This window comes from Salvia splendens, chromosome 3, assembly GCF_004379255.2.
Source record: "Salvia splendens isolate huo1 chromosome 3, SspV2, whole genome shotgun sequence".
NCBI classification, from domain to species: Eukaryota; Viridiplantae; Streptophyta; class Magnoliopsida; order Lamiales; family Lamiaceae; genus Salvia; species Salvia splendens.
Window position 1 is genome coordinate 3400274 of NC_056034.1, and position 55757 is coordinate 3456030.

Here is a 55757-nt window from a genome sequence, read left to right on the forward strand (position 1 = left end):
CTGACTTGATTCTTCCACCAGCTCAATCCGATCTTGATGAGCTCAAACACTAACAGAAGTCTTTTTCTTCTTATTATAATTACACATTGTTATGAAAATAATTAAGGTAAGTGTGCAGCATATATCGAAGCGATCGAGTATACGTGCTACTCCCTCTGTCCGCCATTAGGGGTCTTATTTTTTGGCTGCACGAGTTTTAAGAATTGTTAAGAAAAGTGGGTTAAAAAAGTTAATGGAATAGAGGTCCACTTGTATATACTCCATCCGTTCCAAGATAAGCGACTCGTATTCCTTTTTGGGTATCCCAACATACATGACCTATTTCTATTTATAGTAAAAATTAGGAATTTTAAACATGATTTATATTAAGTTTAATTAATGGCCTTATTACAATTAGCATTAAAATAATGTATTCCAATATTGCGGTACCCAACACTCCAATTCCAAAATCACTATCTTTTTACGCATCTCTCTCTTCCCACTCAATCTCTCTTTTCTCTCTATCCGCTTCTCTTTATTTTAATATATTATTTCTCACTCACCAGGAATTGGTTTAGAGAAAGTGAATTTACCACAATCATCTACTCGGAGCGTAGATCAATTATAAATTATTTAATTGTTTCAAAATTAAATAAACCGTCACTTGTACGACCCGATCCAATTGCGTTGGCCAGACTATGATTCCAACAACCTTGACTTAATTGGTGGGTCAGGTCACAATTTCATTATGTATAGTACTCCCTACGTCTTTAAGTAAGATAACCCCTTTATTGGATGACACGAGATTCTATGCAAATTTATTTTATGTATTAAGTGGAGAGAATAAAGTAAAAAGAGAAAATAAAATAGAGATAAAAGGTGTTTTCAATTTTAGTAATGAATCATCTTAGTTGGGACAATTCAAAAAGAAAAATGGGTTATCCTCAATTAACCAGGAAGTATTATTTTTAGAACAATGTTGTATCACTAAAAATGGAAGAAAATGTAACAAAATTAGAGAACAATTTTTTATTTTATTTTATAATCATCTTCCTATGATCATGTCCCTCCCAAAACCACATGTCATGAACAAGTATTAATTGTCATTAGATTTTGCATCTATCTTGTTAGAGCATTTCCAACGATTTTGCATCTATCTTGTTAGAACATTTCTAACCATTTACATCAAACTCAAACCCATTTTTTAGTATACACCAAAAAATAATTTTTTTCTAATCAATTATACAAATTAAATTTTACACAATTTTAAGTATAAATATATATACTCACAAATTTTTATAGTAGCTCCATATTTGGTGTTTTTCCTCATAAAAACGCAAAAATGTGTTTGATTTTGCAGAATGATTGGAAATGGTCTTAATTAAGTGGAGTAATACATAATTTTACCGATTTGTCATTATGTGACTGCTAAAGGCAGAGATTAGTAATTTTTTATACAGTTAATTACGAGGAATATGATACCTATTTTTAATGGAAATAAGCCTTGATCCTATCATAATTGGGATCGTGGTGAAATTGACTTAAACATTCTTACTAACTAAAACGGCTCAAAAAATTGGCTTGATAGGATGCTCAATATTTTTAGGCTTTATAACTCAACATCTTTACATTCATTCCATTGCGTATGTGTTCGATCTAGTGCAATACATAAAAAAAGATCTAGTGCAATAAATACTAGAATTTATTGCTGGTAATAGTAATTAATTCAAAGTTTACATTGAACTTGTAATTTTCATCTAACCTTTAAAATGTTGTAATAATCACCTTTTCATTTAGTAATTACCGGATGTCATTTTTTTTTTCACCAATAGAACCACATCATTTTAGGGGGAAGATATATGATAATGTAATTGCAACATTGTAAAAATCGTATATAAAAATATAAATTTCAATTAAACATTTTGTCATTCCCAAAACCCAATACTTTTATGGATGAAGAAATGTAGTACTCCATAAATTTAAGTAACCGTAAATATCATTTTCATTGGAGCCACAATAGGCGATAGGTATATTGATTGCACAATAGGGTACTCTACCCTTTAGATCCATCCATATCTATGCCAACCGAACATTAACTATACCTATGAATATATATAGTCATAATCACACATGAGGTAAACCATGCAATAGTATATACTCTATGAAACCTCAAATCAAATGCGATATATACATATGTCATCTTCCAATGAAATCAATAATATATAAGATCTTTCTCTCTTTAGTTATGGCATGTCTTAATCATGCGTCATATTTGTACTATTAAGCATGTATCTTTATATCAAATGGCAAATTAAGTGAACTATATACTATATACCCCTCGTCCATTTTTATTACTACTATTATTTAATTTATTCCCGTTTTATATATGAAATGGCTCTTTAGCTATGTAATTATACATGAATTAGTGTATTATTTTTATACTCATATTGGAAGGGTGCCAGTGTTAATCTTGATCAGCTAGTCATCTCTTTCATGTTTTAAAAAAACATATATCTATACCATAAACTCATTATTCGGATAATTTTATGCTATAGGGTCATGATTTGACAAACCATTTCGTAATATATGCACCAACTTTGATGAAATGCATGGTACATATTGATATCGGCCAAATTTTGACAAAAGATTTGGGAAGGCAGTAATTACAAATGTTTTAGAATTGATATTATGAAAGCTGCAATTTCATATAAGTTATGTTATTTAACCAACCATTTAATATAGAGTAAAGGTCAAAATTGGTCCTGAACATATAGTCATTTTACGATTTTGGTCCTAAACATTATCTTTTGGATTTTTTGGTCCTGCACATATGGACATTTGATCATTTTGGTCCTCCGTCAATATTTCCGTTAAAAACTAACGGTCAACATTATCTTTTGGATTTTTTGGTCCTGCACATATGGACATTTGATCATTTTGGTCCTGCACATATGGAATTTTGATCATTTTGGTCCTCCGTCAACATTTTCGTTAAAAACTAACGGTCAACGGCCGATTTTTGACTAAAACAATGGGTTGGGCCGGGTCGTGTTTGGGTTATACGTTAAGAAAAAAATAATATTTTCTTAAAATCTAAGCATAATATTTTCGTTAAAATCTAAGCATAATATTCTTAAAAAATTAATTAATATTTTTTAATTAATAAAATTAAAGTATAGTATTTTTTAATTAATTTTTTCATGAATTTGAAGAAAATATTATTCTTAGATTTTATTAAAAATAATTTTTTAATTATTTAATTTTATTATATAGATTTAATATTAATATACTTTAATTTTATTATTTTGATTAAAAAATGATTATTTTAATTTGGTAATTTTTTATTTTATTGTGTAATATCATGTTTAAATCGTATAATAACATCATGTTTTAGTCGTTATAATATTTTTAATCAACAAAAATAACTAAAAATTAAAGTTTTATAATTTTTTAATTAATAAAAAATAATTATTTTTTTTCTTAACGTGTAACCCAAACCCGACCCAAACACGACCCGACCCAAACACGACCCGACCCAACCCATTGTTTTAGTCAAAAATCGGCCGTTGATCGTTAGTTTTTAACGAAAATGTTGACGGAGGACCAAAATGATCAAAATTCCATATGTGCAGGACCAAAATGATCAAATATCCATATGTGCAGGACCAAAAAATCCAAAAGATAATGTTGACCGTTAGTTTTTAACGAAAATGTTGACGGGGGACCAAAATGATCAAATTTCCATATGTGCAGGACCAAAATGATCAAATGTCCATATGTGCAGGACCAAAAAATCCAAAAGATAATGTTTAGGACCAAAATCGTAAAATGACTATATGTTCAGGACCAATTTTGGCCTTTACTCTTTAATATATGCCAAAAAACCTAATCTGTCTACCTCCGAACTAGTGTCACCTATACTAAAATACTATTTCGACCAACATAATTAGTCTTTTGCAGATTAAGAAAATGCATTAATTTTATTTGCAAAATATAGTACTTGGAGTCATTCATATGCATTTGTTCCTATTCCCGGAAGGAAAAATATAATTTCCACATCATTTTAGTAAACAAGAAGTTTAAATCTATAATAAGTGAGTAATTTGGTGGGAGGAAATGGTATCAAGACAGTCCCTTAAGTTATAAATGATCACAGCGACTGGCAACTCCGGCGTCTCAGCCGCGGCTGCTCACCGTCTCTACTGTTGCCAGTCATCATCTGCGACTAATGCTCCCGAGGCTCTTGAGCAGTCGGAGATTTAAATTCCATGGTTATCGGATATTTTCAACTCTGATAACTAGGTCTCATGTCCCGCCGGAAATCCTTAATGCTAATAAAAAAATCACAGCGTTGATCCGAAGCGACCGCCTCGATGAAGCCAGGGCTTTTTTCGATGGCTTGTGGCAGAGGAACACCGTCACGTGGAATTCAATGCTCAGCGGCTACGTCAAACGTCGCGAGATTGCGAAAGCGCGGTGGCTGTTCGATGAAATGCCTGAGTGAGATTTGGTTTCGTGGAATTTGATGATTTCTGGTTATATGTCGTGTCGGGGGAGGAGTTATGTAGAAGAAGGTAGGCAATTATTCGATGAAATGCCTGAGAGAAGTGTTGTTTCCTGGAACACTATGATCAGTGGCTAAGCGAAGAATGGAAGGGTGGATGATGCTTTCACGCTGTTTAACGCTATGCATGAGAAGAATGTGGTTACTTGGAATGCAATTATCACTGGGCTCTTGGATAATGGTCGCGTGAAGACAGCTTGTGAGCTTTTTAGAGTAATGCCGGAGAGAGATGCTGCTTCACTTAGTGCAATGGTGTCTGGACTGATTCAGAATGATAAGCTTGATGAGGCTGGGACGCTTTTGTTGGAATACAGGGAACTTGGAGAGGGGGTGGATGACTTAATCCATGCTTATAATACTTTGATTGCTGGATATGGTCAGAAGGGAAGGGTTAGGGATGCTCGGCGCCTTTTTGATAAGATACCCCTTTGCAGTGATGATGGAAGTGGGCGAAAATCGAGATTTGAGAGGAATGTGGTTTCTTGGAATTCAATGATCATGGCCTATGTAAAAGTTAGGGTTATGGATTCTGCAAGTGATATGTTTAATGAGATGGAGAGCCAGGATATTGTCACGTGGAACACCATGATTAGTGGTTACGTTAATGCATCTGATATGGAAACTGCTACGAAACTGTTCTTTGATATGAAAACTCCTGATGTTTTGTCATGGAACTCGATCATCTCAGGCTATGCACGTGCGGGAAAGATGAAACTTGCGCTTGGTTTTTTCCAGAAAATGCCTCAGAAGAATCAAGTTTCTTGGAATACTATGATAGCTGGATATGAAAAGAATGGAGGCATCAAAGAAGCAGTGGAACTGTTTCTTTGTATGCAGGCGGAAGGAGAGAAACTGGACAGACATACTCTGTCTTCCCTTCTTAGCATTTGTGCTGAATGTGCAGCCCAGCTTACGGGCATGCAAGTTCATCAGTTGGTGACAAAGATAGTTATACCAGATAACCCTTTATACAACTCTCTCATTAGAATGTATGCGAAATGTGGGGCTATATCCGAAGCCAGGACAGTATTCGATGAGACGAAAACTCAAAAGAATGTTATCTCTTGGAATGCTATGATTGGAGGGTATGCATCACATGGGTTTGCAAGGGAGGCATTGGAACTTTTTGAATCAATGAAGTGCTTTAAAATGAAACCAACATATATCACATTCATTTCAGTTTTGAGCGTGTGTGCACACGGTGGTCTAGTGGAAGAAGGCAGGTCGTATTTCAAATCCATGGTTGAAGATTTTGGAATTAAACCAAGAGTAGAACGTTTTTCGTCTCTTGCGGATGTGGTTGGTAGGCAATGGATATCATTAATAGCATGCCAGTTGAACCGGACAAGGCTGTCTGGGGGGCACTTATGGGTGCTTGCAGAATGCTCAACAACGTGGAGCTGGCAAGAATCGCAGCTCAAGCATTGATGAAGCTGGAGCCGGAGAGCTCTGGCCCTTATGTCTTGCAGTACAGTATGTTTGCCGACGCTGAAAGATGGAATGAAGCAGATGAAATCAGGATTGTTATGGAAAAGAACAACATTAAAAAGTCACGTGGTTATAGCAGGGTAGAATCTATCTGTATATTATGTGTTGTCCTCAACCGTAGTTGGTTGCCTCAAAATGCGAGATTTGATGGCCATAAAATATTGAATTGAAACTAGCTTCTGGGTTAGATGAGAGTTAATTCGTCTATGGAGTGTTTTTTTTTCTGAAAGATCTGTCTGTAAACTGCCATCCTTTCCCATCCATAGCTGAACCTGTTTTAGTAGCCATCGCCTGTACAGCCCTCATTGCTGTAATTTACCTTTGGGATTGAGATATCATACCACTTGACAATACATATAACATTGTTTAAGTAAGTTCCACGAAGCGAAGCACTCTCTCTCACACACACAGATATACTAGTAGATCGGAGGCATTCTTCAAAGAGGTGTTGAAGATTATCATTAGTTTGAGGATAGTTTTGGACCTTTGGTTGTCTTTCATGTTTATTCTTAGGGATTCTTTTCCAAAGTTAGTAGAAGTAGGATTCTTTTTCAGAGCCATCAAACAGCACGAAATCGAGGGGTACCCGCTTCATATCGAAAAATGGGACATGACTTTGTAGTGGAAGTTGAAAATGCAGGAAAGCTTCGGAAGATGGCGGCAGAGAAGGGGGTACGAGACGTCAAGGAAATCGAGCATGTGCGGGGTGTCCACCGCTTCCGATTGGGGGAGGCTATTCCCGACCTGTCCATTGTTGATGCTCAATGAAATTTAAGAACATTCATTATACATTTCGACTGTAAAAAGCCTTCTGGGATCACAAGCTTTACAACTTTATTAAGTAGTAGTAGTAGTAGTTTTTATGGAGTAGATTTAAGTAGTACTACCTAATTTTTTAATAAGCATACCGTTTAACTTATTAAGTTGGCCAAAACATTGATCGTCAATTTTTAACAAGATGTTACATAGACTCATCTACTACGATTTAGGAAAGATATCACAAATTCACAATTAATGTGCAGAATCAATTTTTCGTGCACACTTATACGACCAATTTTGGAATATATTTTGTTTTCAATAACATAGTAGTACTACGGAGTATAATAAAAATTAATCCAGACTTATCAATAATAAGATATCTCAAAATTCAAATCCATCTAAGTATAACTAAACAAGGGATTGCACATGCATGGTTTAAAAATCTATTTAGACTAATGCCAAAAGTAAACATCTCTTTAAAATTGTTGAAATAATTCAATTTCAAATAGTTCAACTTGATGAAACAATTCAATTTCAAACATTTCAAATTGAAGAAATAATTCAATTTCAAATATTAAATCAGAGGGAGTAGAGGGAGAAGGCCATTTGATTTTTTCAAAAAATATCTAGGCAATAAGAGCATCCACAATAGCGCCTAGCGCACCGCTTAGCCGAGCGCCGGCGCTAGGCGGTGCGCTAGGCGATCTATTGCAACCTCCTAGCGGTTTCCGGATTTAAAAACCGCCTAGCGCGATTTTTTTTTCCGAAACACTATATATACGCGCCTTGCATGTCATTTTCATTCGCACCACTTGTAATTTTTGTTAATTATTGTACTTTCTATGGCTGGACTATTGCTGGGCTATCCTTACCGTGGATCCTCAAAAAATGTGGATTTGTCGCCGAATAGTCACAGCATTTCTCCATCTTTCGTTTCGCGCTTCTTCCACTTCGCGCATGGGGGGAATCCGCCACTCTCTCACTAAAGCGGTTTCATCTCTCTAAATCCCACCTCCGTCGTCGTCGGAAATACTCACCTTCCGCAATTCTCCCCTATAAAAGCCATAATTCTTACTCCGAACTAAACCCCCAAACTTTCCAATTCTAGGGCTTCCATTTCACCGGAATTTTCAACGATGCCTTCTATGAAAGTCACCGGCAAAATAATCCGTCTGGAGCTTGAGAACTTCAAATCCTATAAAGGCCACCAAGTCATCGGTCCGTTCTACGACTTCACGGCTATAATCGGGCCTAATGGCTCCGGGAAGTCGAATCTAATGGACGCCATAAGCTTCGTCCTGGGCGTCCGTACAGGGCAGCTCCGTGGTGCTCAGCTGCGGGACCTTATTTATGCGTTCGATGACCGCGAGAAACAGCAGAAGGGGCGTAGGGCGTTCGTCATGCTCGTTTACCAGCGTGCGGATGGGTCGGAGATCGAGTTCACTCGGTCAATCACGCCTGCTGGTAGTAGCGAGTACAGGATTAATGACCGTATGGTGAACTGGGACGATTACAATGCGGAGTTGAAAAATCTTGGTATCCTTGTTAAAGCTCGGAATTTCCTTGTTTTTCAGGTGATCACTTGTTCTGTATAAACAATCTATGGTTAAGTTTTACAAGTGTTGTTCAGTTGCAGAGTTTGTTAGTAGCTAACTGTAGTTGTGAGAGGGAATTCCAGAGATCGAAACTTAGGAATGCTTAGTAGTATTACTACGGGGAAACAAAAGGCTTGAAGAAACGAGTTGGAGTGAATTGCTCAGTAATGAGTTGGAGTATGAATAGAGTTGTTATCTAAGGATGGTGGAAGTTTTAAGATGAGTGTGCTACTTTAAGCGTGTGTTGTAAAAACTTTAGAAATTTATAACTGAAAAATGACGAATGGAGAAATAGTGGGTGAAAATAACTTAGAGAAGATTCTCGTTCTTCTTCAAATCCTCAAACCACTTTTCTTTCACCCATGCCCTCTTGTAAATTGAATTTACATGCTCATTATGCCAACTTTTTTTTTGGGTAGAGCTGTTCACTTTGTTCTTTGTTTTTTTGTACAAATTTCCTTCAATAGTACAGCAAGGCCGTATGCATATATCTCTAGAATCTTTTCATGCGAGATTATAGAAATTTATTTGCACAATCCTACTAATGGAAGTTGGTGAAGAAATTCTAAAATATTCCTAAAGTGAGACAAAGACTGAAAATTCTGCAAACTGATTTTAGTTACGGATCTGGTTATGTTCTTCTACAATATTGTCAAATGTTTTTATGACTCAGGGAGATGTGGAGTCTATTGCTTCGAAGAACCCCAAGGAGCTAACAGCCTTACTAGAACAAATATCTGGCTCTGAAGAATACAAAAGATCGTATGAAGAACTAGAAGTGCAAAAGGCTGAAGCTGATGAAAAGGCTGTCCTTGCTCATCAGAAGAAGAAAACCATTTCAGCTGAGAAAAAGCAGAAGAAGCTGCAGAAGGAGGAGGCTGAAAGGCATCTCAAATTGCAAGAGCAACTGGTTCATATTCTTTTAACATTTTGAATTTTGTATTTTTACCATGTCTCTCATAATTTGTAATATATGGCATACTAAATTACTAATGCTTAATTGTATTTTAAAGCTTTATCATGATCTATGCAATAGTGAAGCTTGAAATATATTAGTATTAACTATTGATATAACTTTCATTATAGAATTTCTTTATGCGATACCGGGTTCTTGTTCTTATCGGACTTCAACTTTGTTGACCTAACAAATTCTTATTACAGTACTAAACAGTTCTTTTTTTCTTTACTCTGTGAATTTTCTCTGATTTCCGAAACTTGCATGCAGAAATCTTTGAAGCAGGATAATTACCTTTGGAAACTATTCAACATAGAGAATGACATTGAAAAAGCTAATGAGGACCTTTCTGTCGAAGAGGATAGCCTGAAAGAAATTGTGCGTGAATTGGAAACTTATGAAGCTGAATCAAAGAAAAAGAGCAAAGAACAAGCTGGATATATGAAAGAGATTCAACTACGCCGGAGGAAGATTGCTGAGAAACAGAGTAGACTTGATAAAGTAAGAGTTTTTTTACAGACAAATGCACACTGCTAGCTCTGTTCTTCCACATATTGTAGGTTTTAGTTTCAGCAATGTTACGTCTACTTACTAAGTAGGTTTAAAAAGAAGTCCTGGAGGAAGCGGTGGGGGGATTTTTATACATTAAAGCAATGTCTTAGTCTATGGAAGAATTTATTAGAGGAAAAAATATCTCAATAGCATTTGATTGCCAATGATGGTTACACTATTATGGAGGCTATATAACAGAATTGCGTTGAAACATTTTGAGGATGTAAAATACTGTTGCTGATCTGATCGCTTCGCTTGTAAGCTCCATTCATAAATCACATATCTCTTTAGTGCTATGTTATGGTCAAATTCAAAATATGAGAATACATGTAGCTTTTCAAGAGCAGTTCGTTATATGTGTTTCTAGAATCCCAAAGCTTCATTAGACAAAAGGATAATGTTTTGTGGGTTGATTTTTCCATCCTCATTTAAGTTTCTGTGGCTTGAAAGATGTAGAAGCATCTATGATGATTGAGATGAACCTTTGGACGAAGTGTGGGATAGGGTCACTTTCATGGTTGCTTGATAGTGCTCGAATCATGGCGTGTTCAAATTCATTTTTATATGTAATGCAATCAGAGATTGGAGTTGTATAGTTTATTTGGAGTGTTTTTCAATTCTTAGCGATTACTCACCCCTATGTATGTTTTTTTATTTTAATGGAATAAATCCTTCATGTTTGATTTTTTGCCCTTCCAAAACCTGTAGCTTTGTTCCAATGCTCCAGTATCAAATTGTTTCAGGGAATCAAAGTTCGATTTGTTTTGAGTATCCACTTCTTTCTTCATTGTGGCTCTGATGTCTTCGACTTCGTTTGTGTCTTATCTAGAAACTAACACTTTTCTATAAATGCTCAAGAATTAATTTGAACATAGGAGCCTTTTTTGTCTTATCTTGATACCTTTTGTTTGCTCTTACTAAATAATTACCAAAGATATATTTCCTTTAGATTCTCCTCTTTGTTAACTTCATATTTTCTCCTTGTTTCAGATACTTTGTTTGGTATATGTAACTGATCAAGGTCTATATCAACTTATGACATTTATCTTATTTTGATGCTACAGCAATCTGAGCTTGTTAAGTTAAAGGAGGAGACAACTCGTATAAACTCAAAGATAAAATCTACTAATAAGGAACTGAGTAAGAGGAGAGAAGAGAAAAAGAGACATGTGCAGGAGATTGCGAAACTTGAAAATGACTTGAGAGACGTGACAAGGCAACTTGAAGATTTGCGTGAGAAAAGCCAGGATGCTGGTGGAAAGCTTCAGCTAGTTGACAGTGAATTGGAGACATATCATCAGATGTGAGTTTATGTACTCAGTTTTTCTCAAACTTTTGATGACTTATCTCTCCATTTAATCCTTGGTTTATCAAAGAAAGAATAAGTGTTTATCCAGTAATTCTTTTGCAGCAAAGAGGAGGCCGGGATGAAAACTGCTAAGTTAAAAGGTGAAAAAGAGGTTTTAGACAGGCAACAAAATGCTGATATGGAAGCACAAAAGAACTTGGAAGAGAATGTTCAACAATTGGAAAATCGAAAAGAGGAACTGGAGTTGCAAGAGAAACAAATGCAAACTAGGCTTAAGAAAATTCTTGATGCTGTTGGGAAACACAAAGAAGAACTTATCAGAGTGCGTAAAGAACAACGTGAGATGAAGGATAAGCTTGGAGACTCTAAGTCGGGCCTTACCCTAATCCTCTTACTTCTACTCACACTGAGAATGATGTTTTTCGAGTAATCTTACCTGCTTGCTCATTCAACTTTTTCAGGCACAAACATGATATGCTGAAGTCAAAGATAAATGATGTAGATCTTCAGCTACGGGAGTTGAAAGCTGACAGGCATGAAAATGATAGAGATGCCAGGATGTCTGAGGCAGTTGAAACCCTTAAACGCCTGTTTCCTGGTGTGCATGGTCGCATGACAGATCTTTGTAGGCCAACACAAAAGAAGTATAACCTTGCAGTTACCGTTGCTATGGGAAGATTCATGGACGCTGTAGTGGTTGAGGATGAACATACAGGGAAAGAATGCATCAAGGTAGTGCCATCAAGAATATTTAAGTTGTATTAGTCCAGTAAGAATGAATTTGTGAGGAATCTCTATGTGCCACTTTCTTGTTTTCTTGATTTCCTACTTCTGTTATTCATTCTTATCATTCTATGACATGCCAACCAATCTACGAAGTGCTGTTTCTGCTTTGTGCTGACCCAATTAATTTTTTACAGATTGCTTCTTTATTTGAACACTTCCTTCTTAGACCTTATTAGAAATCTTACTGTACAACTTCTAGCTGAAGTTTTTTTTGCTTGCATTGCTTGGACCTCAGATTTATGTTTGGAAAAAGTAACTTCTTTTTGACCTGTTATTTTACTTACCTGCAGTATCTTAAAGAACAGAGGCTTCCACCACAGACATTTATTCCTCTTCTTTCAGTGCGTGTGAAACCAGTCATAGAAAGGTTGCGCACTTTGGGTGGAACTGCAAAGCTGGCCTTTGATGTGATTCAGTATCCTTAACTATAGGCTTCCTCTTTGATTATTTGAAGTATTTCACAAATCAATAAGAAACTGTAATTATGAATTCATTAAATTGTTCTTATTTCATGTTTCGTATAGGGAATCTTGCATGAGAACTTTCTTTAGATGCAAATGCATGACACTCAGCATGATACACATTCTGTATCTAGTGACAGTAGTTCGGTATATTATGGTAATGGATATACATTTGATGCATGTGCCCAAGAGGTTTACTTAAGCTTTTTGTTTCCACCCCAAACTAGTAGGTCAGAATCTTATTATTATACCTAATTATTGAAGCAGGCTAGATTGAGATATAGAATCAACCGAAAAAAACTCTCCCTTCACTGTTGGTCATTTTCTTTGGTATTACTTGTAAGTTTGATTCCTTTACAGTCACAGATTCGATCCTGTGCTGGAAAAAGCTATTATATTTGCTGTTGGAAATACCTTAGTTTGTGATGATCTTGATGAAGCTAAACATTTGAGCTGGAGTGGACAAAGATATAAAGGTATTATAGTTGACTGGTCTCTCCATATGCCTGTGGACGTATGTAATATAATCATTTTTTTCCTGTATTAAATTACAGTTGTCGGTGAGATTTATTTTTGTCCTGTTTTTTTTGGTTACAGTTGTAACTACTAATGGGATCTTATTGACCAAATCGGGTACAATGACTGGTGGCACAAGCGGTGGAATGGAAGCACGCTCACATAAATGGGATGACAAAAGAATTGAAGGTCAGTGGGAGTTTGACTCTGAGCACTGCTTGTTCTGTTCTGTATGTTAGTTCAATTGCTCTATGGCTAAAAACTGTCCCTTTTCAGGGCTTAAGAAGAAAAAAGAAGACCTGGAGTCTGAATTGGATAAGCTTGGGTCAATAAGAGAGATGCAGCTAAAGGAGTCTGAAGCATCAGGCAAGATTAGTGGACTTGAAAAGAAGATTCAGTATACAGAAATTGAGAAGGTTTATCCAATTTTCTACTCTTTTCTTTCCTTCATTTATATATATTTTAATTAATTCACTATCATAAAGCATTTCTTATTTTAAAGTACTAACAATAATTAGTACATTGGTTCTTCACATTCTTTTGATTGGAAGTCTTTAAAAATTTCCTATTTGAGTAAAATAATAGGAACAACTTGATAGATTGTTTGCCAAGTGAGTATAGTCCGCACACATTTAGTGATCCCTTCTTGAACTTGGAATTTAGTGTCCAACTTCAAACTGAAAAATTGGTCTACATAGTCATACATCAGATATCAGGTTAACCACTTATATCCCGAATCCCAGATAAAACTGTAAAGATGAGAAACTGTTAAAACTGGAAATCTGGCTTGCTCTGGTTTTTGTCTTTGTAGAAAAAGAGTTAGGGCTTGAAGTTCGACTAGATGCTTGATCTCAATGGAAATTCTTTTAAATTTGATAATGAAGATATATATGATAAGAAGTACTCCATATTTTATATGCAGAGAGTTTCTTCTATTAATCTGCACGTGTAATAAAATTTTATGCATAGTTAGTTGTCTAAACAAAATGGGCATTGATTTACATTGCTTAATGTGATATCTAATCATGTTCCATGTGATTGCCATATGATAATATTACTTAAAAGACAATCTTCTACAGAAAAGTATCGAAGACAAACTGAACAAACTGAAGGTGGAAAAACGCAATATTGAAGATGAGATAGGGCGCTTCAGGCCTGAACTCGAAAAGGTTCTTATTATATATTCCTGTTCATGAACCTCTACAATCTTCTATACGTATGCATATAAAATGATGAAATTCAATCTTCTGATTTAAATTCTGCAGTTGGAAAAAGTTATTGCCACCAGGACATCAAAGATCCAATCGCTGGAGAAAAGGATCAATGATATTGTTGACCTTATCTACAAGAAATTCAGTGAGTCTGTTGGTGTTAAGAACATACGCGAATATGAAGAAAACCATCTTAAGGCTATTGAGCAGATGGCTGCAGACAGATTCAACTTGCATAGCCAGCAATCGAAGCTAAAATATCAGTATGAACTCTGTATATCAATTTCATGCTGTTTCATTTTCTTTGCTTCTGATGATATCTTATTTACAGATGACTCTACCTCTGAAAGTTTGTTGCATTCTTAACTGCAGTGTTTAATACATTGATCTATACTTTTGTTTTCCTTCTTGAAAGTTTCTTGAACCTATATGTCTATATGCTCTACACTTTCAAACCCCTCAATAAAGTTTGTTTGAAGAGCTTTTAATAAACAATTATTGATAATTCGATATCTAAATTTCCTATCTTAAGATAAGAGAATTACACAATTAGTATACTAAAACTATTATAGATCTAGTATGCTTCAGCTGATTGGTCTATACATTTTTATCTGATGACTTTTAGTTCCTCAGAACTGCAACCCCTACTGTTGTTCTGTTTCCATTACATGTATTGGTGGGAGTGTTTCCATGAAAATGCCTAGTCCATCTTATCTTGAACTAATTGAAGAGCTTGTCATACCTGGAGTATGATCATCTGGTGTGTTTCTTCAGGATAAAAGAAAGATTGTAGATTGACTTAGGAATAATTAAGTGAAAAAGAAGCCTATGTAACCACTAATATGTTCAAACCAGTGTTTGCCTAAACAGGTTTTGTGAAGATATATTGATGCACAAATTCCATATTTATGCCCCAAAAGTTGCATCACATGGCATTGCATGCATGGAGTGTTCTCTAAGATTCTGAAGCATGGTGCAATCTTATAAGTTATGACATTGTAATTTATTGGTATTTCCTCTCCATGTGGCTAGACTGGAGTATGAGAAGAAACGAGATGTTGGTTCTCGTATTGCCAAGCTGGAATCAACGATTGCCAACTTAGAAAATTCGTTGAGAGATGTGAAGGAAAAGCAAAAGGAACTGGAGTCAGCAGCTGAGACCGCAAATGCTGAGATCGAAGTTTTAAATGAACAAATGCAAGGTAATTTAAGATTTTTGTTCTTATCATGGCATCAATCTCATTATTACTAGTAGTATTGTGTACTTACTGTTTAGCTTCACTATGTTGTTTCTTTTATGCTTGTTGATGCAGTTTTTGTTTTCAATTCTGCGGGAATCAGATTTGAATCTTGTGTTTTATTCAGTTCGATTGTGTTGCTAGTTTTCCTGGGTATCAGTTGTCTTGTGCCTATTAATGTTTTTATGCCTCTAGTCTCTTTCGTCAGCTGCCATTTTTTTCCCTTGGGATCCAAAAAAATTATTGTGCTTATCATGAAAATCCCCCATACCACCCATTTCTCTCTATCGCAGTTTTGAATTCAAAAGCAGAGGAGTGCGAAAAGGATATTCAGGGATGGAAGAAAAAGATCTCTGCTGCTACATCAAACATTTCAAAGCATAATCGTCAGATTAAGTCCAAGGTTAGTTTGATCTCAAGAAAAAGTGGTCTAAAATTTATTTTAATTGCTTAAATTCTTCAGAAACAATATTTTCTCGCCATGTATGATTCAGTACACATTGTTAATCTAACAGCTGCAATGTTCTAATATTCCAAGTTACAAGTAAAAATTAATAAATCAAGTTTATCTTGCTTTGTAACCACAGGAGAGTCTGATAGATCAATTGAGTTTGCGTAAACAAGAGATACTGGAGAAGTGTGAGCTAGAGCACATTGACATTCCAATAATCTCTGACCCAATGGATACTGGGTCATCAGGGCCAGGGCCTGTTATTGATTTCAGTACACTGAATAGATCGCTTCAGCAAAAGGCAAAACCATCTGAAAGGGAGAAGATCGAAGCAGATTTTGCACAGAAAATTGCTGCATTGATTTCTGAAATTGAAAAAACTGCTCCTAATTTGAAGGCACTAGATCAGTATGAAGCTGTCTTAGAGAAGGAAAGAGCTGCATCAAAAGAGTGGGAAGCAGCCAGAGATGAGCAGAATAAAATAACTTCTGATTACAACAAAGTTAAGCAAATGAGGTACTGCAATTTCTGCAAAATATAGCTTGTACTATAACCTTTTGGCCTACATCTTTTTATTGAATCAGATACTGGCTTTTGATCTAATTTGTTTCTATTAATTGGTGAAGAAAGGTCTTTACAGATCTTTTTTTTCTAGTGTGAAGCAATATTCAATTCGTTTCTGGAGTGGCTATCCTCCCTACATTGAGCTCAATTTGGATATACTTGTTGACACAGTACCATATGTTCCAAATAGAACCTCTGCTGATTTATAAGTACTTTATTAGTAAAATCCCCAAGGTGATAGAGTTTCGGTTCTACCTTGTAGCTTATAAATCATTTGTAGAAAGTATGCCAACATGTGCTTTTCTTGTTCATCCTTCTCCCCTACCTGCCTCCGTATATATTCATTTATGAATTTATGTCCCTTTAACTGGTAGTCTTTTTCTAAATAATAGAAGATAATGAAGAACAACGTTTAGCTTATAATAGTGCTTGTTTTTCAGGTCATTGGTCCCTGTCCTCAGCTCTTGATTTTGTTTTTTATAGCCGTATTATTTAAATCTTAGCCTTATCATCAGCATTCTCTTGATCTTGCTCCATCTGTGTTGTTATCTACCTAGTTTTTCAAGCCATGACCACTGATTTTCAAGTTGAATCCAGGCATGAATGCTTCATGGCTGCTTTTAATCACATCTCAAATAACATTGACAAGATATACAATGAACTCACAAAGAGCAACACCCACGCGGTGGGTGGGGCGAGCAGCACCCATGCGGTGGGTGGAACAGCATATCTGAACTTGGAGAACCCCGATGAGCCATACCTTTATGGCATAAAATACAGTGCTATGCCACCAACGAAGCGATACAGGGACATGTCGCAACTATCTGGTGGTGAAAAGACGGTTGCGGCACTTGCTTTGCTCTTTGCCATCCACAGGTATTAAAAATGAAAGCAAAAAAATTCTGCATTTAGAACTTTTCGGTGTGTCAAATGAAATTACTGCAATCCTGCTGTTAAATTTTTTCTTATCTTCATCTTTTCTGTGGATGCTTCTTGCAATTCAAAGAATATTTCTATTTAGCTATGCCCATAATAATTCTTTACTTCAAATCTGGGATGTAACTTTCTGTTCCATAATAATATCTCTTCTTCTGATACCTTTGCAGTTCTCAACCTGCTTGTAGCTGTAAACTTAATGTGCATAAATTATCATGCTTTTTAATTTCTTTATATGTTGATATGATGGTTGGCATACTATATAAAATATTCTTTGCTCATCTCCTTTAGTTTATTTGTTACTGTTACTTTGATGCAAATATATCATCAGTGGTACAGATAGTCCTATTTATTCAACAATGTTGCTCAATGGAGTAGCTGTATACAGATTATCCATCATCTATTTCTGTTTCGAGTTCTGATATTATTTCATAATAAGGCATTTCCTCACTAATCGTATCCTGGGATTTGCAGTTTCAAACCTTCACCGTTTTTCATATTGGATGAAGTGGATGCTGCATTAGACAATTTGAATGTCGCCAAGGTTGCTAGCTTTATTCGAGCAAAATCTTGTGGAGGAGCAAAATTAGAGTGTGATGTTGACTTTGGATCTAGTTTCCAGAGCATCGTGATATCTCTCAAGGATAATTTTTACGATAAAGCTGAAGCCTTGGTTGGTGTATATCGTGATTCTGAGCGAGGGTAAGAAATTCATCATTGTTTGCATTCTTGAGCTACTACTTCCCCTACTCAATATGCAGACTCTGAACTTTATGCTTATGTTGTAGGTGCTCACAAACCTTGACATTCGATTTAACCAAATACCGTGAATCTTGAGAGGAATTTGACCCAGCTGTGGGCTGCAGCTCTTTATAAAGTCTACACGATGTTGAAGACGTATGTAATAGAGAATATGTACATTATCAGGATGCTCGTAGACTTGTAATTGTTAACTGGTATGTACTGCCATTTACCACTGCTATCCTTTATCAACTTAGCCTTAATAGGTTTGTAACGCATAATTTGTTCTGTTGACATGTACTATATTACTATTGATGTTTTTCGTTTCCTGTCGCCCAGTCCAGGTTTTCAATTAAAGTGAGCTGCAGGATATTTAAATGTCACAGCAATTATCACTGGAAACTTCATAACAAAATCAATGTGTGGTGCCTTTTTATTTTTGATTTTTCATTACAGCAATTTGGCGCGTAACAATCACAAAATTACGACGCATCGTCAATATAAGCTTTGTAGCCAAATATACTAATCGTAGAATCTAACGTTTCTATACAAATAAATTGAACAGTTTTACAGGACTTACGCATAAGGTTCATAATCTTAGGTATTGATGAAAAATAAGTACATTTAGGACCCGTTTTATTGCTGCATAAACCCAGGGTAAGGTGTGAGGGTCCCACCACAATCCATCGTTTGATACATTTGTTCTGCTTTCCTAAGGATCCGGGTTTAATTGGTATGACCCGGTATTTTTAACTGTTGGGTTTGGAAAAAGGGGTAAAAATAGTCCACCACTTTGTTATGGACGAGGTTACCCTAGTCTGGGCCTCATTTTATCCAGTCGGGGGTCCAAACTAATATCATACTTGCTTGCTTCTTGCTCCATAATGTTATACGCTCTGAGATGGAATCTGACCCGATTGAGATGGCTGTCGCTCACGAAGGAGAGGGAAATGAAGAAGATGTGCAGGATGGTGATTTTGTGGCTGGTGTGGAACCCTCCCAAGTCTGGACCAATGCACGTGATGCAATGGCAGCATCAATGTGGGATGCTGTGAGAGTTCTATATGCATTTTGAATATTGTCATATAAAAAATATTTTGCATCATCTTCATTCTGACTAATATTTATGTGCTCATTTTGTGTTGTAGTATATGGGCGGAGCTGCATAAGTATCAGTAGAAGTGGCAGTGTGAAGCATCTCTTTTGGGAATAGTACCGTTTTGTTTTTTAAGTTTTTGGACAAAATGTAATCATATGCTTTTATCACTATTTTGGATTTGTGGTTTTATGTTTGATGGTTGTTCTGTATTTGGAATGTTACTCTACAAATTAAACCAAGCAATATTTGGATTTGTGGTTTTATGTTTGATGGTTGTTCTGTATTTGGAATGTTGCTCTACAAATTAAACCAAGCAATATTTAAGTAGTAAGTGCTTCAGCATGGAATTTTTTAATAATTCACATTAACATAACTTCCTTACAATGCAAACCTCGTCGATATAGTAACACAAAGGGGAGGCGTACATTTTGGGACATATATACCTAGTAGTGCTTCACCAAGCAGTACACATTTAGTAAGTGCTTCACCAAGCAATACACATTTAGTAAGTGCTTCACATAAGCAACATAGCACATAATCTCCCATATTTCCATAAGATTAACATAACTTCCTTACGTTGCCAACCTCGTAGATATAGTAGCACAAAAGGGGAGGCGTGCATTTTGGGAAATATATACCTAGTAGGGCAAAAGGAGAGCTATGCATGGACTGCATAGCTCACATTCAGTGCTTTCTATACCCACCAAATGGGCTCCAAGAAGCGGAGGAGTATGCATTTGGCGAGCAAGTTGGAGGATTCAGTTGTTTGACGAGGTTACCAAGCTTTGGCTTTGCCAATGACGAACCAAGTTTCACACCGGTCGGAGGAGAATAATAAGGCGGGAGATGGCCATTGTTGGACTCACGGTCGCCAGAATCCCCTTCTTCGTCAAATAGCTTGCGACGCACCGAACCGATCACAGTGATAAGAGGTGAGTTCACTTCGTCAGGGTCAGGGTCAGTGGGCGTGGTGATTGTAGGCACAAACGGTGGAGCTAGAATTTCAGTGGAGTTAGAGATAACGATCACATTTGGCGAATCTTCAACCTTGACGTCCTCCATGCCAAATACAATAGCGAGCCGGGAGAAATCAAGCTCGTCACAGTGGAAGTAAGCAGCGGCGAATGGCTGATGCTATAACAGTAAAAAAATACAGTACGTATGCATTCAAAATGACGACAAAAATGATGGCAAAGATGATAAAGTAGAACTAACCTTGAAGATTTTTTTCCACACAGCCTCATCAGCCTGAATGAAGTGGTCTTTCACTTCCCATGTTACCCCATAAGTCGCCACAACAGCCTTGAATGTACGATATCGCAGCTCGAAGAACTGCATTCGCTCTTTGATATCATCAGGCGTGATCTGATTGGAATGTAACATACATTTGCATATACGAACATATTCAGTCCAATGGAAACGACACACACCGATTTCTAAATAAACAACAACAAATATTATAAGTTCCCACACCTCCATTGTTGTCTGACATCCAGATGCTTCCACCGGATCGCTGAGAGCTCGCCATTGTGTTCAATGCACGGGAAGGATTAGCGTAGAAACGCTTGGAATTCGTGGGAATGGCGGTTGTTTCATTTAGGGCAAACACCACTCATTATATAATGGAGCAAGGTCTGGGGCGGGAAGAGTAATTGGAGTGGCGGGATTCACTTTAGGGCTGAATTCGAAGTGTATATTTGGGAAAGGGATGAAGGCACACTTTACACAACTTTGAGGACACAAAGGTAAATTCAATGTTCATACTCCTCAGTTGGGCCGACGAGACCAAACAACCGAAATGGGTTAACCAAATATTTAGCCCAATCCATCTCTTTTCAATTGCTATAAAACTCCCAAATGTGGATAGCTTCAACCTTGGTTAAAGCCAAAATTATCCAAGTAATTAATCCAATCCATCTTTTTCACAACAAGCAATAAAACGGGCCCTTAAGGTCATTGAATGTGTCTAATGTTGTCCCCAACTTAGGTATTGATGAATTATTCTATATGATCGATCTTAATGCATCCATGCACAAACAAACAGAAACTCTGCTTCAAAATTCAAACATTCTCAGATAAAGAAAGCCAGCTGCCTTGAGAAAAAAATCATAGGTGGAAGCCATTAAAGCTCTCTACACATGCACATTGCAAAATGGAAAAATCCATCAGATTATGTGTCAATCCCAAACATCCCTGTTTTCGCCTATATATCCCTTCACATTTCTACTGGAAATTCATATCCTCACAACAATCAGCCATGGCTAGAACCTTCTTCTCAGCTCTCAGCCTTGTTCTGCTCATAAGCTCGGCCTCTGCCTACAAGGGCAGCACAAGCTGGCAGAAGGGCGAGTGCGATATCAGCAGGATCAACGCCCAAGAACCATCATTCCGCGTAGAATCAGAAGGCGGAGTCTCAGAGTTCTGGGACCACAACTCCGAGGACTTCCAGTGTGCCGGTGTGTCGTTCCACCGCCACATCATCCGCACCAGAGGGCTCATGCTCCCCGCATATCACAATGCTCCAGTCCTTGCCTACGTTCTTCAAGGTCTGATTCTCCTCTACTTTACTTATAATTATTATTTAGTACTGATAAGTGAGTAACATTTATTTATGTACTTGCGTTGCCATTGCAGGTAGGGGTATTTTCGGAGTGGTGATTTCGGGTTGCCCGGAGACATTTGAATCGCCCCAGCAGCAACCAGAGAAGGAGGTGAGGGGAGGAAAGTTCACCACCGATCGCCACCAGCAAATCGAGTACTTGAAACAGGGTGATGTGATCGCGATCAGAGCCGGAGATGCTCACTGGACTTACAACAACGGCGACGAAGAGCTGATCATCGTTGTTGTGCAAGACAACTCCAACAACGCCAACCAGCTAGACCAGAACCCCAGGGTAGGATTAACAATCTCTAATTAATTAATTAATCAGCCAAATTAGGAAATTAATAAGGAGCGTGTTTTGCATGCAGTCGTTCATGTTGGCCGGAAACCCGGAGATTGCGCAGCAGCAGGAGCAGATGAAGCGATTCAGAGGCAGCCGCCGCGGGCAACAGCACGAGATGGGCAACATTTTCCGGGGACTAAGCAATGAGATTTTGGCAGAGGCGTTCGACGTGGACGAGGAGACTGCAAGGAAGCTCAAGAGCGAGAACGACGAGAGAGGCCCCATCGTGATCGTGGAGAAGGAGCTCCAGGTCATCAAGCCTCCATTCCGCCACAACGGCCTTGAGGAGACCGTTTGCAGCGCCAAGATCAGAGAGAACATCAACAACCCATCACGGGCCGACATCTACAACCCCCAGGCCGGCCGTCTGTCGACCGTCAACAGCTTCACCTTCCCCCTCCTTAACTACCTCCGTCTCAGCTTCGCCAAGGCCGTCCTTTACAGGGTAACTCACACTCACTACTACATCAGCAGCTTGCGGGCATCACAAAACATATCAGTCGCTAACTAATTGATGATTTGAGTGAATTGCAGAATGCGATAATGGCTCCACACTGGTTGACAAACGCACACAGCCTAATGTACATCACAAAAGGCGAGAGCCGAATTCAGGTGGTGAACCAGAAGGGACAGGCGGTGTTCGACGGGCAGGTGAGGGCAGGGCAAGTGCTGGTGGTGCCTCAGAACTTCGCGGTGGTGAAGCAGGCGAAGGAGGAGGGGTGCGAGTGGGTGGAGTTCCAGACCAACGCCAACGCCATGATCAACACACTCAGTGGCCGCACCTCCGCAATCAGGGGGCTGCCACTCGATGTCGTGGCCAACGCGTACCAGATATCGAGAGAGGAGGCAGAGAGGATCAAGTATTCGCGCCAGGAGACTCTCTTCTTTAGCGGATCTAAGTCGTCTTATGCTAGACACTAATATGTTTCTCTTCTCTGTATGGGAATAATAATGGCCGGTTGATATATACCGTTATAAATATATGTTTTGCATCTATTTACTATCTTTTCTTTTCTAACTACTTGTACTAAATTTATTTTTCAGCTTACAACTTCACAAATCAATTCTGAAAGACCTCACTCAAAATATCACTAACTGAAACTCTCAAAATTATGAAAAACAAGGACGTATATCGGATTATGTTTGCAATATCAATAAAATTGTTTGGATCCTAAATTTATGGAGTATTAGATAGTTAAATGATTAACTAATAATAATTTAATTACAATTTTTAATTTAATTTTTAATTGAGATAACTATGATATTCCGCCATCACTTGCCCTGTTTAGAGAAACAGGTAAGTTACACATTTGTGTGGTAAAGAAGAATTTGATCAGAGTAACAAATAACTACTGTTTGATATTCAGTAGTCATGCCATTATCAAATTGAGTTTGAAGTTTTAAATTAACATGTATGATCAGACTCCAAGATTTTTTTTAATAATTCTATATTTTTAGGTTTGCCGATTAAAGATAATGTAAATTAATAGTATCATATACGCACAAAATTAAACATTGTCATTTTGCGTGTACTCTTAAAAGCTTACATCTTGTTGATAGAATGTATTCTTATATGATAAAATCAAGTAAACAAAATTTATCGGGAGTATTATTTTTTGCTCACACGTCGTCAAGTAGATAATTGTCTGTATAATTTTTTGCAGGCTATTATATTTTCAAAAAATAAAACAATATATATTAAATGGTAGTAGTTACATGAATATATCTATGAGTGAATGTCCGAAATGATGGACAAAATTGACCATTTATCGGAAAGAAAATGAAATATCATGACAAAATTGTTGTAGTGTGCATTCATTTTTTTTATCAATCATAGTATCAGACGCATAAGAACTAAATAAGGAGTGCATCAATTTTAGGTAATCGATTAAAGGTAAATCAAATGTGAAAATAATCTTTATATCCAAACCACAATATTGGCAACACATTTGACATATTGATCTATACACATGAATCTATATAAAAAAAATTGCACCTCATGTATCCAAAACATTTGAAATATTTGATGGTAGTTCCCAAATTTCTCCACCCACATTAATTCACATACAGACGAAACATGTCTATGAAAATTGTATTTATTCTCAGATAAAGAAAGCCGCATGCCTTGAGACCAAATCATAGGTGGAAGCCATTAAAGCTCTGGTAGACATGCATAGTGCAAAATGGCAAACTCCCTCTCCTTATGTGCCAATACCAATCGCCTCTCTCTTTCCCTCTATAAATCTCTTTGCTTTTCCCACTCAAAATCCACATCTCTGAATAAGCATAAGCAGCCATGGCCACAACCTTCCTCTCTGCCTTGAGCCTCGCTCTACTCCTCAGCTCCGCCTCCGCCTATAAAGGCGGAAGCTGGCAGCAGGGCGAGTGCGATATCACTAGGATCAACGCCATGGAGCCCTCGTTCCGCCTCCAATCTGGGATCACAATGCCAATGACTTCCAGTGCGCCGGCGTCTCCCTGCACCGCCACACCATCCGCACCAGAGGTCTTCTTCTCCCTGTCTACCACAATGCTCCCATGCTTGTCTATGTTCTTCAAGGTTTCATCTCTTTTCCCTTTATCATTTTTATGCTAACATTGTTGTAATTGGGATATCTTGTTATTGGATGTGCAGGCAGTGGTATTTATGGAGTGACGATTTCTGGGTGCCCAAGCAATCGCCGGATCAGGGGATGAGGAGCCAAAATTTTGGTGATCGTCATCAGCAGATCGGCTTCTTGAAACAGGGCGATGTGGTCGCAATCAGAGCCGGAGATGCTCACTGGGCCTACAACAACGGCGACCAAGACCTCCTCGTCGTTGTTTTGCAAGACAACTCCAACAATGCCAACCAGCTCGACCAGAACCCTAGGGTAATACTCCGTCCGTTCTCAATTAATAGAATCACATTCTTTTTTGGAACCTTCGTACTAATTAATTCATTTCTATTTCTAGAAAAGTACTCACTTGTATTTTATTGTCTATTTATTATTTTATTTCTTACTTTATTATCTGCACTATCCATCTCTCCTACTTTTAAACACCAAACAACTTTCTTTCTCCCTTTTTAAACACTTTAAAATTAGCATATATAAAATCTCATGCTATTACAAGAAGGGGTCATTTTTCTTGGGACGAAGGGAGTACTAAACTGTGTGGTTTTATGCAGTCATTCTTCCTTGCCGGAAAGCCGAACTGGGGACAGGAGCAACAGAAGGAGCAGCTCCATTTCCACGGCGAGAGACGCCGCGAACAGAAACAGCACGAGTTCGGCAATGTGTTCAAGGGAATGAGCGTGGAGAGGTTGGCAGAGGTGTTCGAGGTGGACGAGGAGACAGCGAGGAAGCTGCAGAGCGAGAATGACGAGAGAGGAATGAATTGATAGTGATCGTAGCCAAGGGTCTGCAGGTGATCAAGCCACCATTGGGGGAGAGGGAGACAGAGAGCAGCAGGGAATACAACGGAATCGACGAGACCATTTGCAGCACCAAGAACAAGGTCAACCGTCAACAGATTCACCCTTCCCCTCCTCCAATTCATCCAGCTCAGCTTCGCCAATGGCTCTCTTCACAGGGTATCAAATTAAACTCAATTATGTATTTATTGTGATGATGAAATTTGAAATTGTGTACAAACCAGAATGCAATAATGGCGCCACACTGGTTGACGAACGCCCACAGCATTCTATACATCACCCGTGGTGACAAGTTCATCCAGGTGGTGAACCACAAGGGGCAGGTCCGGGAAGGGCAGGTGCTGGTTGTGCCTCAGAACTTCGCGGTGTTGAAGCAAGCCGGCGAGCAGGGTTGCGAGTGGGTGGAGTTCCAGACCAACGCCAACGCCATGATCAACACACTCAGCGGCCGCACCTCCGCCCTCAGGGGACTGCCTGTGGACGTTGTCGCCAACGCCTACCAGATATCGAGAGAGGAAGCCGAGACCATCAAGAATTCGCGAAGGGAGGCGCTTCTCTTCAGCGCCAGCAGGCCTTCAACCAGAAGAGTTGCTTCTGCTTGAGGATGGTTCCAATTTAGGGGACTCTAATTTCAATAATAATGAGACTAGTCATGTCATGTCATGTATGCGCACATGTTTTTTGGAACATCAAAGTATCAATAACAACTCAAAACTCTCCATTCTAAACTGCATTTTAAGTTTACCACACCTAGTAGTATTACTTTTTCCTGTTGTTATAACCAACAAAAATTAAAGTTTTTAAAAAGTTCCAGTCCAAAAAATTACATATATTAAAAGTTCCGATCTTGGTTGAAGCGTTATGAAAAAAAGCACACTAGTATTATGAGAAGTTGGGAAGGAACAGACGCAGTTTTTTATCAAGGAGCTTCAGCTAGTTGACAGTGAATTGGAGACATATATATCACCAGATGTGAGTTTATCCAGTAATTCTTTTGCAGAAAAGAGGATGAAAACTGCTAAGTTAAAAGGTGAAAAAGACAGGCAACAAAATGCTGATATGGAAGCACAAAAGAGAATGTTCAAGCATTGGAAAATCGAAAAGAGGAAGTGGAGCTGCAAGAGAAACAAAGAAGAAGTGCGTAAAGAACAACGACTCTAAGTCGGCCCTTACTATTCGAGTGCTTGCTCATTCAACTTTTTGAGTCAAAGATAAATGATGAAGATCTTCAGAATGAAAATGATAGAGATGCCAGGATGTGTGAGCCAGTTGAAACCCTTAAACGCCTTTTTCCTGGTTGCAGTTATCGTTGCTATGCGAAGATTCATGGACGCTGAAAGAATGCATCAAGGTAGTGCCGTTACTCCAGTAAGAATGAATTCGTCTTTCTTATTTACTTCACTTTCCACTTCACTTCTCTGCCAACCAATCTACCAACTGCTGTTTCTGCTTTACACATTGTTTCTTTATTTGAATACTTCCTTCTTAATTAGACCTTACTATACAATTTCAGATTTATGTTTGGAATTTTATATAACAGTATTAGGGGAACTGATCTTTTATTTCTTACTATGAATTTAAATAATTAATTAGTTGCTCGTAGCAATAGCTATATTTTATATTAAATTTGGTTAATGAACTTCGGAGAGTAATTAAATTTGTCAAACAATAGAATTCCATATGTTAGAATAGTGTATTTTTAAAAAATTATTTTGCTGGATTGCATTCTTGTAATTATTAACAAGCGTTGTAAAATGGCTGATTAAAAACACATTTTGTAAATTTAATTATAAGATAATTACCAATTAAAGTTTACAAAATCATAAATATATAAAAGGAAGAAAAAAATGCAAGTAAACATAAAAGCGGCAAGTAAATATAATCATGAGATATTTAAATTTTTAATTAGTAAAATAAGTAATTAAAAATTATATTATTAAAGAAACTGAACTATAATAAAGAAGAAAAGAAACATCAAAATATAAAAATGCAGCGTCATTTTAGTGATAAAGAACATAAATATTACTAATGTTGAAGTTTGTTGCCTGCAAACTTTTTACTTTTGTCAAAATTTGTAATCCCACATCGGTGGATATTAGAAACTTTGGGAGAGTGGCTGGCAATAAAAGGAGCACTCATCCATCACTTTTAAAAGAACTTTAAGGGAGTGACTGCCTATAGAAGCAACACTTCTCCATTATTTGTAAAATATTTCAAATTTGAATTATCTTCTTCATTTAAATATAGCTCACTTATATTTAAATGGAAAGAGAATACAAATTTGAGATGTTTTACAAATGAGGGAGGAGTGCTCCTTCTATAGGCAGCCACTCCCTTAGTTATTTAAATAGAGAAGAAAATACAAATTTGGAATATTTTGTAAAACATCTCAAATTTGTATTCTCTTTTAGGCAGCCACTCCCTCAGTTATATTTAAATGGAGAAGAGAATATAAATTTGGAATATTTTACAAAACCACCCCCTCAAAGTTTTTTTACAAATGAGTGAGGGGTGCTCCTTTTAGAGGCAGCCACTCCCCCAAAGTTTCTAATACCCACCGATGTGGGATTATAAATTTTGTCAAAAGTCAAAGTTTGTGGGCAACAATCTCCACCTTGGCAAAATTTCAAATTCTACCAAACACGATTCTTCTCCACCCAAACAAACGACTCGCGGTGCTTTCGTATTGGCGTTGTCAAGCGCCAGTTCCAATTTGCAGAATATTAACCAAGTCCAAACAATATTCAAACTTGGCTCTCGTCACCACCTTGGTCAACATATCTGCATGATTCTCCAAAGTCGGAACCTTTCTTATGACAATTTCCTCTTCTTCGAGAATTTCCCGCACAAAATTATAGCGAACATCAATGTGCTTCGTCCTTTCATGAAAGACTTGATTCTTTGCTAAATGAATAGCACTCTGGCTGTCAGAATATATTTCAAGTTGTTTCTGACCAACACCTAATTCTTTCAGTAACCCATGAAGCCAAATTGTCTCCTTCACAGATTCAGTAATGGTCATGTACTTTGCCTCTGTCATAGACAAAGCTACCGTCGACTGCAAAGTATACTTTCAACTAACTGGCGCACTTGCTAAAGTGAACAAATAGCCATTAGTAGATCTTCGCTTATCCAAATCACCAGCATAGTCGGAATCACAATATCCAACTGCAAAATGACCAAGTGATTTATCATGCTCAAATAGTAAACCAATATCTACAGTATCTTTGATATACTACAGAATCCATTTCAAAGCTTGCCAATGACCCTTGCCTGGATCATGCATGTATCTTCTCACAATACCAACGACCTATGAAATGTCTGGTCTTGTATACACCATTGTATACATCAAGCTTCCAACTGCGTTAGCATAAGGAACTTTCGTCATATATTCTCGCTCATCATCCGTTTTTGGAGATAACTGAGAACTTAGTTTCAATTGAGGAGCAAGTGGGGTACTTACAGGTTTGGAATCATCATTTATACCAAAACGTTATAGTACTTTGGTCAAATACTGTTTCTGTGTCAGCCAAAGCTTGCCTCCCTCTCTATCCCTCGTTATCTCCATGCCGAGAATCTTCTTGGTTTCCCCTAAATCCTTCATCTCGAACTCTTTACTCAACTGAGCCTTCAATCTGTCCACTTCAACTTGGCTCTTTGATGCTATCAGCATATCATCAACGTATAAGAGTAGGTAGATGTAGGAACCATCTTGAAGTCTGCGCAAATACACATAGTGGTCGTATTTGCTTCTTGTGTACATCTGATCCCTCATAAATTTGTCAAACCGTTTGTACCACAGTCTTGAAGACTATTTCAATCGTACAACGATTTGTTCAACTTGCATACCCAATTTTCTTTACCAGCAACCTTGAATCCCTCCGGTTGGGTCATATAGATTTCCTCATTCAAATCACCGTGTAAAAACGCGGTCTTCACATCAAGTTGAGCTAGCTCCAAATTCAACTGCACTACTAAAGCCAACAAAATTCTAATGGATGAATGTTTAACAACAGGAGAAAATACCTCATTATAATCAATTCTCTCCTTCTGGGCGTAGCCTTTAGCTACCAATCTTGCTTTGTAGTGAACATTATATTTGTCAGGAAATCCCTCTTTCTTTGCAAAAACTCATTTACATCCAATTGCCTTCTTGCCTTTCGGCAATAACATCAGCTTCCATGTCTTGTTCTTCTGAAGAGACTGCATCTCTTCTTCTAAAGCACATTTCCAACCATCGCTTTCTGAATTTTCAGCAACTTCGAAAAGATACATGGAACATCATCAACAACTGGAAGCGCATATGCTACCATATCCGCAAAACTAGCAGGTTTATGAATTTCCCGCCTTGTTCGCCTGACTGCAATTGGCGCTGATTGCTGCGAAGGTTCTTGGGGTGGAACCTCTTCATCATCTGACTCTTCTTCTTCTTCTTCTTCCGTAGGAGAGTCATTTATGGTGTTCGTAGTCGGGATCACAACTACTTCTTTGAACTCCACTTGCTTCGGTGTATATTCCACCTACTGTGAAACATCACTACTATTTGGATTACCTTATTCAACATGGAAGATTCATCAAAGGTAACATCCCTACTTACAATCGACTTCTTAGACTTCAAACACCATAACCGATATCCTTTAACACCAGCACTGAAACCCATAAACAAAGCCTTTTTCGCACGTGGATCCAATTTTGATTCAGTCACATGATAATATGCAACAGAACAAAATATACGCAAAGAATCATAATCAGTTGCAGGTTTACCAGACCATACCTCTAAAGGAGTCTTGCCATCAATGGCAGAACATGGCTAACGATAGACAATGTGTTGAGCGTATGTGATGGTCTCAGCCCAAAATTCATGTCTAGCCCAGCATTAGACAATATACAACGAACTTTCTCCATTAGTGTTCGATTCATACGCTCTCACACTCCATTCTGCTGTGGTGTATTTCTCACTGTGAAGTGTCGAACTATGCCACATTCTTGGCATACATCTTGGAAAGGATCACTCTTGTATTCTCCACCGTTGTCAGATCGGAGAACCTTGATCTTCCTCCCCATCTGATTTTCAACTTGAGCTTTCCATTTTAGAAAAATCCCTAGGACTTCATTTTTGCTCTTCATAGTGTACAACCATACTCTTCTGGAAAAATCATCAACAAAAGTGACAAAATAGTGTCTACCTCCAAGTGACGGAGTCTTGGCAGGTCCCCACACATCTGAGTGCACGTAATCCAGAATTCCATTTGTATTATGGATTTTAGCGCCAAATTTCACTCTTCGCTGTTTTCCCAGACCACAATGCTTGCAAAACTCTGATTTGCAAAACTTCATACCTTTCAATAATCCTTGCTTGGCGTGAATTTGCAATGATCTCTGACGAGCATGTCCCAATCACAAATGCCAAAGCTTCGTCGCCTCTGCATCCTTCTTGTTACTCGAAGTTGCAGTTGCTACTGTCCCAGCCACTGTACTACCTTGGTAGTAATACAAATTGTTCTTCCTCATGTCTCTCAACATCACCTATGCTCCTGAAGTTGCTTTAAGAATTCCATCTCGCATCATCACAACTAGGCCTTTAGATTCTAAGGCCCCTAATGAGATGAGATTCTTCTTCAACTGGGGCACGTACCGCACATCCTTCAAAATTCTGGTGGATCCATCCTGATTCTGTAGCTTGATTGAGCTTATTCCGGATGTCTTACATGGACTGTCATTTCCCATGTAAACACGTCCGCCATTGAGTTCTTCGAAATCAAAGAACCATTCTCTGATGGGACACATATGATAGATGCAACCTGAATCCAATATCCACTCGTCTAGATGCGATGTTGAAGGTGAAACCGTCAAAGAACAATCTGACTCCGTATCATTTTTGCATTCAGCAACATTTGCATCTTGCGAAGCCTTTTCTTTCTTCTTCAACTTTGGACAGTCTTTCTTCCAATGTCCTTTCTCATAACAGAAAGCACACTCATCTTTGGCAGCCTACCTTTTCGATTTGGACCCTCCTCTTCTCTTATTTGATCGGCCTTGTTGACGACCCCTTGCCACTAATGTTTCATCTGTAACTACTTTGCCTTTCATTTTATCTGTCTTTCGCAGTTCATGACTATACAAAGCAAAACATACAGTATCTAAAGACACATTCTCTTTACTGTGGAGTAATGTGGTCTCCAGATGTTCAAATTCACCAGGAAGAGACGACAACAACATCAATGCCAGATCCTCATCCTCAAATTTCACATCTAAATTTAGCAAGTCTGCTACTAATTGATTAAACAAAGTAATGTGTTCATTCATAGTGATACCTGACCGGTATTCAGAGGGTGATCGGAGACGTAGGCAATTTGGCCGAACTCCGTTATCAAAGTTCCGGGTGTGTTCTTTATTTATTATTTATTTTGTTTCACATTTATTTCTGGGTTTTATTTTCTGTTGTGATATTGTATTTAATATTATTTGCGGGTTTGGTAGTAGTGTCTTGTACAGTTCTTTTGGGTGTTGTATATTATGATAAATACACCGTGCTAAGGCCATCCACAATAGAAATAGCCCAGCCATAGCCTAGCCACTGCCACATCATCAGCACTAAAAATCCTTCTGCCACATCATCAAAACAAGCAAATAGCCCAGCAATAGCCCAGCCATAGCCTAGCCACATACTATCCACATCACTATTAACAAATATATACAAAATGCAATAATTAACAATAACGCAATATACGAAATTTAATTTACGAGATATATACGGGAAAATTCACTAATATTAATAAAATTTAAAAAGTACATAATTAAAAAAATTACATAATTAAAAAAAATTACATTAATTAAATTTACAAATGAAAATTTAAAATAACATTACAACTTAAAGTTAAAAAATAAAAAAAAGACATAATTAAAATCTTAAAAAAATAAAAATGACATAATTTAAAATACAATTTTATAGAAAATCCTTGAATGAGATTGTCTCACATCGAAAGTGGAACATAAAACATTCAAGGATATCTCTCTATAAAAGAGAAACATCCTTGAATGAGATTGTCCCACATCGAAAGTGGAACATAAAACATTCAAGGATATCTCTCTATAAAAGAGAAACATCCTTGAATGAGATTGTCCCACATCGAAAGTGGAGCATAAAACATTCAAGGATATCTCTCTATAAAAGAGAAACATCCTTGAATGAGTTTGTCCCACATCGAAAGTGGAGCATAAAACATTCAAGGATATCTCTCTATAAAAGAGAAACATCCTTGAATGAGTTTGTCCCACATCGAAAGTGGAACATAAAACATTCAAGGATATCTCTCTATAAAAGAGAAACATCCTTGAATGAGTTTGTCCCACATCGAAAGTGGAACATAAAACATTCATGGATATCTCTCTATAAAAGAGAAACATCCTTGAATGAGTTTGTCCCACATCGAAAGTGGAACATAAAACATTCAAGGATATCTCTCTATAAAAGAGAAACATCCTTGAATGAGATTGTATCTCTCTATAAAAGAGAAACATCCTTGAATGAGATTGTCCCACATCGAAAGTGGAACATAAAACATTCAAGGATATCTCTCTATAAAAGAGAAACATCCTTGAATGAGTTTGTCCCACATCGAAAGTGGAACATAAAACATTCATGGATATCTCTCTATAAAAGAGAAACATTCTTGAATGAGTTTGTCCCACATCGAAAGTGGAACATAAAACATTCAAGGATATCTCTCTATAAAAGAGAAACATCCTTGAATGAGTTTGTCCCACATCGAAAGTGGAACATAAAACATTCATGGATATCTCTCTATAAAAGAGAAACATCCTTGAATGAGTTTGTCCCACATCGAAAGTGGAACATAAAACATTCAAGGATGTCTCTATAAAATAGAGGCAACCAAGAATGAGTTTGTCCCACATCGAAAGTGGAACATAAAACATTCAAGGATGTCTCTATAAAAGAGAGACAACCAAGAATGAGTTTCATAAATTCGCAAGCCCATTAAATATATATGGGCTATTACGAATTTCTAGTATAAATTTATTTATAAAAATTGATTTTTATATATAGAAAACAATTTTTATAAATAAATAATATTTTTTTATATTTGATTTTTTTTTTAAAATTCGAATTTCAAAAATTCGAATTTAAAAAAAAAAATCGCGCTGGGCGATCCGGGCGCTGCAATAGCGCCGAACGGACCGCCCAGCGCACCGCCCAGCGCCACGCGACCGCCCAGCGCTGCGCGGTTTCTCTCTCCAATCGCCCGCTGGGCGGCTGCAATAGATCGTCCAGCGAACCGCCCAGCGCCGGCGCTCGGCTGGGCGGTCGCTGGGCGCCTATTGTGGATGGTCTAATAAATTCTGTTAGGAGTATGGTATTTAAGAGGGACAGTGTCCCCACCAGTCTTTCCGGATAATTTATTTGGAGTAGTAATTTTAAGTAGACTCCATTGAGTTAACTCTAAAATTACTGAATCGGTTCATTTCACTCTTTGAGAGAAAATTACCCGGTTTTTTCAACAACTAATACTAACACTACAAAAGAATGAAAAAAGGTATCGGCGTCGTTCTGAGGCAGTGTAGAGGATTCATCCCCATAAAGGGTAACATAAATAAATTAAACTTTTACAGTGTAATTTTATTTTCTATTAGAACATTGAAATATTGAAAAAAATACAAGAGAAATTTTCAACAGTTCAATAAATCACAAAATACTATATAAATTAAATTTATAAATCTAATACTGTAGAAAACATATTCGAACTTTTTTTTGTTCCGCCGTTAAAGGAATAAATATAAATGCAGTAGGATTGAACAAAACAAATACTTCTCTCCCTCCGTTCCATAATAGTAGAGACATTTCTTTCCGGCATGACGATTAAAAAAAATACTACTATATTAAGCGAGTTGAGTAAAAGATGACTAAAGTAGGAAATGAAAAAGGTAAAATGATGAAAAGAGAAGTAAGAATGAATAAAATAAGTGAAAAGAAATGGGTTAACTTTTATTAAAAAAGAAATAGTTCCATGCTATATAATAGGGGATTACTAGTTTTGAGTTTTGAATAAAAAACGGTAATGTCAGGGGCACTTTTAATTGAATAAAAAATGGTAATGTCAGTGGCACTTTTTAAATTTTTTGTAAAACTAAAAACGTGTCACAGCAATATATTCATGTAAGTTTAACTGCTCATCTGCTCCTCCTTCCCAACTATGCTGCGGCCATTGACGAAATGTAAGTTCTGTAAATTTAATTTTCAGCCACTCTTTCCTACTAAATCTCCAACAATTTAAACATCAAAGACATTAATTTAGTGAGGGTTGAAGATATTTTTCAAAAAAATTGAAATTTTTTGCAGTAGAAATATATACGTGTGTCCGCCACTGCTCCCGCCAGTCCCATAAGTTATAAAGGATCACAACGACTGGAAACTCCGGCGTCTCCGCCGCTGCTCACTGCCTCTACTGTTACCAGCTATCATCTGCGACTGATGCTTCCGAGGCTCTTGAGCAGTCGGAGATTTAAATTGAAATCCTTCATGCTAATAAAAAAATCACAGCGTTGGTCCGAAGCGACGGCCTCGATGAAGCTAGGGCTTTTTTCGATGGCTTGTGGCAGAGGAACAATGTCACGTGGAATTCAATGCTTAGCGGCTACGTCAAACGTTGCGAGATTGCGAAAGCGCGGTGGCTGTTCGATAAAATGCCTGAGAGAGATTTGGTTTCGTGGAATTTGATGATTTCTGGTTATATGTCGTGTCGGGGGAGGAGATATGTAGAAGAAGGTAGGCAATTATTCGATGAAATGCCTGAGAGAAGTGTTGTTTCCTGGAACACTATGATTAGTGGCTATGCGAAGAATGGAAGGGTGGATGATGCTTTCACGCTGTTCGACGCTATGCCTGAGAAGAATGTGGTTACTTGGAATGCGATTATCACTGGGCTCTTGGATAATGGTCGCGTGAAGAGAGCTTGTGAGCTTTTTAGAGTAATGCCAGAGAGAGATGCTGCTTCGCTTAGTGCAATGGTGTCTGGACTGATTCAGAATAATCAGCTTGATGAGGCTTGGATGATTTTGTTGGAATATGGGGAACTTGGAGAGGGGATGGATGGCTTGATCCATGCTTATAATACTTTGATTGCTGGATATGGTCAGAAGGAAAGGGTTAGGGATGCTCGGCGCCTTTTCGATAAGATACCCCTGTGCAGTGATGATGGAAGTGGGCGAAAATAATCGAGGTTTCAGAGCCCGGATATTGTCACATGGAACACCATGATTAGTGGTTATGTTAATGCGTCTGATATGGAAACGGCCACAAAACTGTTCTTTGATATGAAAACTCCTGATGTTTTGTCATGGAACTCGATCATATCAGGGTATTCACGGGAAGGAAAGATGAAACTTGCTCTTGATTTTTTCCAGAAAATGCCTCAGAAGAATCAAGTTTCTTGGAATACTGTGATAGCTGGATATGAAAAGAATGGAGGCATCAAAGAAGCAGTAGAACTGTTTCTTTGTATGCAGGCGGAAGGAGAGAAACCGGACAGACATACTCTGTCTTCCCTTCTTAGCATTTGTGCTGAATGTGCACCCCAGCTTATGGGCATTCAAGTTCATCAGTTGGTGACAAAGATAGTTATACCGGATAACCCTTTATATAACTCTCTCATTACCATGTATGCGAAATGTGGGGCTATATCCGAAGCTAGGACGGTATTTGATGAGATGAAATCTCAAAAGAATGTTATCTCTTGGAATGTATGATTGGAGGGTATGCATCACATGGGTTTGCTAGGGAGGCATTGGAACTCTTTGAATAAATGAAGTGCTTTAAAGTGAAACCAACATATATCACATTCATATCAGTTTTGAGCGTGTGTGCACATGGTGGTCTAGTGGAAGAAGGCATGTCGTATTTCAAATCCATGGTTGAAGATTTCGGTATTAAACCAAGAGTAGAACATTTTTCGTCTCTTGTGGATGTGGTTGGTAGGCATGGGAAGCTTGAGGAGGCGATGGATATCATTAATAGCATGCCAGTTGAGCCGGACAAGGCTGTCTGGGGGGCACTTGTGGATGCTTGCAGAATGCACAACAATGTGGAGCTGGCAAGAATCTCAGCTCAAGCATTGATGAAGCTGGAACCGGGGAGCTCTGGCCCTTATGTCTTGCTGTACAATATGTTTGCTGACGCTGAAAGATGGAATGAAGCAGATGAAATCAGGATGGTTATGGAAAAGAACAACATTAAAAAGTCACGTGGTTATATCAGGGTAGAATCTAGTTAATTGTAATAGGTGCGCTCCATTTGGAACTATCATGGAAGCATAGGGATTACCGTGCAGGTATTTTATTTACCTTTCATCTGTAGTTCCACCATGTGTATGTATGTGTTATCTTCAACCGTAGTTGGTTGCCCATCAAAATGCGAGATTTGTTGGCCATAAAAATTTGATTGAAGCTAGCTGCTGGGTTAGATGAGAGTTAATTCATATATGGACTGGTTTTTTAGCATATTTTCTGAAAGATCTCTCTGGCTGTAAATTGTCATGTTTTCCCATAACTGAATCTGTTTTAGTAGCATCACCTGTACATCCCTCATTGTCGTAAATTACCTTTGGGATTGAGATATCATACATACCACTTGACAATAAATAGTAACATTCTTCAAATTAAGTTCCACGAAGCGAAGCACTCTCTCTCACACACACACAGATATAGATCGGAGGCATTCTTCAAAGAGATGTTGCAGATTACCATTAGTTTGAGGATAGTTTTGGTTGTCTTTCATGTTTATTCTTAGTTGTTTATTGTTGTCAAAAGTTTTGTTATTAATAGAATTTTAGAGATTTACATTAGGAGTCTTTAGTTATTTTGAGATTATCATCTATGTTTCAATTTCTTTTCCAAAGTTGAGTAGAAGTAGGAGTCTTGTGTAATTCTGTATAATACGTTTTTGAGGTTTGAAGAGGATCAAGGGAGGGGTACCCAGAGTCCGCAATGCCAGAGCCCTCAAACAACAAGAAATCAAGGGGGTACCCACTTCAGATCGAAAAAGGGGACATGACTTTGTAGTGGAAGTCGAGAAGGCAGGAAAGCTTCCAGGTGAGCTCGTAGCGGAAGACGAAGGCAGAGGAGGGGGTAGGAGACGTCAAGGACATCGAGCTTGTGCAGGGTGTCCACCGCCTCCGGTTGGGGGAGGCTATTCCCGATCAGTCCATTCTTGATACCCAATGGAATTTACAAACACTCGTTATATTTTTATGCAGAATTTCTTCTATTAATCTGCACACGTGTAGTAAAATTGTATGCATAGTTAGTCGTCTAAACAAAGTGGGCATTGATTTCCATTGCTGAATGTGACATCTAATCATGTTCCATGTGATTGGCATATGATACCATTACTTAAAAGACAATCTTCTGCAGAAAAGTATCGAAGACAAACAGAAGGTGGAAAAACGCAATATTGAAGATGAGGTAGGGCGCTTCAGGCCTGAACTCGAAAAGGTTCTTAGTATATATTCCTGTTCATGAAGCTCTACAATCTTCTATACGTATGCATATAAAATGATGAAATTCAATCTTCTGATTTAAACTCTGCAGTTGGAAAATGTTATTGCCACCAGGACATCAAAGATCCGATCGCTGGAGAAAAGGATCAATGATATTGTTGACCTTATCTACAAGAAATTCAGTGAGTCTGTTGGTGTTAAGAACATACGCGAATATGAAGAAAACCATCTTAAGGCTATTGAGCAGATGGCTGCAGATAGATTCAACTTGCATAGCCAGCAATCGAAGCTAAAATATCAGTATGAACTCTGTATATCAATTTCATGCTGTTTCATTTTCTTTGCTTCTGATGATATCTTATTTACAGATGACTACCTCTGAAAGTTTGTTACATCCTTAACTGCAGTGTTTCATAAACATTGATCAACCTACCTTTTGTTTTCCTTCTTGAAAGTTTCTAGCACCCATATGTCTGTATGTTCTAAACTTTCAAACCCCTCTGCCTTCTGGCACACTCTTTCCCCATGTATGTTGTTGCAAAAATAATTTATTTTCCCTGAATGTTTGATGGACAACTCTTCCTAGTTTCCATTCATAATATAGTAACAAACCCATTTAAACTCTGTTCTTTCTGAAAGTTGAACATTTTCTTAGACCAGCACCTTCATCAATACTTTAATAGGACCTCTTGTATTTCTTCAAGAGGATTCTGATTCATGTGGCTGTTCTTTGTTTCACTGCAAGGTAATGTGGATTTTTGTTCAAAAAAGTAATTGGATTAGAACCTGACATTTCGAGTCTGCAAAGGTCAACCTAGTTTGTTCAAGCTCGATAAAGTTTGTTTGAAGAGCTTTTAATAAACAATTGTTGGTAATTTGATACCTAAATTTCCTATCTTAAGATAAGAGAATTACACAGTTTTTATATACTAAAACTATTATAGATCTAGTATGCTTTAGCAGATTGGTCTATACATTTTTATCAGATGACTTTTAGTTCCTCAGAACTGCAACCTCTACTGTTATTCTGTTTCCATTACATGGATTGGTGGGAGTGTTTGCATGGAAATGCCTAGTCCAGCTTATCTTGAACTAATAAAGTATGATCATCTTGAACTGCGACCTCTTCAGGATAAATGAACGATTGTAGATTGACTTAGGAATAATTGAGTGAAAAAAGAAGCCTATGGCACCACCAATCTGTTCAAACCAGTGTTTGCCTAAACAGGTTTTATGAAGATACATTGATGCCCCATAAGTTCAGAACCAAAAGTTGCATTACATGACATTGCATGCATGGAGTGATTCTGAAGCATGGTGCAATCTTATAACATTGTAATTTATTGTTATTTCCTCTCCATATGGCAGCTGGACTATAGTATGAGAAGAAACGAGATGTTGGTTCGCGTATTGCCAAGCTGGAATCAACGATTGCCAACTTAGAAAATTCGTTGAAAGATGTGAAGCAAAAGCAAAAGGAACTAGAGTCAGCAACGGAGACCGCAAACGCTGAGTTCGAAGTTTTAAATGAACAAGTGCAAGGTAATTTAAGATTTTTGTTCTAATCATGGCATCAATCTCATTATTATTAGTATTATGTACTTACTATTTTGCTTAACTGTGTTGTTTCTTTTATGCTTGTTGATACGATTTTTATTTTCAGTTCTGCGGAAATCAGATTTGAATCCTGTGTTTTAATACTTTTATTCAGTTCTATTGTTTTGCTAGTTTTCCTGGGTAGTTGTCTTGTGCCTATTCATGTTTTTTATGCCTCTAGTCTCTTTCGTCAGCTACCAATTTTTTCTCTTGGGATCCAAAAATATAATTATTGTGCTTTCATGAAAACGCCCCATACCCATTTCTCTCTCTCTTAGGTTTGGATTCAAAAGCAGAGGAGTGCGAAAAGGATATTCAGGGATGGAAGAAAAAGATCTCTGCTGCTACATCAAACATTTCAAAGCATAATCGTCAGATTAAGTCCAAGGTTAGTTTGATCTCAAGAAAAAGTTGATTTATTTTAATGGCTTATATTCAGAAACAATTTATTCTCGCCATGTATGATTCAGAATACATTGTAAATCTAACAGCTGCAATGTTCAAATATTCCAAGTTACAACCTTGCTTTGTGACCACAGGAGAGTCTGATAGATCAATTGAGTTTGCGTAAACAAGAGATAGTGGAGAAGTGTGAACTAGACTAGAGCACATTGACATTCCAATAAACTACTGGGTCATCAGGGCCACGACCTGTTATTGATTTCAGCAAAACGACTCGCAAACAACAAATCTATGTGATCAAATTTGGTACGATAAAAAACTAGTTTATTTGAAAAAAATAATAGGTTTATTTATATATTTAATTAAAATATATGGATGCATATATAGTACATAGAAACTGCATAATATTGTGGTCATATATTTATGATTTGTGTATAATTTTTTTACTTTTTTGGAACCATAAATGTAATTGGTGCATACTTTAATTCAAATTTTAAAAACAATAGAAAGGAAATTCAAATATGAAAATAAAAAATGAGGTTAAAGGCTAATAAGTCTTTCTAACTTGTCCATTTACTAAATTTATTATTTTAATATATAATTAAATTATTAATATAACTTTATTTTGATCGTACAAAATTTGGTTGTTTATCATTACTCGCAAAATTAAGTTGCGATATAAGTAGATGTATGAAATTATTGATATTGTGGTTTAATAAGAAATGATGACATAACATATATGTGGACTGTGATACGAAAATTATTACTCCTATGAAATGAGGATGTGAAGTGAAGTGAAGTGAAGTGATAGAGAAAATAAAAGAGAGAATGTGAAAGCAAAGTACGGTTTGGGGTAAAATCGTAAATGCGCGAGAAGATTCAAATTGGGGAATGCAGAAAACTAGAAGTATTGAAATACACAATAAACAAGGCACCCTCACTACTCACGCCTCACGAGGAAGAAGACAGACTGACAGACAGACACAACGCTCTCTCTCTCTCTCTCTCTCTCTCTCTCTCTTCCTACACACAATTGTGATCCAAATAGACAAATACAAGCAGTGCACAACTACTCTACTCTCCTCCCTCCTCTGCTTCACAACGCATACCCCATTTCCATATAACCCAAAAACAAAATCCACTTGTTTGGAAAAGCATGAAAAAGATCTAGTAATGCCTGTCAACAATCCAATCCTTCTTCTCACATCCATCATTTTCCTCGCTGCTTCATCAATGGCATTGCCCAGGCCCGGATTCCTCTACACAAGATCCAGAGGAACGTGCACTCCTCAGTAAATTAACAACCCCCCTTTGTCTCTAATTTCTCTACAAAGTTTGGATCTTGAAATTAAGTGTTTTTGCAGGTATTGGAGCAGCAGGAGCGAGTTGTGGCCGAAGATGGTTCCCCACAGGTCCACGGTGTCCAACGTTTTCGGGTCGCAGGCCTTGGAGCGCTTCCGGCCCGACCTCACGCTGCTGGAGGCGGCCGCCAGGAATACCGAAAACGTGTTCGCGGCGCTGCTCAAGGAGTCCACGGCCGCGCTGCTCAACTCGTACGCTAGAAATGGGTATCCCTACGCCGCCTGGGAGGTCAAGACGCTGCTCATTCAGGCTCTCGTTTCCGACACTGCCGCCGCCGCTCTGGCGGAGAGGTTTCTTCACGCCAATCACAACTGTGCTTGATATTTCTCTCAAAGAACAGGAATTAGTGTTTGTGGGGATTTTGCGATGTGGTGAAAGCGATAGTTTGGATTTTGGTATCTGTAATCATTTGCTTTTTTCTTTTTCATTTAGTACTCGGATTTTAATTTCTTCATATGCATCAGGGAAAATAGGTTGTGAGATCTGGTACTGACATTCTGAATATGCCTCAGAAATGATATTGATAATTGGAAGGTTTTTATTTCAAATAAAATAAGTGAAATTATAATGCAAAGGCCAAAGGAGATGATTCGGTGTATTCCTATTTATGATTGTTGTAATAAGTGTTAGGAATTTTAGTACGGTCAACGTAGTTGACTACATTAACCGGGTCGTATAAGTACGGATAATTAAATAATCGATATGCGTTCCTAGTAGATGATGGTGGTATATTCACTTTTTCTAACCTGATTTCGGTGAATGAAAAATAATATATTAAAGTATGTCACGATATATGCAGATATGTAATTAATTAAATAATTAATTAATATTATTTTGGACAAGTAGATAAAATAATGTGACAAATGAGTATACGAAGAAAGCTTCGTAGAATGAGTACACATTGATTGAGTCGTCCAAATACGTTTCTGGAATGAACAACTACATGAGAGGTGTCTAAATACATCCGTCCAAGTTCATGCTCCATTGTTGACGTTTGTAACGCCCATAATAGCTTGTAACCCCCGGCGGTTACAATCAAGCCATCATGACACACATAATAAGTGTTGACTCCATCAATTCAAATGAGTGGACTTGACCCATAAATAGGCATGCATCCATTGCAATCTCTACACAACTACAAGCATAGCATTTGCATAGCTATCTCACTCTCTTTGCATAGTCTTCCGTTGAAGCTCTGCCCTCGCCATTATCCAGTGTGCCGGAGCTTGTTATGTTTGCGGTGCTGCAACGGACAAGACGAAGTCGTTTTATCTTTGGGGACGACACGCCAATCTGAGAGCACTTCCAGGGCGTATCTCGTCTTGTGGAAAGCGCACTTCTCAACTCGGCTTACAACTTATTTACGGTTTACAGTTTCGATTATTGTTTTGTTATTTCAATTCAATTTATTGTACTTTTATCTTCATTCTTCATTTGGGTTGTATTACGCCCGGGTAATGTATCTTTGTACCACGGTTGTAATCAAAGAAACCCAACAGTAAGAGCATACACAGCGGAGGTGGGTGGATGGGCACCGAGAGAGGCGTGAGCTGGATAATCCGTTGCGCGCTCCCTCCCGTGAGAGGTTTCGGGGTTGGAGGGAGGTGGGCGCTGCCATTGAAAGAAAGGATGAAAAAGGAGGGGAAAGAGATGAGAGGGGAACAAACATTAATTTGTAGTGTGATGGGGTACGTACTAAACAAGCCCAATAGCAGTGACAGCTCGGCCAGCCCAAAGCCCAAGAGTTCAGTTCGGCATTACCAAAGAGTTCGGCCTCAGCTTACAGCTCGGTAAAAGCCAACCAATCAAGCTCTGCTCTCAGGTCGGCATCAAGCTCTACTCTCAGATCGGCAACCAAAGCAGTTCGGTCTCGGTATTCGACCGAACAAGGAGTTAGTGGACCCATACCGGATGTCCAACACACCCACTACCACGTGATGTCAGTTCAGGCCACGATCGTAGGCCATGACCTACGCTTCACCCACGATCTTAGGCCATAACCTACACGACATCCACGACTTAGGGTGGTGATGCAAGCCATGATCTGAGTTCATTATATAAATAGAACTTAGATCTGATAGAAGAGGTTAGAAGCTCTCTAGAGATAAAACACCATATAGCAAATAGCAAGTTTGTATTTGTAAGCTGTAGAAAACAGATCAAGCAATACAATCTTGCCCTCCCTTTTTCCCGTGGACGTAGATTTACTTCAGTAAATCGAACCACGTAAATTCTCTGTGTCGTGATTTATTTTTACGAGCATTTATCATCATCAATAATTCGCGGAATCATCACTGGCGCCGTCTGTGGGAAACGAAGAACAAAATTTGTGATAAAGCGAATTTTTGATCCATTTTTTCCACCCAAAAAATGCATACCAGATCGCAGAATACCCGCATTCCTGCCCGTGAGAACCCGGAGGAAGCCAATCCATCCCATAGGTCTGGAAAACAGCCTAGGGATAAATCCACCACCAGTTCTCATGGCGAAGGAACAGGCCGCTCCAAAAATCGTCCCACTGAGTCTTCCCAGCAGCCTGATCTGAATGAGGCTGTCAAGCTGTTCTTGGCTGAGAAGCAGGATGAGTTCTTAGCCTTCCTGCAAAAGAGCCAAGAGCCGAAGACGAAAACGGAGGATTCTCCTTCCTCATCCAGACATGAAAGTCACTACCGCAGTAGTGCCGTGTCTTCCAGGAAGAAGAATCCTCAACCCCGACATATTCCTGATCTTCCTCGGTACCGGAATCACAGGAGAACTCAATCTCCTCCATACCGACGAGATATCGGATTCGCCGTGTACGGAGCACTGAAGACTCCGTTCTCGGACGACATCACCCGAACTCCCCTACCACAGAACTACCGAACTCCGTCGATGACTTACGACGGGCTCGTGGACCCTCACGATTTCCTGGGGCGCTATCAATATAACATGGCGAACCAGGGTCTCAACGAGGTCCACATGTGCAAGCTATTTCCCGAGCTGCTCATCGGGAACGCGAGAAGGTGGTTCGATAGCCTCCCCCAGGGCAGCATCAGATCTTACCGAGATCTAATGGATGCCTTCCACAGGAGGTTCTTTCAGAAAGCGGAAGCCCGAATCACTTCGGCTCAGCTGCTTTCCATTCGTCAAGGTCGCGACGAAAAAATCAGCGACTTTATGACAAGATTCCACAAGGAATGCCTGCAAGTGGACGATCTCAACGATCTGCTTGTCATCTCGGCATTCCAAAATGGAATCCTGCCCGGAGCTCTCTACAGGAAGCTCGTTGAGTGCGGTCCGCAGACAGCTCAGGAAATGTGGGACATTGCGGACCAGTACTCCCGAGCCGATGAGGCAGACCGTCGCAAACGGTCGTTAGACAGCTCATCGTCCCGAGGAGACAGGAGGAAGCCCGATCATAGCGATCAGGGACATCCTCGCCGAACTCCTTTTGGCGATCAGGGACATCCTCGCCGAACTCCTTTTGAAAGGATTCAAAGGACTCCGGTGCAAGACAGATTGGGACCCCGTCTCAATCCCGAGAAGCCGCCCGCTCAGTTCGTACCGCTGAACAAGCCAAGAGCGGAAATTTTCGAACTACACTCCGACCTGTTCGAAAAGCCAAAGCGGATGACGAAATCTGCCGCGCGCCGACCCCAGGATAACTACTGCTCCTACCATCAAGACCACGGTCACGATACCGAGGAGTGCAGAAACTTGGCTGCAGGTATCGATGTTCTTGTGAGGGCAGGGACATTGAAAAAATACCAAAGCAAGCAGTCAAAGAAGAATAAGAAGCAGAGAGGTGCGAACTGCGCTCCTCAGGATCCGAAAAGGCAGCCGGATCCCGAAGACGATGACGAGCCGCAATATGATGGAGTAATCCTGACTATTGACGCTCTCCCTGCCGGGAAGACCAAGTCGTCCCTGAAGTCAGAGCGCAGGGGCTCCAATCGAGAGGAGCCAACGCATAAAAGGCTGAAGCAGGACGAAGTGATTACGTTCTCGGATGCTGATCCCGTCCCGGCCATCTCTCCTCACCAAGACGCCATTGTCATCCAAGCCGGAGTGGCAAACAAACTGATCCACAGGGTGTTTGTGGATACAGGAGCGTCAGTCAGCATTCTTTTTAAAGAGTGCTTCGACAAACTAGAAGTGGACCCAGCTCGGCTCAGCCCGGCTCCGCTTCCCCTGAAGAGCTTCGCCCAGGAGGACACCCGCCCTGAAGGTATTATCAGCCTTCCGATCACGGTGGGGAAAGCGCCTACTAGCTCCAGTACGATGATTGAGTTTTTCGTGGTAAAAGCTCGGTCCCCGTACAACGTCATCCTGGGAAGAGACTGGCTCAACACAGTTCGGGCCGTTTGCTCCACCTATCACCTCACCATCAAGATCCCTACTAAAGGAGGGATAGCGGTCATCCGAGGTGACCAAAAAAGAGCAAAGGAATGCCTGCAAATTGCGCTTAGAAGTGCCGAGCAGTCAGATCGGCACCACCAAGCATAGCAATCACAGCAGCCGGAGTCAGAGGCGATGACCGAAGTTATACCGGAGCCGAACTCGATGACAGTTCAGCTGTACGAAGACGATCCATCCAGAACGGTTAAGATCGGCTTCGCGGGAACGCCTCTACTTCGGGAAAAAAACCATCCAGCTCCTCAAGGAGTACAAAGACGTCTTTGCATGGTCTCCGTTGGACATGACCGGAGTGCCCCCCGAGGTAATCACTCATCGTTTAAATATTGATCCTTCGGTCCGGCCGATAAAACAGAAGCAAAGACTCTTTGCGGCAGAACGAAGTCAAGTCATCCATGACGAAGTCCGTCAATTATTGAAGGCGGATGTGTTATTCGAAGTGAAGTATCCTTCGTGGGTGGCCAATCCTGTCATGATCAAGAAAAAGGAAGGAGGATGGCGGATGTGCATAGATTTCACCGATCTAAATAAGCACTGTCCCAAAGATTGCTATCCCCTTCCGAACATAGATAAAAAAGTAGAAGCTCTGATAGGCTTTGAAATTTTTTGTTTTCTTGATCTATACAAAGGATACCATCAGGTTTTAATGGATGAGATTGACGCTTCAAAAACGGCCTTCATTACTGATTTCGGCATTTTCGCTTATAAAAAGATGCCATTCGGTTTAAAGAATGCCGGAGCCACTTATCAAAGGATGGTAGACAAGCTTTTTCGGCACCTGATTGGAAAGGAAGTCGAAGTATATGTTGACGATATAGTCGTCAAGAGCAAAAGCACCTCGGAGTACGAGCACAACCTCAAGTCCACTCTCAACGTGCTCAAGAAAGCCAACCTCAAACTTAATCCCCAAAAGTGTACCTTTTTGGTAGATTCGGGAAAGTTTCTGGGTTGTTGGGTTTCAAAAGACGGACTCAAGGCAAACCCCTCAAAAGTTCAAGTCGTTCAGAACATGGCAATGCCGAAGTCCATACATGACGTGCAAAGGCTAACCGGATGTCTAGCCGCACTGAGTCGATTCCTTTCCCAAGCAGCCGAAAAGCAACTGCCGTTCTTCAAGGTGTTGAAAAAGGCACCAAAGTTCGAGTGGGGAGCCGAGCAGAAAAAGGCCTTTGACGAGCTCAAAAGTTATCTAGCCGAGCTTCCTATTCTCTCTGCTCCAGCCGAAGCCGAAGTACTATTCTTATACTTAGCGGCATCGGATCAAACCATCAGCGCGGTGCTTGTACGAGAAGAAGGCCTAAAGCAGTTTCCCATCTACTTTACAAGCCGAGCATTAAGAGGTCCAGAAACAAGGTATCAACCTCTGGAAAAAATTGCTCTGGCGTTAGTAAATGCAGCAAGGAGACTGCGGCCATACTTCTATGCTCACAAGGTATGCGTCTTAACCGATCTACCTCTTCGGCAAGTTTTGACCAAGCCAGAAGCATCGGGCAGAATCGCCAAGTGGGCTATAGAGTTGGGAGAGCACACAATTGAATATCTACCTCGGAAAGCCATCAAGGGACAAGCCTTGGCAGATTTTCTTGCAGAAGCGAAGTTCGATCAAGCAATTCCTATTATTGCCGAACAGAAGAATTCTGCCAATGCCGAACTAGCACAACCCTTGGAATCCGAAGTAGAGCCGCCGGACTGCTGGAGCGGATTCGTAGATGGAGCTTCAAACAAGATGGGAAGTGGAGCTGGTATTTTACTTGTCGCTCCCGACGGACACGAGGTAACCTACTCACTTCGTTTCCTATTCCCCACTACTAATAATGAAGCCGAGTACGAAGCCCTCCTGGCCGGACTCCAGTTAGCGCAAAGTCTACTCGTCAAATCTCTCAAAGTCCATTGTGATTCACAAGTCATAGTAAATCACATGTTGGGTACAAGTGAAGCCCGTGACGAGAGAATGAAGAAGTATTTGGACAAAGCGCAAAGCATCAGCCGAAGTTTCTCCTATTTTCGGATAATCCGCATTCCCAGAGCGGAAAATAGCCGAGCAGATACCTTAAGTAAGTTGGCCTCAGATCCGAGCTCAAAGGCGGAAGAATTAATGCATCGAAGCATTGATGAAGCCGAGGTACATTCTGTATCCAGCTCGCCGAACTGGATGACGCCGATCTTGCAGTATCTGGATCAAGGACAATTGCCCGAGGATAAGAGAGAAGCTCGGAAGATCACGTGCCGAGCTCTTCGGTACGAACTTCATGAAGGAGTCCTCTTTAGAAAGTCTTACCTCCAGCCGTTATTGCGGTGCGTAGGACCAGAAGAGACGGACTACATCCTCAGAGAAGTTCATGAAGGATCGTGCGGTAGCCACATCGGAGCCAGAGCTTTAGCTAAAAAAGTTCTGAGATGGGGATATTATTGGCCAACCATGGTACAAGAGGCAGTGCAGCTCGTCAAGAAGTGTACGAAGTGCCAAATTCATGCAAATGTCCCAAGGATGCCGCAGACCGATCTATACACTATGCAAAGCCCTTGGCCTTTCATGCAATGGGGCATAGACATAGTGGGACCACTTCCTCAAGCTCCTCGGCAAATGAAATTCCTTATCGTTGCCGTGGACTACTTCACGAAGTGGGTGGAGGCTGAACCATTAGCTACGATAACGAGCTCAAAGGCATTGGACTTCGTCTGGAAGAACATAGTGTGCCGATTCGGCATACCCCACATCCTCATCTCGGATAATGGGACTCAGTTCACCGACAAGACGTTCAAGAATTGGTGCCAAGAGCTGAACATACAACAGCGGTTCACTTCGGTCTCCCATCCCCAAGCAAACGGACAAACGGAAGTAACGAACCGGATTCTGGTGAAAGGGTTAAAAGCTCGGTTAGAACAAGCCAAAGGACAATGGGTAGAAAATCTCCCTCAAGTCCTATGGTCCTACCGAACTACACCCAAAACCTCCAACGGTGAAACTCCGTATAGCCTGGTGTACGGCACTGAAGCCGTAATTCCGGTGGAGATCGGCGTACCCAGTCCCCGAACCCTAAATTTCTCCTCAGAAATGAATGACGACGGACTGAGAGCAGAACTAGATCTCGCCGAAGAAAGAAGAGAATTGGCGTGCATAAAAGCAGCCAAGTATAAGGAGCAAGTAGCCCGGTATTATAACCAAAGGGTGAAAAAGCTTCAATTTCAAGTGGGAGATCTCGTCTTGAGAAACAACGAAGTAAGCCGAGCAGAAAAGCTGGGCAAACTCGAACCCACATGGGAGGGTCCATATCGGGTGTCAGAAGTCCTCGGCAAAGGGTCTTATAAATTGACTCACATGTCAGGAGAACAAGTACCCCGAACATGGCACGTCTCCAACCTCAAGAAGTTCCACTTGTAAGAGACAAGTCCGGTCAGTCCGTCTCGTGTCTAGTTCGGTCATAGGGGTATGTGTTTTTATTTGTTTGTTTTTTACTTGCACCTTTTACTTGTCGTTTTATAAAAAGTTTAAAGTTTTTTCTTTCGTCTTTTTCATTTTTTCTCTATGTGTTTTGTCCCTATGTGCTTGTCGTCTCTTACAAATGGTACCAAGGTATATCGTTCTTTAAAGACTGATCCCCTTTTTAGATCGATTATTAAAGACTATTGTGAGTCCAAGCTTCTAAGGAGGATATAAGACCACAATTCAGCTTAACAAGCAGTCCGTCTGAAACGAACTGCAATAAGCCAACGATTGTGAGTCCAAGCTTCCAAGGAGGATACAAGACCGCAATTCAGCTTAATAAGCACTTCGTCTGAAACGAACTGCAATTAGGGAAAGTCCGATCCACGCGATAAACCTCGCCGAATTAGGACGACCAAGTTCGGTCAAAGAAGTTTACCTCATAAGACCGGGGATGACCATGTCTAGTCAAAGAGGTTTACTGCATAAGACCACTTCGGTTAACTGGGAAAGTCCGATCCACGCGATAAAACTCGCCGAATTAGGACAAGGGAAAGTTCGATCCCGGCGACAAAAATCGCAAAATTAGAACACAAACCAAGTCCGGTCAAAGATGTTTATTTCATCAGACCAAAGACGAGTCCGGTCGAAGATGTTTATTTCATCAGACCAAAGACGAGTTCGGTCAAAGGTGTTTATTTCATCAGACCAAAGACGAGTCCGGTCAAAGATGTTTATTTCATCAGACCAAGGACCAAGTCCGGTCAAAGAAGTTTACTTCATAAGACCGAGGACAAGTACGATGAAATTTTTTCGCTAAGCTGTAAATACAGTGTTAGAAGCGAAAACAAAATTTCATTTATCAAATCTTGTTCGGCATACAACTCCGCTACCCTACAAAATGGCGTTACGCTATTACAAAGGACTATTCTACCGTCCAGGGTTGCTGAAGTTAAGCCACCTATCTGCAAAATCCTCTGGAAGCCGAGTTCGGTTGTTCCGAGCAGATGAAGAATAAGCAGGTCGACGAGATGCTATCCTCGACCCAACGCCTCTTCCCCGAGCCCGAGAAGTCCTAACACCTCGGCGATGAAGAGTCTCTGCAATAAGCATCTGCTGATCTTGCTCGCTCATAGTCACAACTCCTCGGCGAATTTCAGTCCGTCCCCGTCTTGACGATTCCGGTTGCTCCTGAGCCCGTTCTCGTCTTGACGTTTCCGGCTGTTCCGGAGTTCGTTGTTGGCTGGGAGTAGGATTTTGAACAAGGGAACCAGAGGTTTGATCTGGAGTGCGAGCATCTGTTGGCGCGATATGCCGGAGGAATCTCTCAATTGAGGGACGCCGGGCAAGAACAATGTCGTACCGAGAAGCCCAGCGCCGCAATGATTTCACGACTTGTTGGCAAGCCGAGCTCTCCAGCGCATTGTTCCTCCGGAGTACATTATACTCCTCCCACAGTTCGTCAACTCGTTCCTGAACATCTGAGATGGTCAATCCCCCGCGCACACGGATGTAATCCTCGTACGCAGTCCTCTCAGCAATGGTCGTATTCAGCTCGGCCTCCAGATCCTTCTTATCGGACTCTAAGTCCTTATTATCGGCCTCCAGCTTCACTAAACGAGCCAGAAGCTCGTCATTCTTCGTCTGATCGGCTATAGCTCTTCTCTCAGCTTCGTCTAAAGCCGAAGAGTACAGCCGTTTCCAGTGAAGTATCTCCATCTCCTTGAGTACAAAGCAGCTATATTAGTTCGGCAGCTGTACCGAGCAGATAGTAAAATACAACAGGAGTAAAGGCGAGTACGCAAAGCTATACGAAGACAAGTGTAGAGAATTTTTCATTCACAAGGAAAATTTTTTACACTAGGGCTTCAAGGCCATTTTACAAGGAAGAAACTAGACTAAGAGAAGGGAGACGAAATCATACTCCGCCAGCTTCGTCTCCGGCTCCTCGGTCTGGTACAGCTTCTTTCTCTTGGGCTACCTCAGCCTCGGCCTCGCCTCCTGCCGGCCTCGCCTCCGCCTCCTGATCGGCTTCCTCCTCCGGATGCCCGGCCCGCTCGACTTCGGCCTCCGGCTCCAGCGGCTCGGCCTCACCCTCTCCGTTGTAAGTCGAAGCGGGTGAAACGGGTCCCACGGAGGCAAAGATAGCCTCCAGGTTCTCGTCCCGATCAGCTCGACAACTCCGGACTCGGTCTGCAGAAAGCAGGACCGAGGATGAAGCGAGCTCCTCAAGGAGCGGCAGATTCTGAAGCCGAGCAGCTATCTCTCGGCTGTACAGAGGCAGCACGACGTCGGGTCCCTGCTCGCCCTTATCGGCAATTAGCCTTACCAGACTACCGACAAAGGCCGAGAACTGGCTGCTCAAAAAGAGTCTCTCCGTGTAGGCACGGAGACCCTCTCCTTGGGCAACCACGGCGGCAGCATCCCTCCGTTTCGTCTGCTCTCGCTGGATGACGAGCTGGTTTTTGGCAAACTGAGCTTCATCCTGGGCCGAAATCCTAGCAGCCCTGGCTTTCTCAAAGTTTGCCTCAGCCTGCTCGGCCCGGTGACAAGCAGCCGCCAATTTCCTCTGCATCTCGGCATAGTCGTTGGACGCTTTGGAGAGTTCGACGGCGACGAGCTTGGAGAGCATATCATTCCTCTGAAAATGGATAAGGAAAAAAGTTAACAGAGGGCACCAAAAATACAAGACAAGCCAAGCCAAGGAATCAGGAAGACAATTCACCTCGGCGAAGTCCGTGGGCCATAAAAATGGCTCACAGATATGCTCCGAAGGAGGCGCCAAGACCACGTCTTTCTCTGGCGCCCTTGGGGGCTTCTGGGTCTTCCCCTTCTTGCTTGCCGAAGTCGACTCCGGCTTCTTTGGACCCGAAGAGGTCTTTTGCCTCTTCGGATTCTTCTCGGCATCAGGCGCCGAGCTGGTAGCCTTCTCTCTCTCCGGCTCCACAAGCTCGGAGGACTTTCTGATAGCCTTATTCAACATGAACACTGCCAAAAAGCAAGAAAGCAAAGTCAGATTTTCTTCGTTAAAGCAGTAGAGCATAAAGATAAAGAGAAATCCTCACCCTCGGCCTCTTCGTCCGAAGACGAGATGTCGAACACGACGTCGCCCTTGACGAGCTCAGACTCCGTGTATTGTTTCCTAACTATGGGAATCTTGTTGAGCTCGCCATCGAGCTCGTCCAACGGTTCAGGCCGAGGGTGACGGATAACGGACTCCGGCCCTCTCCAGGGAAAACTAGGAGCCGCGGTCCTATCATAGTAGAAGAAGCGATTTTGCCACTTCGGCCACTTCGTTTTACAAAAGGCCCTAAAGGGCTGTAAAGGGATCAAGTAAAACCAAGACCCCTTCCTCTTAAATTGAAAGAATTTAAGGATCGCCTTCAAAGACAAATCCCTTCCTAACCTACGGAGTTCGGCAGCGAAGGCCGACAAGTGCCTCCAAGAGTTCGGAGTCACCTGGCCTAAAGGAAGCTGAAAAAAATCTAGTAAATCTATAAAGGCAGAAGGGAGGGGGAAACGAAGCCCGCATTCTAAGCAGGCCTCGTACACGGTGACGTAACCCTCCGGCGGGGAGTCAGCCCTGTGATCACCGTCAGGTACCACCGCCTTCCCCCCAGGAAAAGAGTATTTTTCGTAAAGGGATATCACAGTATCCTTACTCAAGATACTGTGAAAATACTCTACGGTCTTCTCCCCGGATTCTTTCCGGCTAGAAGACCCCTTACCCCCTTTCCTAACGCTACCCGACTCCGAAGAAGAAGAAGACATTTTTCTTACTTTTTGAAGGTGAAGGTAGTCTGAAGAAATTTTTGAAAGCGGAAGGAAATTTTTCACGCAGAAGATAGAGAGTGCAGAAGAAGCCAATAGCAAAGGTGTTCAAATGATGAAGAAAGACGGTATTTATCAGATTTGGAAAAGATTTCAAATCATCGCACCGTTTCATATCCCACCTTTTCAGGATTCAACGGCCGGATTTTACTGTCGCATTTAATGCCGCATTTAATGCAGTCACGCGCAGGGCACGTCCCCTGACTTCAGCCTCCCCCGTACCCTTTTCCAGAATGCCGAAGTGACTCGCTTCGCCGAAATGAATCACTTCGCTTTTCGGGGGGGGTAGTGATGGGGTACGTACTAAACAAGCCCAATAGCAGTGACAGCTCGGCCAGCCCAAAGCCCAAGAGTTCAGTTCGGCATTACCAAAGAGTTCGGCCTCAGCTTACAGCTCGGTAAAAGCCAACCAATCAAGCTCTGCTCTCAGGTCGGCATCAAGCTCTACTCTCAGATCGGCAACCAAAGCAGTTCGGTCTCGGTATTCGACCGAACAAGGAGTTAGTGGACCCATACCGGATGTCCAACACACCCACTACCACGTGATGTCAGTTCAGGCCACGATCGTAGGCCATGACCTACGCTTCACCCACGATCTTAGGCCATAACCTACACGACATCCACGACTTAGGGTGGTGATGCAAGCCATGATCTGAGTTCATTATATAAATAGAACTTAGATCTGATAGAAGAGGTTAGAAGCTCTCTAGAGATAAAACACCATATAGCAAATAGCAAGTTTGTATTTGTAAGCTGTAGAAAACAGATCAAGCAATACAATCTTGCCCTCCCTTTTTCCCGTGGACGTAGATTTACTTCAGTAAATCGAACCACGTAAATTCTCTGTGTCGTGATTTATTTTTACGAGCATTTATCATCATCAATAATTCGCGGAATCATCACTGGCGCCGTCTGTGGGAATCGAACCCACGTACTAAACAAGCCCAATAGCAGTGACAGCTCGGCCAGCCCAAAGCCCAAGAGTTCAGTTCGGCATTACCAAAGAGTTCGGCCTCAGCTTACAGCTCGGTAAAAGCCAACCAATCAAGCTCTGCTCTCAGGTCGGCATCAAGCTCTACTCTCAGATCGGCAACCAAAGCAGTTCGGTCTCGGTATTCGACCGAACAAGGAGTTAGTGGACCCATACCGGATGTCCAACACACCCACTACCACGTGATGTCAGTTCAGGCCACGATCGTAGGCCATGACCTACGCTTCACCCACGATCTTAGGCCATAACCTACACGACATCCACGACTTAGGGTGGTGATGCAAGCCATGATCTGAGTTCATTATATAAATAGAACTTAGATCTGATAGAAGAGGTTAGAAGCTCTCTAGAGATAAAACACCATATAGCAAATAGCAAGTTTGTATTTGTAAGCTGTAGAAAACAGATCAAGCAATACAATCTTGCCCTCCCTTTTTCCCGTGGACGTAGATTTACTTCAGTAAATCGAACCACGTAAATTCTCTGTGTCGTGATTTATTTTTACGAGCATTTATCATCATCAATAATTCGCGGAATCATCATAGTACTAGTATTATCGTGGAAATTATTTTGTGCATTTATGCATTAATTCGTAGTATTATCGTTAGGGCTTAATTACAAGTCGTGATTAATTAAATTTTATTTTTGTTGATTAAATTCGTAGCATGCCTCTAAAATCGTCACCGTCCATGTTCATATTGCAAATTTTATTTTTGTTGTAGAAAACTCCTCCAATAGTGTTGCAAATCCAAATCCCTTTTGTACTTATTTTGCGACTTTTTTTACAGTGTACTCTAAATTTAGGTCAATTAATTACTTTAGGTAAATAGAAATGTGTTTAGTTTTGGATTAATTAATTTAACACAACTTAAATAAATAGGTTTAGTCACTTATCTCATTAATTAAATGTATTTATTTTGGAAGAAATTAATTCTTGATATGATCCTCGTAAAAAGCTCAAAGTCTTAGACAATGAGTGGTGAGCATAAATTCACGAAACGACGAAACAAAATGCAAAAGCTATTCAAGCTAACAAACTCCTTCACTGGCACCAACAAAAAGGCAACCAAGGGGCACACAAAACCTAAACACTAGGATAAAGCCAACTTAAAAAACCAAACAACCCAAAGAAAAAGTCACCTAGAGTAAGGTTTCTAGAATTGGACCAATGTATCAAATTAACAATTTATTCTCACCCAAAATCTCCGTTGGAATCGGAGAATTTTGGTGTCAACAATCTTAGTAGCCAAATCAATTTTTTCTTCTCAAAGCTCCCAATCCGGCACAAAACCTTGGAAGATCATTTTGTTCCAAATATCCCATATCGACAATGAGATAAAATAGAACAAAGAACATCAAGAATCAGCTAAAGGATCAGGATTGATTAGTTAAAACCGAGTATTAAGACACCACGTACGAATCTTTTAACAATTAGATAAAATATGACTAATACACTATTTGAGTTGAAAATCTAAACTACTCTAAACTTTTTATATTTCTGCCTTTTTGAACTTTCAAAATATGACTAATACACTTACATAGTTACATACTTTAATGCATGCGTTGAAACTGAAGAGATTAATACGAAGTGAATATATTATGTTTGTCCCTTCATAATTAATATGTGGCCATGGAGTGAACGCACGTAAGTTGTAAGCTAAGAAAGAATCCTATTCAACT

The 55757-nt window shown here is 39.9% G+C and overlaps 4 protein-coding genes and 3 pseudogenes across 4 annotated transcripts; 6 read left to right on the forward strand and 1 right to left on the reverse strand.

Annotated features, from left to right (window-relative positions):
- The first annotated feature begins 4063 nt into the window (after positions 1-4063).
- On the forward strand, positions 4064-6405 carry LOC121793837 (annotated as a pseudogene).
- A 1300-nt stretch (positions 6406-7705) lies between these two features.
- On the forward strand, positions 7706-18443 carry LOC121794409 (structural maintenance of chromosomes protein 1-like). The gene is made up of 18 exons (XM_042192560.1): positions 7706-8364; positions 9059-9295; positions 9611-9841; positions 10957-11195; positions 11304-11570; positions 11663-11933; positions 12278-12402; positions 12815-12924; positions 13046-13153; positions 13241-13380; positions 14044-14133; positions 14230-14438; positions 15208-15377; positions 15707-15816; positions 16001-16380; positions 17026-17304; positions 17839-18066; positions 18153-18443. The coding sequence occupies exons 1-18, from the start codon at positions 7927-7929 to the stop codon at positions 18199-18201; spliced, it is 3681 nt and encodes a 1226-aa protein (XP_042048494.1). The 5' UTR covers positions 7706-7926; the 3' UTR covers positions 18202-18443.
- Positions 18444-19756: 1313 nt separating this feature from the next.
- On the reverse strand, positions 19757-21148 carry LOC121794922. The gene is made up of 3 exons (XM_042193325.1): positions 20678-21148; positions 20420-20569; positions 19757-20338 (listed from the first exon to the last, which is right to left on the reverse strand). The coding sequence occupies exons 1-3, from the start codon at positions 20681-20683 to the stop codon at positions 19889-19891; spliced, it is 606 nt and encodes a 201-aa protein (XP_042049259.1). The 5' UTR covers positions 20684-21148; the 3' UTR covers positions 19757-19888.
- Positions 21149-21461: 313 nt separating this feature from the next.
- LOC121795576 (11S globulin-like) lies at positions 21462-23070 on the forward strand. The gene is made up of 4 exons (XM_042194113.1): positions 21462-21750; positions 21839-22098; positions 22175-22594; positions 22684-23070. The coding sequence occupies exons 1-4, from the start codon at positions 21462-21464 to the stop codon at positions 23068-23070; spliced, it is 1356 nt and encodes a 451-aa protein (XP_042050047.1).
- A 1284-nt stretch (positions 23071-24354) lies between these two features.
- Positions 24355-26178, forward strand: LOC121794772 (annotated as a pseudogene).
- Positions 26179-34498: 8320 nt separating this feature from the next.
- LOC121795582 lies at positions 34499-40474 on the forward strand (annotated as a pseudogene).
- Positions 40475-40690: 216 nt separating this feature from the next.
- LOC121794410 lies at positions 40691-42017 on the forward strand. The gene is made up of 2 exons (XM_042192561.1): positions 40691-41366; positions 41439-42017. Exons 1-2 carry the CDS (start codon positions 40966-40968, stop codon positions 41755-41757), a joined length of 720 nt encoding a protein of 239 aa, XP_042048495.1. The 5' UTR covers positions 40691-40965; the 3' UTR covers positions 41758-42017.
- The last annotated feature ends 13740 nt before the right edge of the window (positions 42018-55757 follow it).

Bases quoted from the DNA above. Each gene is read 5' to 3' on its own strand.
- LOC121794922 (XM_042193325.1), bottom strand. The intron at 20,339-20,419 runs GTTAGTTCTACT...TTACTGTTATAG, and splicing joins TGTGGAAAAAAATCTTCAAG to CATCAGCCATTCGCCGCTGC.
- LOC121794409 (XM_042192560.1), top strand. From the start codon at position 7,927: ATGCCTTCTATGAAAGTCACCGGCAAAATAATCCGTCTGGAGCTTGAG. The intron at 12,925-13,045 runs GTATTATAGTTG...TTTTGGTTACAG, and splicing joins GAGTGGACAAAGATATAAAG to TTGTAACTACTAATGGGATC. The intron at 13,154-13,240 runs GTCAGTGGGAGT...GTCCCTTTTCAG, and splicing joins GGATGACAAAAGAATTGAAG to GGCTTAAGAAGAAAAAAGAA.
- LOC121795576 (XM_042194113.1), top strand. From the start codon at position 21,462: ATGGCTAGAACCTTCTTCTCAGCTCTCAGCCTTGTTCTGCTCATAAGC. The intron at 21,751-21,838 runs GTCTGATTCTCC...TTGCCATTGCAG, and splicing joins CCTTGCCTACGTTCTTCAAG to GTAGGGGTATTTTCGGAGTG. The intron at 22,099-22,174 runs GTAGGATTAACA...TTTTGCATGCAG, and splicing joins AGCTAGACCAGAACCCCAGG to TCGTTCATGTTGGCCGGAAA.
- LOC121794410 (XM_042192561.1), top strand. From the start codon at position 40,966: ATGCAGAAAACTAGAAGTATTGAAATACACAATAAACAAGGCACCCTC. The intron at 41,367-41,438 runs GTAAATTAACAA...GTGTTTTTGCAG, and splicing joins AGAGGAACGTGCACTCCTCA to GTATTGGAGCAGCAGGAGCG.